The following is a 60,948-nucleotide window of genomic DNA, read 5'->3' on the forward strand; positions in this document are numbered from 1 at the left end:
AGACTAACTTGGTTCTTGATAATTGACTGAGACCACAGTTTACATTGAAATGGTTGCCAAGTAACAGGTGACATTTTTAAGGAGTGGTCACTCCAGCTGTTACCTTATTCTCACTAAATTTCGCGAGTACTTAATTTCGCGAAAAATCAAGAGCCATATTTCGCGAGTACTTAATTTCGCGATTTTGAGAGGAAAGTACAATTGGAGTGTATTAAATTTCGCGATTTTTTATCTATTCTTTAATATGAAGCTTTGACCTCGAAACTGTAACAACATAATTAATATGAAAGTCATCGTAAAAACAGCAAACAAAACAATATACACATAACAAAACATAAGGTATTCAACGGTCTAAATCCCTAATAGGTTCATCTACGGCTGCAAGAGCGATATTTTAAGGAATTTGGCGACAGAGAACAGTTCGAACAGTGCGACTGATAGAGTGGGAGATAACTAATATAATGAACAAAATTAAACAAAAAAATCTAAAAATGAAGCTCAGACATGTTATAATAACTACGATAAAACACACCGAGTTTCATTATTTTTTTATATTATCAGTACGATTTAAATTTCGCGATTTAAAACTTCGCGTGTCCTATATTTCGCGAGTATTAAATTTCGCGATTTTTTCAAAATCGCGAAGATCCCGAAATTTAGTACTCGCGAAATTAAGTGAGAACTAGGTATTTTATTGGATATAATAAAAACTGCAGTGTAAACAACACTTTCTCACTGGAGAACAGTAGCTTAAAAATAGGGGGGTGTCATGCTGGGTGTCTTACATATATCTGTCACAGTAATGTTTAAAACTACAAGAAGTGTTGATAATAATAATAATTATAATGGCTCACTGATGTCACATGTAACATCATGCTACTCACTGGGTTATAAATTATTTGAGGATTTTTTTTTCTTTACTAGGGACCAAATGTGATTATTTTTGGTCTTTTGAGGCTGTACCATTCTTGTGTCCAGGGTCTCTCTTGCTCCTGCCCCTGGAGCAAACTCTAGAAAGAGGGGCACCAGGGAGCAGGAAAAGAAGAAACCCTGGAAACTAGTCTGGCTGCACCTCGTCTAGATTCCTGTGAGTGCACCACCACGTACCTAAATTTTGAGCTCCCCTTGAAAAGTGTGATGTGGGTACTGGGTAGGAGATTGCATTGTAAATACATCAGTTCCCTGCAGCTTCCTCTAACAAATATAGTAATGAGAAGTTACAAACTGATCACTTGTGAACAGTCAGCAACTCTGAGAATCATGTAAAATGTACATATGCATAAAAGTGGATCAGAGGAACAAAAGTTTACAAGAAAATCGGAATAAACAAGAGAGTTTGAAAAGAACACTTTTGTATTTGGCTGGTTGTCTGTGATCTCATGGGTGTCCTGTGAAACCTAGAGGAACAAGTTAAGGAGTTTTGGATTGTTTGTTCTTACATTTCAATGCCTTTGTGAATAAACTACTTTGGACTAAACATGCAAACTGGTTTGAGTATGAAAAGAGAAAACAAAAATGGCGAGGCAAAGTTTTTGTGCATTATGAATTCGAAGAATTCCACATCAAGAAAATTTTACTAACTGTGGGTTAGTGAAATGCTCTTCTGGGACATATCACTTCCAAAGTATTTAGTTGATGTTAAGTTCATGAGTTAACTTTTGGCAAGCATCCCCATCAGTGTCATATACCCCTATCCCACCCCTCCCCCTAGCATAGCCTGATCAGTTCACAGGTCATTATACCAACAAACTAAAGATAAACACTCCCTTGAGAAAACACCATTTAAACATGACATAAAATCAACAGCAACTTTTTTTTCCTTTTTAAGCACTTTTAATTATTAGTACAAAAATAGGCAGTAATTACAGAAAGCTACGATTTAAATTGTTTAGAGCAGTTTTCAACCAAACCAAAACCAAAGTAATTCTCTAGCCAGTCACAAAGGGCTCAGACAATCTGGCCAGTGAACCAATCAAAACTCACAGCATAACATGTAGCTGGCGCGAAATGCGGGAAAACGTGTGTGAGCAAGTCGCAATTGGTTTTGTTTTCTCTTGGTGATGCAAGATTTTTAAACCAATCACTTGGCGCAAAAATGCAAAACCAAACCAAATGCAAGTTACTTTCGACGCTCAAGTGAAAACCGCTCTATACAATAACTACAATACACTTCATACAGAGTTAAGAACTAGTAACAATTGGCTACAATTATTATGATAAAATAAGTGGTAACTGCAAACAATTACAGTTTATTAACTACTAATGTTATAAGGCATTTACTTACTTTAATTTTTTTGGTATTTTGTCAGGGAAGTAGCTAAGAAAAAAACTAAGCTGGCTCGTTAAAAAGCCCAGCTGGCTTTTCTGGTCTTTATATCCTCAAAATTATCCCTGGCCAAGTCTTTTGTTTTCTAGTGAAATTTCAGCCGGTCATAAGCTCTCTTTCAGTCAGTGAAATTAGCCGGCAGCCTGCTCTCAGCTACATCCCTTGTTATTACTTTAACCTGACTGAACTCAGTTTAATGAACAGTTAAATCAAGCTCAATAGCTACCAGTATACTGAACAATGTATAAACAATTATAACTTGCTAGTAAAATATCTGCATTCTCCTTCAAAATTATTGATAGAAATTAAGTGACTACTTTTGATACATTTATAATATCTAATTTTAATCATTGAGCACTATACCCAACTAGGGATGTTCAGAGGCTAGGCTTTTATAGATTGTGCTAGTATAATTTTTGGTATAATTGGAGCTAAAAAGCATAATTTGTGAAACGAGCACTGTCACGGCATAATTAGCAATTTTTAGCACTTTTTGGAGCATAAATTCATAAAATGTAGTAAATATGGTGTACTTTCTACAGAAATAAATGAAATTTAGGTAGTTTGTTCTTGCAATGCGTGTTTTAGCTATACAATTGTGATTGTTAAGTCGTTGGAGGCATTTTACAAACGGTTTAGAGATGCGAGCAGCTAATTTGGACAGCTGACGGCCGTGATAAACTGCCATAAACACAAATAAATTTACAACAACAGTTTATTTAAAAAACATCATAATTTGGTGTCGTTATTGCGCACCTCTATGTATAGAATCTACGTCATTTTGTGAGCATAATTTCGGAAATCAGAAGCATAATTTGGGAATTCTGGCATAATTTTTGCATAATTTGGCAAAATTTTGAGCACTGCTAGTAGCATAATATGCCACTTTTAGGAGCACAATCTATAAAAGCCTATCAGAGGCTAGTAGTCGTGCTTTTACTGCACCATCAAATATAACTGAAACTTTTTTAAAAATATACTGCAATTGAAATGTCAAGTTAGGGTGTTTACCAATTCCTACCAGCCACTCACAGAGTTGAATACACTTATCTAATCTGCTGAGGATTACTGCTTGTTTTTAAAATTTATAATAGACTGGTATCATTGAGCACCATAATAATATTCCACTATGGAGCCTGTTCACAGACTAGAAGCTGTGCTTTTAGGGCACCATCAAATGGAAAAATCTGAAACGTCTTTTTAAAATTTAACATGAAATGTCATTTTAACATAACTGACCATTTTCTAATTGTCATTTATTCAGAGAGTCTACCCATTTAGCTAATCTGTTGACAATAACTGCTAGCAAGTTTAATAAAATAATGCAATTTACAAATAACAGGGAGCTCACATCACAAAAGTGATATTTCTGTGAGGCCCTGTGAGAAAACACAACAATATTAATTGATAAAAATGGCAAAAATAAAAAGTAAAACCATTGATCATATATAAAAACTATCAAGTGCTAAAAGCTAAAAAAAGTTATCATAAAAAGTTAACTAAATGTTACAATTAAGAATTGATTAAAAACATGATTCAAGATACACTGTTCAGGGGGGGGGGGGGGTCCTTCTTAACTATAGATCTGGACAAAGCAGTTGCTAAGGAATTGCTGAACACAGCATTTGGTGGTAAGCGATTTTGGAGCCTCTTGAAAGGCAAAATAGCGAATTTTATTTGGGAGGACACATGCTTTGTAAAAATTATTATTAGGATTTGAATCTCCTATCTAAAACTTGTAGGAAAGATGGAATACTTCCAATTTATCTCTGTGAAAAGGAAAGGCTATTACGTAGAAAATCCACAAATACGGGGGTTTATTATGTCATGACATTTACGACAATACAAATTTCCTAGATCCATGCGATTTTAATTTTAGATCTACAGTATATGCCATTTCAGCTTTGGTTTTTTATATGTTTTCTGGTAAGATGACTTGGCAAATATTGCCACGATTTGAAAGTCTTAAAGGACTCTTGAAATATGCAACAAATCAGTGAAAAAATATGCTTTTCTGTGTAAGGTCTGCTTTACAAAATATGATGGTTAAAAATCTTCCACAGCAGCAAATTGGTAGGTAAGAAGACCCCCCCCCCCCCCCAATATCATCAAGTGCGAAGTAAACAACTCAAAAAAGACTGTAACTTACAGACTAACCATAAAGAGGAATACAGCTGGGAAACAGAGACATCTGACTTTATACCATTAGATCATGATAACTGAAAGGCATGTTCCTGAGCACCTTACAATCAATTTAGCTACGAATAAAGGGTGTGACTGAAGGCAAAACCTCGGTTTCACCTGTTCCTATGACAATGTGACATCACAAAACTGTAAGTCATGCGTCAGTCATAAGAAAGGATTCTTACTATTTTCTTTTAGAATAACAACAGAGTCATTCCCTCCCACCTGCAGGAATTAATTGTTTTTGTTTACCTTAAATTCTGAGACTTGTCCACCAAACTTTCCTTTCCACATTCTGTAAACAACACATCTTTTAATATACAAAATGCTACTGCTATTGTGAAGCAATTAAGTGAAACATGCTGCCGGAAGGCACAAAAAATATGAAAGTTCTCAAAAATTTTCAAGACTGCATTAGCTTCCATGTAAATGATTTTGTATTATGAGGAGAAACTCATTTTAGCTTAGTATTTTAAGATTTATGTATACGCAACATCCATGCCATATTTACATTGCTATTGTTATTTGTTTTAAACTTATTTGGTAAACAAGTGTCCACACTGAAAAGGTTTCATGCTTCTTGTTCCGTTTCATAACATCATTTTACATTATTTTAAAATATCAGTTGTGGACCCCAGCATCATATTTTTTTTAAATAACGAGTACCCTTTTTGCTTCACAAGCTACAGCAATGCGTCCCTCAGTAGTCACTGTTATCCCTTCTACGTCACCAATCCGTTCTTCATGGATTTGAGTGCTCCGCACAAACTCGCCATCTTTGGTGTAAACTTCCACCAGCAGGAGATCTTTCTCTGGTTCTTTACCAGCGAGGACAACATGCTCACTTGCCCGGTGAAATGCAATTCTAGGAGACCAATAACGTCCTTGGAGTTTAAACTTGTTAAGATGTTCGCCGTGTTCACTGAATATGTGAACACAGAAATCATACATGTCCACTACCATAACACGGCCATCATTAGCAGCAGTGATATCAAGCGCACCCTTCAATATGCCTTCACCAAACGAGCGAACAAACTGACCATCAGTTTCATGCACAACCACATTATCATACCTCAGTACCAGTACTTTACCACTGTCGGTGACTGTCAGTCTGCCCCAGTATTCCACTCCCCTCACAGGAAACTTGTGATGCAGGTCAGCGGTGTTGTTAAATTCGTAAACAACGTTCTCATCTCTCTCAGCTCCAGGATTTTTTAATTCGACCAAAACATAGATATTGTCATTCATGTCTGTGGCTACATCAAGAATATATGACTTTGTACCTACGTCATCTTTAGGGAGACTGAAAAGACTCATAAATGTTCCTGTGCTGTCAAACACCTTTACGTTACAATCCCCACTGTCTGCTACAATGAATTGTCTGCTGGAGTTTGTAGCGATACCACTCGGATACTTTAGCTTGTGCTCCTCTTCACCCTCATGACCAAATGACCATGGTGTTTCAGTTACACAACAGAGCTCCATGCCTTGTTTACGCAGGTCTTTAGTTACTCTTTCGTCACACAATGGATCGACTTTCCCTTCTCTGATATCAACAGCAGGCCGGATCAAGAAGGGTACGTTTTTACTGACTGTTCGCGTGACATCGTAGATGACACGATTAACGTGACAGACACTGAAAATGATTTTCCTGCGTTCGTCTTTACCCAACAAGCCCCTCACTGCCTGAATACCTTTCGTGAGCTGAACATCAAAACTATTCTTGACTGCTGATAAAGAGTTTAATTCTTTAATGCACACTCTACACGGTTCGACTGCGTCCGCGGGATTGTCAACTGTCTCTAGTATTGTCGCCATAACACGGTACTGCATTGCGAGAATGCGGTCGGGCGTTTCTAGAGCTTCATTATTAAAGGCCTCTGTTGCTTTTCTTCGAGCATCTTTGAATCTCTTCTTTGCGTTGGAAAGCGCCCTGGTAGCTGATTCGTCCAGGTCTGTAAGCTCCAAGGTTCTCATTCCTTCCGCGAGAGAAATTGCCTCGGTACAAGCTGCTTGTGTTGTTACCGCGCCGTTCTCACTTCTGCCGGACCTTGCCTTTTCAAATACTTTATACAGCAATTCTATTCCCTCCTCAAAGAAGCTGATACTTGCCAGCAAATCTTTCCTTGATAATCCATCCAACTTGGACTTGATATCATCGATTTCACGCACGATCAATCCACGAAATTTTTGATCTGTTACATCGCCATCTTTCAGCTTCTCCGCTGCCTTATCTCTGCCTTTATTCACAAGCAAGCCAATTGTGGCTTTGAACACTGCTGTTACAATCGAAGACATAATCGTCAAATAAAAGAACTTTGAAACTGTTTTCTGCTAAATGACAAAGCTATTGATTGCAGCGGCGTTGTACACGAAATGAACAAATTCCACAAAGTTTTGCCTATAAACTAGATTTCGAAACAAAGAACTAAGTTCTAGTCCAGTGCCTTACAAGAGTGAATAATAACTTTTGCTGACGCAATGTTTTTCAGTCTCTTAACAGCTATGGAAACAATGAGAGCGGAAACTTTGTCTCAAGTAGTGAAAGAATGCCTGTCATACAAAAAGTAAATTTGTATGTGATGTTAATCACGTTTTAGCTTGATCCTTTCACTGAGTCCGGAAAAAAAAGTGGAAAAATACTTTTTGTTTAAATTCTATAAAATACTGAATTAAAACCAGTCTCTTGTCAATAAATTAATTTGGATTTTTTAATTTTTTTTTTTTAAACAGTTTCCAATACGAACAAATCGTTGAATTCCATGAAAGGGTGTGATGCGAGTTTTAGCTGTACTTTGTTTCCACGGTATAATTATTTGTAACTTAGCACTTCCCTCCATCTGTTTTGAACCGAAATCCCGCTGACAACAAAGGAAGCAAATCGTTTATGTTCGATAAGAGCTTCATTTTTAGTATTATTTAAATACTTATATGTCAAAGCCACAGTAAATATGAAACAGTATCAGACCACACGTGACAAGCAGTGGCGCAAAATGCACGGGAAAGTTTCGGGAAATCAAGAGATCAAGTTACTCCGTGATATTTTGCATTTTGCACTATTTTACATTGTAGAGCCGCACGTATTATTTTTAATTTCCCGCGTGATATGCCCTCTGAGGAAGTTTTAGAAAAGGCGAAATGGGACTCTATCTTTTATAAGTACAAGCTCGGTTTAGCGAAATTAGTATACAAGGTCTACAACGATTTAACACCACCAGATATGCGCCATATCATTGTAAAAGCGGAATACAAGCATGGACTAAGGAACGGTTACAAGGTAGTGGTACCGCGCTTTTTCACCAACTTTATGAAAAACTCAATCGCTTACAGGGGATCCGTTATTTGGAACGCCCTGTCACAACGACTACACGGTAAAACTAGTAATTTTAAGTCGTTTTTTAACATAGTAAAAAGGCAAGAACATTCTTAAAAATATTAGCTTCGAGGCGTTATCCACGCAGACTGTCAGACTGAACGATGATATTTTTAAATTTTATTGAATTTTTAAATTGTTATTATAATAGTGAATTTTTTCTATCTTCTCAATATTAGGATGTCTTTTTATATGTCTTTTTAAATTTTTAATTTGTACACGGCCCCACAAGCTTTTAGCTTTAAACTTTTTTTACCGTGTTTAAATAAAGTTGTTGTATTGTATTGTATTTTAAGTTTTATTTTGTTTAAAATAAAGTTTTTTCATGAGAATATAGCGGAATGAATACATGTATAGATAGAGTTCATCGTTATTCATAATTTGCATGAAATGTTGAAGTGCGAGACGTCATTATAACAGCAGGTTCTCCGGCTTGAGTGAAAATTATAGAATCTGTAAAAGAAATATTAATCCACTATGTGGACAAACTAACCGAGAAGAAAGAAAAACAATGATTTTGTTTATACCGGCCAGAACATACAGTGTTAATAATTTACAATTTACAACTAAGGAAGTTATAATATGAAAAACACTCGAAACCACTCAGACTAAAAGACGCCATCATATTGGCCTGGTATGAAAAAAATATATTGTCGACCAGATATGAAAAGTAAAAAACTTATTCTGCATAGCAGCATCTCGGGTGTTTTTTAAGCGACTTGGTATCTATTACAGGAATTTCATGTCTTCAAAATCACAGTACTGCAGTTTATTACCTTCCCCTCCCCCAGCACACATTTAATTTGTTTCTGATTTAACAACTCATTGGAACTAATCTCATAGTCAGATGTGTCTTTGATCAGATCATTAGAGCATTCAATAATCACATTTTACCACTCGTTTGCCGCAGGCGATGAAACAGTTACCAGCACAAACAAACGATCATTGAGAGCTATAGAAAGGTTTCTGTGGAGCGAATATGTTTGTGCAGTTGTATTTATTGCATGGCTTTTCGTAGAGCTGAATTGAACGGGCATAATTTTCGAACAAATCTTGATTTGTCAAGAAGCCAAGAGCGGCATTGCGACTCATTAACAAATCCATTAGTGACCTTGAAGAAACTGTCGAACCATAGTCAATAGACCATTTGCATTATGACGTAAAAGCGCAAAGACTTCTGGTAGTTGTAGTTAGGTTCGCGGGAAAACACCATTTCTGGCTTATTATTGGCTAAGGGCAGCCAAGCGTGAAGGTGGACATCCAGGACTTTTAATTTGATCAGAAGTTTGAGCTGCGAAGTTTACTCTCTTGTCGCTTCGAAATTTGTTTAAACTTTATTTTTTCAGTTACCTGTCAAAAATATAGAAAACAGGATGATAGCTTTGGAATGAAAATTGAATGAGTTCTGTGTTTTAACCAAGACAGACAAATGTTGTTCGTGTTCAAGTAAGTTTAATATGTGGCGGAGTTGACTTGGTTGAAATTCATTCATCGCGGCCGACAACTTCTCTTCGTAAATAATTTTATAAGCTTAATATCACACTGGAAACAGATTGCTTGAAAGGACGAGTCGAGGATATACCGTAACTAAATTTGTGTGGAATCAAGTGAAAGCAAGGCAAGCCATTGATTTTGCTCTTAATCTATTTTCAGACGTTCAACAAACGATCGCTTCCATCGTTCGCAGGTGAATTAATTCTTCACGGAAAAGCTTTGAAAATTTGCCATATATCATGATTGCTCGGCGGGACGGTTAGTTTAATTTATTTTTACAGTGAGACAGAGAAATGAGTCAAATAATTTTCCTCGTTCAATCGAGCTTCATCGATGAATCATGAAGGGTCAATCATAAAGGATTTTCAAGCTGATCAATCAAAACTTCCCTGTGCAGGTGAATACAGATTATTTTGTTTTTATCTTAAAATTGTATTTTTTCGTTAAGTTAGAACTGTAATTGCAATATTCTTTAACAAAGAAGTTTTCTTGTTTTTGTACTGGAAATGTCAATTCGTCGAGTAGCAGTTGTGGTTTCAATCCGAGCGAGGGCCGTGCGAGCAAATATAATTTTATTTCCATAATCTTGTTGTTGAACGATTACTTGTGCGACTCGAAAGGTGAGCCTCAAAGCTTTTCACGAGTGTAGACATCATGTACTGTGCTCCCCTATGTTTAGAAAGGGTAAAATATTGCGTCTTCGTATATTATTTGAAAATACCTGGCAAGCAAAAGGTTTAGGAATTTAATTAAATAACCGCGCGACTGAGACTTGGGAGGAAACACTCGTTGAATCTTCACTACAAAACGCAACCCAGCAAATATACAATTTCTTGCATAACTTTTTTTTCATTTTAACGGACTTGGTTTTATACTGAGAGGTTGCTTTTTGCCCTTTAAATGAAGCCACAGGGACGTCTTCTTCGGTGAGAGTAATTTTCTTTACCTCCATCACGATTTTCTTGGGCAAGCGGGCTTGATGACGATTTAAAATTTCCCGCGAACCTAACTACAACTACCAGAAGTCTTTGCGCTTTTACGTCATAATGCAAATGGTCTATTGTCCTTTAAGGTTTTTAAGTTTGTTGTTAAACAGGAATGGCTCTTTACCCAACAGATTTTAATGGACTGTTTTTATTGTTCGTAGTAGAATTCTCCTAAAAGACAGTGATCTTTCCTTTTCTTTTTTTAATTTCACACGGAATTATCTACTGCCTAGTCCTAGTCGCACTAAAAGTGCGTGGCTTCTTTACCCAGAAACAGTTCTAAGAATCATGAAATCAACCAACTGCTGGGATAAGTTTGCGCTAAGTTCAAGCACAGTCGCCCAGGCTCAGGCTAATTATGACCACTCGGTCGAAATGGCAGCAGCCGACGAGGATTTATATGAATCTTTATTGATAAAGTTCGCATTTCACATTATGTTGCCTGCATTATGTCTCTTGACTTTAATAATTAACTGTAGCATTTATTAAACCACATTTATCGATTTTTTTAATATACGCGACGTGGAATCCCATTAATGTTACTGTAAACCGAGGTTAATGACTTAAACGGCAAAAAAATAAATACAATAAAAAAAAAATAAGCTAACAAACAAGCTATCGAACAAACGAAAGAACGGATGAATGAATGAATGAATGGATGAATGAATGAATGAATGAATGAATGAATGAATGAACGGAATGAAGGAATGAAGGAATGAAGGAATGAGGAAGGAATCATTGAATGAGCGAATGAATGAATGGATGGAGAAATGAATGAATAAATGAATGAATACTTAATTTACAAATACCTGACACTTTGTTACTACATGTACAATGCTATTAAATTAATATTACAATGCTGATTTACTGCCGACCAGTTAGCTCACGGTTGGTAGAGCACCGGACTACCGTGCGGGAGGTCTCGGGTTCGAGTCCCAGACCAGACCAACACTCAGGGTCTTAAAATAACTGAGGAAAATATGCTGCCTTTGCAATTACATCTGCAAATGGTTAGGTATTCTAGACTTCTTGGATAAGGATGATAAACCGTAAGCCCCGACTCCTGCATCTTTAGTGTTGCAGTCGACGTGGGATGTAAAAGAACCCACACACTTATCTTTAAAAGCAGAGCATGGAGTTCGCAGTGTTGTGGTATGGTCTTGAATTGCCCACTGTGTTGTTTACTGTGAAATGCTGGGAGATATTAGACAAAGTAATGATGATTATTATTCCCAGAGAGATTGAGGGCATAGTATTTAATATCTACAATCCTCATTTAATTGATTCTCCAACCAAATCTTATGGTTTAATGTTTGACTATTTTTTATCAGTCAAGGTTTGCAGTGAACAGTGTAACCTCAGCAGATTACGGCCGACCTTACAAAATAGCAGTATTTGTGGCTGAGCTAGACGCTGGCTTTAGACTGTTAAATCTTAAAAATGACTCTCTCAGAAAGAAGTTTGATGGCCTCAAATATGACCTCAAGAAAATTGAAGAAGTGGTTTACGATCTGACCATCAGAGGACTGAAACCAGCTGTGGAAGAGGCCAGTTAAAAGAGACAAATCAAAGCCTGTGGGGGTGAGGGAGAGGAGGGCCTGGATGAATGTGACTCTGTGGACTGAAATGTCCCTGCGAGATGTTGACGTGACCACAAACACAGCAAACTTACAACATAATATCTCTCAATGTGCTGTTGTATTACTGCTCCCGCTGATAAAAATGTCTGCAAGAGACTAACTACTGCAATCTTTCATCCAAATCAATCTGACTAGCTTAGGGAAGAGTTCACAACAAGCGTATTTGACGAGGACCCACCTTGTGTAGGGGTAGGGGGACTATGCAAGATACCACCTTGTCTGATTAGCCATGGACAAAATTTATTGGCCTTAAAATTTGAGTTGAGACTTTCATATTAGGTTTACATGAAGGTTGCATTGCTGGAGAAATGGCACAAGCAGGTTTGAATCTGTTTCTACTCCTGATAGAGTGGGGGCTAAACAAACAAGACACCATCTTTTAAGGTGAGGAGGGGGGGGTACACCTGTCTGTTTGCGCAATTGTGGGTCCTATCTGAGTACAATAGTTTTGACCATTACCCTTTTACGTGGTTGTTGCAGTGCAACCAAAAACACTGGACATGGTTAATAGCCCATAATTTTATATCTTTACATAGTGGCTATCTTCTCTTAATCAGGCAGAATATTGACAACGTACATTGACCAAATGGACGGGAACAAATTTCCCATGTTAGTTGACTAAAATAAGAAACGTGTGTTTCCTTCATTCTTCGTTGTGTCTACAAGCATAAAACCAAAGCCATATCTGTTCATTAGCTGTAAGTAAAAATTTATTTTGTTGCGGATTCCACAAATTAACCAGTTTGTTACAGTGGAGTTTGACATCTTGTTGGAGCTTGCAAGACTTACTTGGTTCTTGACAATTGACTTAAATTTCATTAGTTTGTGTTGGAACGGTTGCCTAGTAACACGTAACATTTTTATGTAGTGATCACTCCAGCTGTTATTTTATTGGATAATAAAAATTGACTTTTTGATTTCTTTCCTTCTATTTGTCTTAAAAAGTACTTTCTCACTGGAAAGCAATAGCTTAAAGTTGCACAGGGAGTGTCACGGCAGCTGGGTATGTCATCAGTCTTGGAAAATTACCGTATGCTTCATACCATGAGAAGCATTGATTATAATAATGGCTGACTGGTGTCATATGTAACAATTGAATGTCATGTATTAAGTAAACACCAATTCACTGTACAGTATCATGTGGACATGATTTGTCCTCCTTATCAAGAGGACAAGTTCAGGTGAGCCACTGTAATGTATGCCCAGTTTTCTGTCCTGTGAACCCTAGAGGAACAATTCAACATGGTTTGGAATGTTCGTTCTTACATTTTAGCGCCTTTGTGAATACACTATTTGGACTTCACATGCACACTGGTTTTGAGTATGAAAAGAGGAAACAAAAGTGGCAGGGGAAAGTTTTTGTGCATTGATTGAAATGCCCTGCTGGGACATGTCTCTTCCAAAGTATTTAGATGACGTTAAATGTGCTCCCCAACCCCACCCCCTTACCAAAGCCTGATCAATTCAAAGGGTCGTCATACCAACAAAGATAAACATTCCCAAGTGAAAAAAAAAAAACACTGAAACATGCAATAAAATCGGCAGCAACTTACTTTTATAGCACTTTATTAGTACAAAAATAAGCAGTAATTACAGAAAGCTACAAGTAAAATTATTTAGAGCAGTTTTCAGTTGAGTATTGTAAAACCAAAACCAAAGTGATCACTCTGGCCAATCACAAAGGGCTCAGACCCCGGGGGGGGGGTACTCTGGCTTGTTGTAAATGGCGGGGATGATCGAATGGAGGCAAAAGTCAGGACCCAAAAGAATCCCTAAGTCTTCTGACATTACCCAAAAAAATACCAGGACCAGAAATAACCCCCCCAAAAAATCCCTTGACAAATTGCCAGGAGGGGCAATGACATATTTCAAAGATAATCATAAAAAATTGAACCCTCGTGTTTGTTTATGCATCATACCATAGATACACCAAGGACGCGCCAAGGAACTTTAGTTCAACTTCGTTTTTAATACCCAAAGAAATTCCCTATTTAAATCAAGTCACCCAAAAAATACTTGCCAAATTTTCCAACCCAAAAAAATCAGGAATCAAAAATTTCAAACCCAAAAAAATCCTTCGATCATCCCCGTCATTTACAAGCCAAAGTACCTCCCCTGGGGCTCAGACCATCTGACCAGTAAGTCAATCAAAACTCACAGCATAACATGTAGCTAGCATGAAGTGCGGGAAAACATGTGTGAGCAAGTGGTGATTGGTTTATGGTTTTTTCTTCTGACTGGTAAAGAAAGTGGTGCAAGATTTTTAAACCAGTCGCTTGGAACAGCAAATGCAAAACCTAAACAACTGCGAGTTACTTTCAATGCTCAAGTGGAAACCGCTCTATAAAAAACAGTTATTACAATACACTTCATACAGATAAGAGGTACCGGTAACTACAATTGGCTACAATTATTATAATAAAATAAGTGGTTATATTGCAAACAATTACGGTAAAAGTAAGAAATTATTATGCTGACATTATTATTAATTCCCGGCTAACGCACTTCCTTACTTATATTTTTTTGGCTATTTTCTTATTCTCTATATAAGACTGTACTGAGTTTAATGAATAGTTAACTCAAGTTCAAAAGCTATACTGTCAAACAACACTGTAAATTGCTGATACATGTATAATATAGGTATTCTCAAAAAAAGTGACTCAATTTTTTTATACATTTATAATAGACTTGAATCATCGAGCACTATACCCCACTAGGGAGCCTGTTCAGAGGCTAGTAGTTGTGCTTTTAACCCTTTAACCCCTAAGAGTGCCAACTGGCACATAGTGCCATAGCTTGGTCAATATTTGTCCAATTAAATTGAATTTTTGACACTACACTTGTCTTCCAAAGATCCGGATCTGCATGCATAAAATTGTAAATATTAGTTATATTTACAATTTTTTTACTGAAACTTTTTTGAAAATAATTATAATGCAATTGAAATGTCAAGTTAGGGTGTTTACCACTTTCTACCAGCCCCTCACAGAGTCAAATTCACTAATCTAATCTGCTCAGTTTGTCTGCTGAGGGTTACTGCTAGTTTTATAAATTTTTAAAAAACTCATTAATAATTCATAAGAAAATACAAAAGAAATTAATGTTTAATGAGTGTCTTTATATCTGATAAAGACACGGCTAAACTTTACGCCCAATTTCTTAGGCCAAAATAATCCCAAATCTAAATATTAGTGCAAGAATGAGTTGATCTACATCAAAAGATTTTTAAGCCGTTCAATAAATTCGCAGTTTGTGTTTTATCAAGTTTAAAACACTCGCTGCGCCTCGTGTTTTAAACTTGATAAAACACTGCTGCTCATCTATTAAACATTACATAATAGACTGGTATCATTAAGCACTATATCCCACTATGGAGCCTGTTCACAGACTAGCAATTGTGCTTTTAGGGCACCATTAAATTGAAAAATTACTCACAAAACTTTTTCAAATTAATACATGTATGAAATGTCATTTTACCATGACTGACCATTTTCTTTTAGTCATTCATTCAGCGAGTCTACCCATTTAGCTAATCTGTTGACAATAACTGCTAGCAAGTTTAACAAATGTAATTTACAAATAACAGGGGGCTCACATCACAAAAGTGATATTTCTGTGAGGCCCCGTGAGAAAACACAAAAATATTAATTGATAAAAATGGCAATAATAAAAGGTTAAAACATTGATCATATATAAGAACTATCAAGCGCTAAAAGCTAAAAAAGTTATGATTAATCATAAAAATTGAACTAAATGTTACAATAACGAATTATTTAAAAACATGATTTTTGATACACTGCTTGGGGGGGGGGGGGTGCTTCTCAACTATAGATCTGGACAGAGCAGTTGCTAAGGAATTTCTGAAGACAGGATTTGGTTGCAAGCGATATATCATGATTTTGGCGTGTTTTGAAAGGAAAAAATAGGGCATTTTATTTGGGGAACTTGGCTTTGTAATAATTATGATTGTGTGTGTGTGAAGAGTACCAGTCCCAAACTACGTGTTAGGATTAAAATCCAAAAACGTGTAGGAAAGAAGGAATACTTCCGATTTTTCTTATTTGAATCAGAGATAACATAGCCTTCTTTATGATCAAACGCATGGAAAATTATTACCTTTTACGCGTAAAAAGGAAAGGCTACTACATAGAAAATCCACAAATATGATTATTATTATAAGATGTTCATAACAATGCAAATTTCATAAATCCATGTGTGACATAAGCATGCAGACGTTCTATATCCGCTGACGTGCACTGATTTTAATTTTAGATCTATATGCCATAACTATTACAGCTTTGTTTTTTTTTTGTTTTCCGGTCAAGTTACTTGTCAAATATTGCCACGATTTGAAAGTCTTAGAGGACTGTTGAATGCAACAGTACTAGTGAAAAATGCTTTTCTGTGTAAGGTCTGGTTTACAAATAATTTATGATGGTTGAAAATCTTCCACAGCAGCAAATTGGTAGATAAGAAGACCCCCCCCCCCCCACCTCCCCTTTCTTAAACGAGAAAATTATTTTGTCTTCAAACGTCTTCACGGATTTTTATAATAGTCTATGCCTTCTTCATGTATTCAATATACTGAGACTCGAATATCATCAAATACACAGTAAACAACTCACACAGACTGTAACCATGAAGAGGAATACAGCTGGGAAACAGAGACATCTAACTTTATACCATTAGATCATGATAAAAAGACATGTTCCTGAGCGCCTTACAATACACTTTAGCTATGAATAAAGGGTGTGATCAAAGGCAAAACCTTGGTTTCACTTGTTACTATGACAATGTGACGTCAAAAAACTGTAAGTGATGAGTCAGTCACAAGTGAGGACTCTATTGTTTTTAAAAATCAATAGTCATCCCCTCCCACTGCAGGAATTAGATTGGCACAGATTACCTTAAATTCTTAGAGACTTGTCCACCAAACTTTCCTTTCCACATTCTGTAAATAACACATCTTTATACAAAATGCTACCGCTATTATGAAGCAATTTAGCGAAGCAGAAGTTCTCAGAAGTTCTCAGAATTTTCAAGTCAGCAAATAAGCCTAAATGTTTTTGTATAAATTTCTAAGGAGAAACGCTTTATATTATTTTAGGATTTATTTATACGCAACATCCATGCCATTTTCACTTTGCTATTATTGTTTTTTGTTTTAAACTTATTATGTAAACAAGTGTCCGCACTTAAAACGTTTTATGCTTCTTGTTTCATAACATTATTTTACATTATTTTTAAACATCAGTTGTGCACCCCGGCATCATAATTTTCAAATAACGAGTACCTTTTTCTCACAAGCTACAGCAATGCGTCCCTCAGTAGTCACTGTTATCGCTTCTATAAAGACACCAATCCGTTCCTCATGGATTTGAGTGCTGCGCACAAACTCGCCATCTTTGGTGTAAACGTCCACCAGCAGGTGATCTTTCCCTCGTTCTTTGCCAGCGACGACGACATGTCCACTTGCCCGGTGAAATGCAATTCTAGGCCGCCAATAACTTCCTTGGAGTTTAAACTTGTTAAGATGGTCGCCATGTTCACTGAATATGTGAACACAGTCATCTCTCCTGTCCAGTACCATAACACGGCCATCATTAGCAGCAGTGATATCCCACGCACCCTTCAATATGCCTTCACCAAACGAGCGAACAAACTGACCATCAGTCTCATGCACATCAACCACATCATCATACCTCAGTACCAGTACTTTACCACTGTCGGTGACTGTCAGTCTGCCCCAGTCCCACTCTCCCCTCACAGGAAACTTGTGATGCAGGTCAGCGGTGTTGTTAAATTCGTAAACAACGTTCTCATATCTCGCTCCAGGCTTTTCCAATCTGACCAAAACATAGATATTGTCATTCATGTCTGTGGCTACATCAAGAACATTTAACTTTGTATCTACGTCCTCATTAGGGAGACTGAAAAGGTTCATAAATGTTCCTGTGCTGTCAAACACCTTTATGTTACCATCCCGCCGATCTCCTACAATGAATTGTCCGCTGGAGTTTGTAGCGATACCGTACGGCTCCTTCAGCTTGTGCTCCTCTTCACCCTCCTGACCAAATGACCATGTTACACAACAGTGCTCCATGCCCTGTTTACGCAGAACTTCAGTTACTCTTCCGTCACGCAATGGGTCAATTTTCTCTTCTCCAATAATAACAGTAGGGCAAATCGAGAGAGGAACCTCTTTGATGACTGTTAGCGTGACATCGTAAATGACGCGATTCACGTGACAAACACTAGAAATTATTTTCCTGCGTTCGTCTTTACCTAAAAAGCCCCTCACTGCCTGAATGCCTTTCTTGAGCTGAACATCAAAACTATTCTGAATTGCGGACAAAGAGTTTAGTTCTTTAATGCATACTCTACACGGTTCGACTGCGTCCGCGGGATTGTCTACTGTCTCTAGTATTGTCGCCATAACTCGATATTGCATTGCGAGAATGCGATCAGATGTTTCTAGAGCTTCATTGTTAAAAGCTCTCGTTGCTTCTCTGCGAGCATCTTTGAACCTCTCTTTTGCGTTGGAAAGCGCCCTGGTAGCTGATTCGTCCAGGTCTGTAAGCTCCAAGTTTCTCATTCCTTCCGCGAGAGAAATTGCCTCGGCACAAGCTGCTTGTGTTGTTACCGCGCCGTTCTCGCTTCTGGACCTTGCCTTATCAAATACTTTATAAAGCAACTCTATTCCTTCCTCAAAGAAGCTGATACTTGCTAGCAAATCTTTCCTTGATAATCCATCCAACTTGGACTTGATATCGTCGATTTCACGCACGATCAAACGACAAAATTTTTGTTGTGTTACATCGCCATCTTTCAGCTTCTCCGCTGCCTTATCTCTGCCTTTATTCACAAGCAAGCCAATGGTGGCTTTGAACACAGCTGTTACAATCGAAGACATAACCGTCAAGTAAAGAAAAACTCAAAAACTGTGGCGTGTTCAATACAAATGCTGCAAATGATCTTGTCGTGGCATGTCGTCGCAATAAATGAGAAAACATTCCAGGAATCAGGAATGAAGAAAAACAAATAGAATATCAGATTTAAAGGTCAGTATTTTTCGCAATCGACCTGGAATGGACTTAACAGTATTTGCAATTCCATTGAACTTTTACGGATACAAATTTGGGACACGCCCGTGCTTTCTGCTCTAAAATCTAAAACCGGAGCAGTTCAGATCTCACTGACTGATCTAAGCTAATTATTCTGGATGGCAGAGGGTTTTTTTTCTTTTTTTTCACGATCACTGCTTCGCCGCTCACAAATAGTGTCTTCCCTGCCAAAAAGAAAAATCCCTCTGGCACGCAGGGTATAAGCTAATCGATCTAGCAGGGAACAAGCTGTTTCTCCGTTTCCCCATTTTTTTTTTTTTTCATAAATTGGGGGTGAGATTACTTTTGACAAAATGAACTAGGTTTGTGTTGCGTGCCGGCTGATTTGTAAATTACTCTTCCCTGCCTATATTACTCCATGAATAGTTAATGTGACAAATTGACACTAAAGTTTAGCCAATCGAATAAGTATATTCAACAAGTTCATGGTATCTAAATGTACTTATTGAAAATCTCCTGAAATACCCAGCTATAGCTAAATGTAAATGATGCTTGCACTATTGTATAACGTTTGTCAGTGGAGTAAACATTTCCGGTAAAAATTTTCCAGAATGTTTTTCTTTATTGTTATTTCCCAGATCTTAAAAACAAAAGCAATTTTGAAAAAATAGAACCCGCACAGTTTGTTTCCACACGGTTGCGATTCGATATACACTAGGTTACCGTGGTTACACAACACTTTCTCGTGGTATACTTAAAACAATTATTCCACGGGCGCGCGTTTGATATGAGATGGTAGTAACAACGATTTCGATATCCAACAAGCGCGAGTGGAATAATTATTTTATTAAAAACGACCAAAGAATTGCAATATTTGAGCTCCCCGGCTGTTCTCGTTGACGCGTATCGGCTACCATATTTGTGGTCAATGGTATGTGAGCTCATATACCATTGCCTAATAACAAATCAAAACTCAGAATTTGCAATATACTATTGCTAGTTTTCAATAACGTCGAATATACAACGGCTTTCCTGTATTCTGATTGGCTGTATTGTCTATGGCATGGTATAAATAGTTATAAACCCATCATTTTTTGAAATTGACTATTTCGTTAATATTTGAGAAATTGAGGAGTATAAAGATCTTTTGAGGTCCTTGTTTTTCAGTTCATGTGTTGTAACGTCCGCTCCTCATTGATAAAGTCCAGTCCATTGCAAACTGTATCGGTCCATCTTCTGCCACAGATCTTTGTTGAGGCGATGATTGACAGGTGGACATTCAATCGGCTTGTGTCAAATGAACAGGAAATCAGACGATATAAATAGAGCAGCAGATTATAAGGCTACGTGCTTTTTCGCATTTCACTGAGTGTTTTGTAAATTATCAAGTTGCTAAATTCGACAACCTGCCAGTGATTTCAATCGCTCTTTTTGCGACTCCCTGTTTGAGGAATTTGGCCCCCACATGATAACACAAATCACCAGGCAAACCAAGCTGATAGATTGTTATTTCGCTTCAATCAAAATAGAGGTTGCAGATGATTTACTTTAATATCTTTCCCCCATACAAATTGAAGAAATGCGCGCACAACACTCCCGGGGGGGGGGGGGGCACTCAAAAAAGTTTTATACGGGGAGGCTCCGCCCCAAGCTCTTACCCCTTACCCTTTTATATACCATTTTGACAGAAATTGTACCCCTTTCGTATACCTTTTACTGAAAAAAGGTACCCCTTTCATATACCTAAAAGACGTGACATAGCCTTAGAACAGGACGTTTTCTTGTCATTTTTATGTAGCGCTTAATAAATTAAACTAATACAGCCATAAAGTGCGTATGTTCGAAATATTTTAATTACAGGCCTTTTAAAAAACCTAAATGGCGGATTTTCATACCCTTTCATATACCTAAACTTGTGAAATCACTACCCTTTTATATACCTGAAGCCTGAAAAAGGTACCCCTTTCGGGCGAAGCCTCCCCGTATAGGCCATTATATGGAGTACGCCCCCCCCCCCCCCCCCGGGACAACACTACAGGAATGCACGAGGTCGGGCTTATTTACCAATCGGTCAAACCACAGAAACAAAGCATATTTGTAAAGACCATCATCTCTTTAACCACTTTATAAACATGGATTGCATACGGCATGTAACTTGAAATGGAAGCGATGTGTTTTAAAAGACAGAGCTGGACAGAACTTTTGACTAGGAAAAACTGACGAAATGTGAGTAATGTAAAGAGCCCAAGCACAACCTCGCACGTAGTTTTTCTTTGGGCTCATCACGCTATTTTTACTGTTGACCCTCACTAATCTATTACCGTCAATTGTCTGTTGTGTCTCAATTTCTCCTACCCTCGATTTTTCAAACTTCCCGATAAATTCACTGACCAAAAATCGTCGCTTTCCTTAAATTTGCTTCACTCGGTCAAGCACTGTAATTTTATTCCCGATTTCTGGAACATTCGACCTCTCGAACCAATATTCGTTTCTCTTGGAGACTCAATGTAATGTTTTCTGCTGTCCTTTCTACGGAACAGTGATTTTTTAAATACCGTATTTATTCGATTAAACGCCTTCCCCGAATAAATGCGGCCCTCGTATAAACGCCACATTTTAGGGACGGACCATTAGAAAAGTGATAGGGGGGGTGGGGAATTTTCGGCTTGCACGATTTTTTTTTTCTGTCCATCTCTTGTGCAGGAATTTTTTTTTCGGGTGAAACCCTCTGCTCGAATTTTTTTTTAGACATATGTCTTTTTCTTCAGACAAATGCCATGTTTTGTTACTTTATACCATGTTTTTTGACAAATGTTGCTTTGTTGATTATTTTTTAAATATTTTAAAAATGCTGTTGTTCATTGATTTCATCCTTTAGGGACTGTCAATAAGTACCGAGGGGGGGGGGGGGAGGGGGGGGGGGGGTCAAAGGGCGGTGCAATTGGAAAAAGTGGAGACCCACCCCTTCCTTCTAGATCAAAACACCCACCCCTGGGCGAGGGTTGGAAATTACATGATCCACCCCGGGGATCCACCCCTTTCTACAAAAAATAGTTAATAAGGAAAAAGTCTGTTTGATTGTCTGTAATGGATTAGAGGTTTTTGAATTGATATCAACTTTTAAAGTGCGATCCCAATCATACGCCACCATAATTGTCCCTAATGGACACTGTAATTCTATATGTAGTTTCTTACACATCTTCTTTCGCCTCTTAACACACCAAAGCAGGATGAATTTCTCGATCACTTCGTATAATAGATTTGTGTTTTTCATATATTTCTGTGTAAAGTCCGTGGGAAAACTTAGACATAAACATATGCAAAAACTAAAACAATACGTAATAGAAATTCATAAATAATTACTGCAGAAATCCTATTTGACCGGAATTGACAACATAAACTAAGACCACTGTATATCGTACCGTTCATGTTTGCAATCTGTTTGAGAAATGAGTTAACTAGTAAGCAATCTACGCAGGCTAGAGAGAGACGAGCTAAAGGAATGTTATGATCACAACCCATCTAGGGGGGTGTGGGGGCATGCTCCCCCAGAAAATGTTGAAATTTCTAGGCTCTTAAATGCTATTTTCAGCGTTCTCCACCATATATTTCGTCGAAAAATAGATCTCATCAAGTGTTAATGATGGCAGGTATTTTCAGGTATTAATAGGACCTTTCCTTCTGCACGAATTTTTTTCTTTGCCTTCCCCTTTGCACAATTTTTTTTCTTGCCATTTAGGCTTGCATGAATTTTTTTTTGGTTTTTCCCCCACCCCCCCCCCCCATCACTTTTCTAATGGTCCGTCCCTTAGAGCAGAATGCCGCCCTCGAATCCCGTGGTGGGGGGTGGGGGGGGGGGGGTACACGACATAATCTAAGGAAGGGTGGTGCGGCCCGGCCTCCTAAACCCTGTACCCGTTTAAGACACGAACCTCTGATTTTCCTACCCTGTTTAAGACAGAATGCCAATTTTTGATACCCCGTCTAAGACATAAACAAGTATCTCACTAGCTTTGTTGTAATCGTAAAGTAAGCTAAGAAACAACCTCACTGGCTTTGTTGTAATCGTGAAGTAAGCTAAGATTCAATGTTCAAATCAAAGTAAGTCAGCAATACGGTAGCCCCCCACGCAGTCGTTCTTATGGGCGATCGTATTTCACTCCTCCCCACAAAATGTAATTTGTGATGATCTTAAATTAGCATAAATTACTATTTTGCCGGCACGGATCAGAGGGCTGGGTGCGGGTTTGAGGTGCGCAGTGTATAGTGGGATTTGAGTTTAAATAGGTGGCCGTTAGAAAGGTGAGACATTCTACGGTCAGCCTTCGTCACGTTTTGGTCAATGTTTGGTTTTCCACCGGACAAAACTAAAGTCAGAGAAATTATTCCTCGGAACAATCGTGATCTTCTTGGGCTAAATTGCAGAATACCCCGCAACTGAAGGTTCTCTGTTGAAGATTTGAATACAGTGCCCTTGAGGGGTCTATGATATGAGATTGTTTATGTTGAAGATTTGAATACAGTGCCCTTGAGGGGTCTATGTTAAATGATTGATAATGTTGAAGATTTATTATCACTCCCCTTATTAAAGGGGTCTGATATGAGACTGTCAATGTCAAGTATTTATATATTTTCATAGTGCCCTTTAGTGGTGTATAGAGTACATGTATGTTTCTTGTCGTTTTGTTTCTTTCTGGAGTAAGCGTTGGCTAAATTGCAGAATACCCCGCAACTGAAGGTTCTCTGCGTAGCCACCGAAAAATGGCTGCGCCGTCGGAGTGAGCACTGGGTACAAAAGTAGCGTTCGTGGCGAAAGGACTGGAGAAAAATGATTTTTTTATGGCTACGCGGCTACGCGTCTACTTGTTGTTGAACAAACACAAATAAAACTTACAATACTTATAAAGGAAGTTTCACTTTAATTCAAATATCAACACAGCTCAATTTAAGGTAGGCTCTTAAATTTTATTTGGATTGTAAATTTTCTTAATATATGCAAGAAAAACGTCAAATAAATCTTCATTCTTGTGCATGTACCGCCACAGAAATTCAGCTAAGTAACCAGAGTGCATGTATTTTCTAACACCAAACTTAGCCTTAGTGTTAGGGTTAGGGTTAGTCTTATTGTTAGCCTCAGGGTTAAATTATGACGGTGTAGACGCGTAGACGCGTAGCCACTTCTCGAGTAAACTTCCAGGACTTGGAATAAATTTCGACGGTGTAGACGCGTAGACGTGTAGCCACTTCAAGAGTAAACTTCTAGGACTTGGAATAAATTTCGACGTTGTAGACGCGTAGCCACTTCTCGAGTAAACTTCCAGGACTTGGAATAAATTTCGACGGTGTAGACGCGTAGACGCGTAGCCACTTCTCGAGGAAACTTCGAGGACTTGTAATAAATTTCGATGGTGTAGACGCGTAGACGCGTAGCCATTTCTCGAGTAAACTTCCAGGACTTGGAATAAATTTCGACGTTGTAGACGCGTAGACGCGTGGCCACTTCTCGAGTAAACTTCCAGGACTTGGAATAAATTTCGACGGTGTAGACGCATAGACGCGTAGCCAGCTGCACCGTGTAGCTAGAGATGCGGGGTATTCTGCAATTGCTCCTAAGCGTTCATAAATATTGAATTTCGTTTCTCTGGAAGTTGCTTGTCTGTATGTATTAGCTTGCTTAGTCTCTCTTTTGTTCAAGTACCATGCGCCTTTTTTCCTAGCCGGGGTTTAGTTGTAATGTCTTATATTTTTTCTCCCCTTTTTGTTTGTTTTCACATATTCCTTTATTATCACTTTGTTTCGTTTTTTCTTTAGACATTTCTGGCACGAGGTTATAGTCTTCACCTACATGTGATACAGGAGAGGTGTCTTTATTATTATTAAAAAAAAAAGAAAGAAAGAAAGAAAATGAAATTTACAGCTCTTGTTTTTGAGTGCTTCAGCGATTTCTCTTAGTTACACAAGAGTTTTCAACAGATGAAGATCTTTTGCCTCAACTGTGTTGGGTACCAGTCCCATCCCTGTAAAGCCCATCAATTGTGCCTCGGTCATGCAGTTAATGCTGTATTCGAGCACATCAGTGTTTTCTATCAGTTGCACATTCCATGGTTTCAAGTCGCTGCACGATCTGGCAAGCTTGAGTGTCCCAATTATCCTTCACTGTTATAGCAGTTAAAGAAAGTACGGTCCACCAGCTAATCACCAAAGGAATGCCCAGAATCAAGGTGTAGTTTGTTCTGTTTTGCGTTTGCTTTCAGTTTTGATCCTAGTTATCCTTTGGTTTTTTCATACTAGTCGCATTTAGCGCTTTTCATCTTATTTTACATTAATTCAATTGTTTTGTATTTTATTTCCTAGATCATGAGTCTGAAGCTTTGCCATTGCCATTTATTGATCCCTCTTTTCGTTTACTTGTTCTGTTGGTGTATTGTGATATTAAATCTGGTGTCAAGTAAAAAGATTGTGTTTAATTATCACTTCAGTATTTTGGAAAGTTTTTCAGTGGTGCACCTTGTTTCATACTAGGCACAATAAGTAGGGGTTCAAGTTGCCACTACTTTTAATTCTGGGGTTTTTGTTACAAGAAACATTGTTAGATTTACCGGTAGTGATGCTGGAAACTGTTTTTGCTAAGATCGCTTTTAGGAGCAATGTTAGTTTTAGTGTTGCTCGGATCTGTCTTTGCTGAGATCGCTATTACGAGTTTTTTAGTTTGCAATGTTTCGTTTTATTTTCAACACCTCCTACGATATTTAATCCTTTATCTATTCCTATTTAAAATTCGAGGAAAAGCGTTTGTATTATTGATCTTGATCTTTGTAGCTTTACGCAATAATTTTAGTATTCTTACAAGCCAAGGTTTCGCGTTGGTTTCCAATGCATTTCGCGTCCCACAATGTTAGTACATTGCTATTTGGCTTTCAAGCCTTCTCCTTAAAGATGACGTGGCCCTTGACATGTGCCGTTTACGGATCTATAATATCAGTTTGTAATTTTCGATGATTTGTTTAACAGTGCCTTTGATGGGTCTATGATATAAGATTCTTAATGTTGAAGATTTGCATACAGTGCCCTTGAGCGGTCTGTCATACAAGTTTGCTTATTTTGAAGATTTGTAAACACTTCCCTTGAAGGGGCTGATGTGATACTGTTGATGTTGAACAATATATATCAGATAGTACCTTTGAGTGGTATATAGAGTATGTTTGTTGTAGTTTTGTTTCTTTCTGGATAAAGCGTTCATAAATATTTTATTGTGTTTCTTTGGAAGTTGCTTGTCTGTTAGCTTGCTTAGTTTCTGTTTTGTTAAGGCAGGTTGGGGTTCTTTTTAATTTCGTATATATTTCCCCTCTTCTTTGTTGTCACATATTGTTTTATTTTCACTTGGTTTTTTCGTTTTTTCTGCAGACATTTTTGACACGAGGTTCTGGACTTCATCTACCTGTAATACGGGAGAGGTGTCTTTAATAATGGAGAAAATGAAATTTACAGCTCTTGTTTCCAGAACTTCCGGGACTTAGTTACGCAAGAGTTTTCAACAGATGGAGATCCTTTTATACAACTGTGTTGGCTACCAATCTCATCCCTGTGAAGCACATCAATTGTACATTGATCTGCAGTATCTGCTGGATTCAAGCAAAATAATCAGTTTCCTTTATCAATTGCGCTTTCCATGGTTTCAAGTGGCTGCACGATCTGTGAACTACCCACTCAGATGATGGTCTCTTTCAAGGAATTTCCGCTAACATGGCCCTTTGGCCTCAACCTCTGTTGTGAACAATTAGTTACATTCTGTTGACACTCTCTAGCAAGTAGATGAGAAGTTCAAAATTATAATCTCTTTGCTCTAGCCCTTTCTTTTTATCTCTATATGTTGGCTTGGCTGGCCAACGCACCCAATTTAATCAATGTCTTGTGTGTCCGGATGTGTAGTGGAGGCAAAATATGTAATTTGTGATGATCTTAAATTAGCATAAATTACTATTTTGCCTGCACGGATCAGAGGGCTGGGTGCGGGTTTGAGGTGCGCAGTGTATAGTGGGATTTGAGTTTAAATAGGTGGCCGTTAGAAAGGTGAGACATTCTACGGTCAGCCTTCGTCACGTTTTGGTTAATGTTTGGTTATATTTGTTTTTCCTATGTCATCAGTGGATGCAGGATTACGCTTCGTCTTGTTTAAATATTTAGGTTTGCTATCAGAATTGTATCACTGTAAGATCCGTATATTTGGAAAAGTATTTGTTTACAGTAGTTAGATAAGAATACCCTAAACCCCCAAGGGTTGCGCCACTGCCCTGGTCGGGGCCACACGTTCCCCGTTTTCTCCACTTGCTGGTTTTTAGGGGTTTTCGTGTCCGGCTTTGGTGCACTTAGTATTTGTCTTTTATTCATACCTTGTATTATATGTTGAGATGGAATAAATTTGGACGATGGCTTGGTTGGCCAAGTGGAGGCAAAATCGCCTGTTTTACCAATGCCAACATTCCTTTCCGCCGCTAAGCCAATCAGATTTTACCTCCCAAAATCCGAAAAGTTGACGCGAGGGAAAACGTGCGCGTGTAAATCACGTTTGGTTTTAGTTTTTTAAATCCCTGGCCGAAAACTTGAGTCTACTTGCGTCTCCGTTTGGGCAGGACTTGCGTACACTTGCGTTGACTTTCGTCGAGATCAAGTTTTTCACCGTTTGGCCACCCAACGCAATTTTTGCAGTTTACTTCAAATACTGAATTGCAGCGCGTGACATTTAAAATGGCTTTTTTTGCAAACTTGCGTATACTTTAGACTAAACTTCCGTGTCCGTTTGGTCACCCAGCTCAAGTCTGTACGCAAGTTCAACTTGCGACGACTCGTTTGGCCAGTATTTTACTTGTGATTGGCTGAGAAAGTGGCGCGAGTATCTTTAAACCAGTCACAAGGCGAAGTAATCTCAAAACCAAAGCAATCGTCAATGACTTTGAAAACTGCTCTTTTATCCAAACTCAAAACCCTTGACGATTTGAGGCGGTGATTTTACTTCAGGCGCTCAATAGTAATCTCGTTACCAGATCTCTCGATAGATGCTTTCATAGCCTCTAACGCAGACGCTCAAAAGTAAAAACAAGAGCATCAGAAAAGACAGTGGTTTGATCAAATCTATATTTTGTTTTTCTAAAAACAGAAAAACAAATCTAAAGAGGATAATCTTTTACTAAATAACTATTCTCATTTTAAAACATACTATAAAATTAATTATACTTTATAAGCAGTGACCTGCATTCGAGACAAACTAGTCCCAGGACCACAGCGTTTTAATCAAGACCCTCTGCTATCTTGGATTTCAACGCTGAGAACATACTGGGAACAAGGATTTTAAACATTTATTATATAGGACTATATTATAACATTCCCTCAATGCTTTCATTATGTTGATAAAATTTAGTGATAAAAATGTAATGTTAAAAAGTAAAAACATTTCTCGCGCCAATAATTTTGACCTAAACCATAGCAACGAAAAAATCTCACGATCTCTGATCTATTTTTAAATTCCAATTTTATAACCTATAGTTAACTATTTTTGGGAGGGTGGTCAATTCTTAATTAAAATAATGACAAAAGTAAAAAAGAAACAAGAAAAAATAAAAATAAAAAAAACTTAGTTATATATTTAGTTTTAAACCTCTCCTCCCATTCTTTCTGCTTTTTCTTCTTTAAAAATTCTTATTTGAGATGCTTGAAGCATGCATGCAATACATAAGCAACAGCATGCTTCAAAAGCGTTCCCTAAATAAAAACTTTATACAATGTGCACAGAAAAAACGTTTGCATAACATTACAAGAATACAGCAGTTATACCAGATTTTTCTTATACCACATTTGTACCAGTATAAGCGAGTTAAGAAATGTTTTGTTATAAAACGCTCAGATCTTAATAGGTGTTGAAATGTTGGCTGCAAACGGAGCACGTGACAGATAAGTACTAGGAAATAAGTATTCTGCAGTTACAATTGCTACATGAGAATCGTCCAGTATAGTTTTTACAAGAAGCTAATTTCGAACAATGAAGCGAATAAAAGTTATCGTGGCTCCACCGACCACACTAAAACTGAACTTAATACTTTGGGCATTTGATCACCCTACGCTATGTACTTACGAAATGTCTTAAACTCTACAGCTGTACGTGTACTTTTAGGAGCATCGAATGGTCTTTGCAAGCATGCGAACACAGCGTTTTTCTTTGCAAGCACGACCCGGGGAGGGTACTCCCTATAATGGCCTATACGGGGAGGCTCCGCCCGAAAGGGGTACCTTTTTCAGGCTTAAGGTATATGAAAGGGTAGGGATTTTACAAGTTTTGGTATACGAAAGGGTATGGAAATCTGTCATTTAGGTATTTTAAAGGGCCTTTAATTAAAATATTTCGAACAGACGCAATTTACGGCTGTATTATTTTAATGTATTAAGCGCTACGTAAAAATGACAAGAAAACGTCCTGTTCTAAGTCTATGCCATGTCTTTTAGGTATATGAAAGGGGTACCTTTTTTCAGTAAAAGGTATACGAAAGGGGTACAATTTCTGTCAAAAATGGTATATAAAAGGGTAAGGGGTCAGAGCTCGGGGCGGAGCCTCCCCGTATAAAATTTTTTTGAGTGCCCCCCCCCCCGGGAAGCACGAGCATTGCAAAAAGTTAGCCTTGCGAGCAACGAGCACTTTTCAAAAAAATAGTCCACTAAAAACCGAGCTTGCGAGCACTGTAAAAATAGGCGAGCACCAGCAAACGAGCACCCACTAAACATTTGAGAGCATTCCGAGCAGAAGCCTAATTTTACGAGCACTGTAAAATTTTAAGGGACCATTCATGAGCCCTACTTTTTGTGTAAAGTAGACAGCAGTAATATTAACATTCAATCTTATTTTAAAAACGACTCGATATACTTTGTTGTAGCAAAATCTGTTTTTACCTTTATATCTCTATCGCCTCTATGATGGTGTACCATTGACAATAAGTGTTATATATTTTATATGAATTATGGAGAATATTTTAGGTATAAAAAATAGACAAATTACTTCTCTTTAGGTCATTGCCCTGTATTGCATTGCGCATCCTTACTGCGCAGAATTTTACGCGTAATAAGCGCGCGCGAGGGCGCTTATTACGCGACAAAAAATTGTCGCTTTCTCATAAACGAGTCTGGTGACCTATCAATTTTTTCTCATATTTTGGGTGTAGCGATCAAATTCTTTCTGTAAAATGAAATTCCTATGTTTGGAAAATAAATTATCGCTAAAAACGTGTACTTTGGCAGTACTCGCAGAGGAAATATAAAGGAATCATATGGAATATACGTTTTATACAAGGTCTTCCTGTTCCTAAACGAATCTGGTGACCCCCCTTTTTTATTTCAAAATTTAAGTTCCCTTAAAGTAATACCGTAATAAACTGGTCAGTAGGCGAAGTTTGGTTAAAAATATGTGTTCAGTTCTATTTCAGGGTAATGACCTTAACCTAGTCTGTTACTACAAAATGTTTGGTATCTATATAAAAATAGATTCTTTTAAACAATCAGTTCTTTCCTCCGATATACTCTTGCTTCATAAAATCCTAAAAAATCTCTTTAATTGTGGTTTCTTTCCCCCTTCGTTTGAAACCTCTATGTTCCCTTCTCTGTACCGCTAGCAGCTACCGCACCACCCTCACTATGAAACTCTTGCTTCGTGGATGAGAAATATATTGCGGGTTATCAAACTGCTCATGCTCAAACAGATGTTTTCCCTTTCTTTTCCTGTAGAACCACCAGCCGACGGCTCCAACAACGAATCCAAACAACAGAAGGACTGCTATGGCAATGCCTGCCTTGGCTCTTCTGGACAAACCACTTGATTTACCTGAAATCACAAGCAAAGCACGGTTTATTTAGCACAGCTTTGGACAAGCTAAAATACTTCTTGCCATGGAGAAGTCAGCATGGCTTTATGATTTGGGACGCCGGTGCCTGTTGCAAATGCGTTGGACCCGAGTTGAAGTTTTCGGTGGTCCAGAGTTTACCTTCTCAGTCACGCTTTGTAAACATGTTTTTGCTTCACACAAAAGAAAACAATACTTACAGTATCATTAAAAACAGTACACGACTTACATTGCAAAACTTACACCACTTAGAAATATTGCAAGTTGTTGAGACTGAAGTTATGCAGGTCGAAAATGTATGCATGTAGCACATCATCTATTGTTCTTTCAAGCTGTTGCTTTCAGTGTTTTGTTTTAGTTGTAAAGATCAGATCTAAACATCTTTACAAGTGTATGATTGAGTAATATTTTGTAAAACCCAAATATTGGTTAAAAATGGAAACTCGCGTTTTTTAGCCTCGATAATTCTCTCATTTCGAGATAAAACGGTTAAGCCATAGATGTTTGTATTTTTCCTCAAAGCAATTCTTGGAGCTTCTTCTTCGCCGTAAACAATGTTCTTGAATGGACCATAACAGTGTTTTTTTCGTTGACGCAAGCACTTTCGCCGAGTCATGTTCTTTTAAAATTGTGTCAAGTTTGACACACCCTCCGGAAAGTCCCATTTTCCGGGAACAAACCAAGCCGTTTAAAATGTATAAAAATAACAAAGTAACATATACAGTTCTATGGATACAAATTTCACGTAAGGAGTTTATGAAGACTTTAAACAAAAGTCCATTACAATCTTTGATAATAGTTTAGTGAGCTCACTAAAAAAATAATAATCGGCACAGATCGATAAGAAAAATATACTAGTCTGCACTCAGAAAGCCTGTCATTCTCGTCAGGGGCACAGTGACAGACCCGTTAGAGAGTTCAAAAGTTTAAACTACGAGCACGCGCGAAAGTTGGGTAAGAGCGCGTGAAAGACAACGTTACATTGATCTTTGTATCCGCTGTGTAACGAACTGTTCAACGAAACACCAACCCAGGGTGAATCTCTCTAACAACACGTTTCAAACTGCGGTACCACAGCTGGCCCTACGTGCCTGAGCCGACAATATTTAACTATCAATCTATGCAGACTAACTATCTTTAAAATATTTGTAAGCAGCAAAAGTTCAGTGTCCGAGGTGAAAAAGTAAAAGTTCGTTATTAGCGCTTAAAGTTTCGAGGATAAGATAAGACAAATTACATGAGCGAAAAGTGCCTCAGACCCGACAAGCGTTCACAACTAAGTTGTACGCACTTTTACAAGGCTTACTTGCCTCAAGACAATTTTTCTGTAGCGTTTCGGAACAACTACGTTATTTGAATAAAAAAAAATAATTAATACAAAGTCGTCATATTCACAGTCTAGTGGTAGTTCAAATAGAATAGTAAAAAAGTGGGTTTATAGAGTTCACCATAAATATGAGTAGATTGAACTTTTTTAACGTTGGTTTCTATCAGTGACATTAAAGGAACATGTGATATTAAACCTCACTCAATTTAAATGCTCCATTTCTAGAACGAAGAATCCCTCCATTGCAAAGAATTTATTTTCTGGGTTTTCTAAAGCCGGTATTTGTTCTAGCATCATTGCCAGATTTAAACACCTGGCTTGCGTTCGATATCGTTGTTGTTTTTGTTGTTGCTTTTTCAGGTCCGTTGTCACACCAGCCCGTGCCATTCAGTCAGCAGGGGAATCCGATTATGTCCACTGTGGCTTTCCTGGCCTCAGTTGTGGATCCTCGTGTGGCATGTGCTGCCGCTAAAGCTGCTTTAGGTTAGAGAACATTTCCTTACACGCTGTAACTCGCTCTGGCGCGAAATCTAACGTTGCCATGTCAGCTTCACCCTGTCTGAGATTTTGATTGGTCAATTCAAACAGACAGCTGTCAAAAATATGTCAAATTTGCGTGGCAACGGTACAAACTATGCAAATGAAAAAAGAGAAGGAAAATTCGCGTTACAAGCCACGATTGGTTTTGGCCATGTACTTGATTGGCTTAAGTTAGAAGACATCTGCACTCTGATTGGCTAGAACGTGCCACACGACTTTCTTTAACCAATCACAAAGCTAAACACTTTCAATGTCATCAAGCAACCCCTGCAACTCGTGTGCCAGGTGAAAAACGTAGAACAAAGCAGTGTTGGTTTGGGTTTGGTTTTTATGATGCTTATATTATGTAACATGTCTTTAAACCCTTCTGTTTTTATTTGTGTTTTAAATACAACAGAGAAATTTTCCGAAATGAAGGACGAAATACCCCAGGCAGTCATCGACAGCCATGTTAAGAACGCTGCTAGCGCCCGGGCAGAAAAAGTGAAGCAGGAGACCTCTGAAGAAAATGCAGGTATAAATTACACATTCAAAGTGAGGGAAAATTCTTTGTTTTTTACAAGGACAAGGGAAATTATCTTCACGTGTCGTAAATTCATTGTTTGTTTGGTCACTAAGAAGACTGGGGCTTTTGTTATTGTTTGCAATTTGTTTCCTGGAGAAATTGTTGGGATTTATTATAATTAACACGTCAACTTCACGCCATACGGTAGTTAAGTACCGCTTTTGGCGTCACGCTGTCGTGATAAATGTTAGCGAACTCACCTGTGTTTGCCTTTTTATTAGTTTATTAATTTAGGAAGAAACTCGAGTGTTTCTAGAACGATTTTCCAAAATACGCTAAAGTAACATGTTCACGCGCCAGGAATGTTGCACTCAGTCTTCAGGATCCACGGGCAGCGCTAGCCGATTATCCTGAAGACTGGGTACGATATCGACCTGTTAGTTAACCCTGATGGCGACAAATATTATCATCATCACCCACACTGCCCCACCTCACTCTCCAAGCTTTAGACGAAAGTGGTCACCTTAGAATACTTAATTACTTTTACATCCTTTATTGTTTAGAAGAAACACCGCAGCCCATGGAAGTGAACGGAAGTCAATTAGCAGGACCTGAGGGAGGGGAGACACGGGCACAAGATGTTAAGGTAGAGTTATTTGGATATAAAACTAATGTTTACACCAAAGCAAAGTCTGCATTGTGATCTTTTGCACTGCTCTTAAAGCTGCTGCTTTAATTCCAGTTTCTGTAGCATAATGTGATGAAAAGTATTGCTACATGAAATGCTAGTCCGTAGAAGGTTTCCCCCAGCATTATGAAAGATTTCCCCAACAATGCGCCAGAATATCTGTTTGTTAACCTGTTGAAGAGAAAGGCACTGTGAGAGTTAATACGGACACGCAAATGGACACCCATTTCGTCTCCCTTCTCTTACTGTGATTTTCTCCCTGGTTTTATATGGAAGACTCGTCGGAGTCGAGTAGTCAAGCACAGAACGGAGAGAAAACACAGGCTATCAACGAAGAAAACATTGCTAAGGCAGCCGCATCAGCTCTGGCAGCAGCTGCAGTAAAAGCCAAGGTAACCTTACTGTAGATTTCGTTATCATCCGGCATATGTCAGACAAGCTAAGTAAAGCGCAATCACAGTATCTTGGAAATAAAGTTCTACTGATTAGGAAAGGGTGTTTTATGAAATAATGTATGCAGCACCGAGGAACCCTTCATTTGACGAATTGATGTTCGCATTTGATCAATTTTCAGTTGATAGATTTAAACCGTTCCCCGGGAAATTCTTTGTAAACTGATCATTTTCCACCGAGGCTTTCGGAAGGAATGAAAAAAAACTAGAATAACAAACATGGTTATTCATTTACGTTTTGAATATTTACTAAATTGTAAGTTGCAAAGTATTGTAAAGCGGATCGAGTAGCTACAAATGCCAAGATTTATAGTCAGCAATGAACAAAATGCTTTCGTTGGCTAAAAGAACTCAGTGACTTCTTTTATCTCTGGGGAAATCTGGTTGCAATCTGGGCGTGAATCGTGGTTGAACCTGATGTCTAGTAGGTCTTCAATACTTTGATTTGTTTCTTTTTTTGTCCGTCCGTCCTTTCGTTCATTCGTTCGTTTACTTTCGTTCTTTTTTTTTTTTTGAAGGGGGCGGGAGGAGGGGGGAATATCATTTTTACGCGTAATAAAACAGCACTAAGAATTTTGAGTAACTTCTCTTTTCCTGATAGCACCTGGCTCAAGTTGAAGAGCGTAAGATCAAGAGCCTTGTAGCGCTTCTTGTTGAGACACAGATGAAGAAACTAGAGATTAAACTGCGTCACTTTGAAGAACTTGAGACTATCATGGACCGCGAACGAGAGGCGGTAAGTATAAGAAACTGTTGATGAATTAAGATATTTTATTGTCATCCACGTAGTACATCACACAGAAGCTTGAATGTTTGGTGATAAGAAAAGAAAACAAAAAGAAACTCTCTTGAGTAGAAAGTGCACGATCTGATCACTGGCACGCTTTGAAAAAGAGGGGCTTTTTGGCTCTAGAAAAGTTCCCAGAAAACCGCATGACAGTGTGGTCACTAGGTAATGTGTTACTTGTCCCCTTCACGACGGGCGTTACTTTTGGTCGTCACGCAACGCTTCTGTACAGAGGAGCGTTGCGTGGCAATCCAAATTGCAAGACGAAGGAGATTATAGCGTAACGTTTGTATATTTAAAAGGAAGATCACTCATTTGCTCTTCATTAATTCATTTTCTTTTTCTTTTCTTTTATAAAAGTTGGAGTACCAGCGTCAACAGCTTCTTGCTGAGCGCCAACAGTTTCATCAAGAACAACTCAAAGCGGCACAGCTACGCGCACGTGCTGCGGCCGGTCACCTGTCCCCCTCAGCACCCTCCCCTGGGCAGATTCAACCGCAGCCACAGGTATCCCAGCCTCAACCCCAATTTCCACAGCAACAGCAGCCACAGGTACCGCAACAACGGAGGCATTCACAACAAGCCCCGTCCCAGGTCCCACAGCCGGGAGTACCAAGTCATGTGCCACAGGTCGCCAGTCCTGCGCAACAAGGTAAGATTTCAGTATTTGAATTGGGTCAAGAGAATAACTGTTGTAGACTTGAAGGGACTATGTCACGGATTTAAACACATTTTTCAACAGTCCAAATTTATATTTGTGTCGTAGGAAACCTAAAAATAATGGTCCATTTTTATTAACAATTGCTATTTTAGAGCAATAAAACTGTATAAAAGCGCGTTTGGCTGCAGATGGCTCGGATGGAAATGGATTGCAATTTTAAAACGAAAGCAAACGTTTTCAAGTTGTTTCCGCGCGCCTTCAAAAAAATCGATTTTTAAAGCCGAAGTTTGAATTCCATCCCTATGTATATCTTCCGTTAAATGTTCAAAGACAAGTGTTTTTCATGGGTAAAGTTGCCTATCATTTACTTCAGACCCAAAAACTGCGAAATCCCCCTGGCATAGTCTCTTAAAGTTGGGAATGAGAGGCAATGTGTCTTGAAAAGATCACAATAGGTGCAGTTTTTGAAGCGATGTGTGGTACATACAGGGTTTTTTTTTCTCGAATAAGCGCCGGCCCTCGAGTAAGCACGCAATACAAACAGAATAATTGTATGAAGTAAGATAGGGCAAATTACTTCAGGTTTCTTGCCAAAAATAAAATCGTGTAAAGAGAAAGCTAACCTATTAAATCATGGAGTTAAACATGAAAAAAAAAAAATGGAATCCGAAATAAACACTCGGGCATCCTGTACCCCATTTCAAACTGCAGCACAATTAGGTGTAAATTTTTTCGAAGACACCACATTTCTGCCTTAGGGACGGACCATTATTTTCTTGGGAGGGGGGGATGAAAAATCTTCCTCTGCAAACTTTTTTTTTAGTTTACGCACCTCTGCAAACATTTTTTTTCGAAATTCTTACTATTTTTTGTTATACATATCGTGTTTGCAAACAATTTATTTTGTCTTTCCAGGCCCTGCAAACAATTTTTTTCAATATTTTTCATCCCCCCCCCCCTCCAAAAAAATAATGGTCCGTCCCTTAGTTCGTTGGCAGTCTGTGCTTCTGCCTTTTCGCCTTTGTGTCCTGCTACTTGCTTATTCTTCTACCTCACGACGACTTATTTCTAACATTGTTGTATTTGAAGTTGCAGGTAGCGGCCAGCCCGTCGGGTCCAATCCCCCCTCTGCGTCTGCCTCCCCGGCTCCAGCCATGAACCCAGGCTCTGTGCCTCCAATCGGATCCCACCCTTCCTCTGGCTGCAGCACCCCAGTGTCATTCATGGGATCGAACGCTGCATCTCCTGCGTCAGGCCCCGGTACCCCCAGCAATGTTTCTTTGCAGGCTCATGCTGCCGCTGGCCAGATGCCTCACGTGCCTGGCGACAATGCAGTGTCGAGTCCAGTTCCCCAGGCCACAAGCATGATGGAATGATGGGAACAGTGCTAGCGTTCGGGGAAAAACAATCGTGTCACTTTTTGTTGTTATTGTTTCTTTTCTAAAGTAATAAATAAATTGTCATTTGTGTCAAGAATTGTGGTGTTATTATCAGCGATAAATATTTAATCTTTTCAGGAGCAAGCTACGCGCCTCGTTGGCTATCTACCATCTCATATCCAAAGCGCGCTCGTGGAATATTAATTTTTTGAGTTTAATAGATCGGTCAGTGGGTTATGCTAAAACAATTAGACGGCTCGCTCTCGGTTTCTACCGGCTTTTGATTGTTAGCGAGGGGCGAAGTCCCAAGCTAACTATCAGCCGATAGAAACCTTGAGCATGCCGTCTAATTGTTAAATAAAAAGCACCTGTGTAGCCAATCAGATCGCGCGTTTTGTCAATAGACGGTAGCACACCTCGCTATTACGGACACCCTACTTTGCGGGACCAAATCCAGATCCTCGGCAAAAGCAATAAAGGTTTTACTAAAAATGACTCCCGCTATTACGGACTCTCTCTATTTCGGAAAAATCAGACACTCGATAAAGCAGACACTATGAACTTCTCGTCACCATGAACTTCTCACTTTGGCTATAAAACGTAAGATTGCAGTCTGTTACTCGTCATATGTCAAAACAAGAACTTTCTTCAGTAAATGTACACTTCAGCTGGGTCTTTTCCCTTCAGACTTTTTATCAAGCCCGCGTCCTCCATTCCCAACGACTACTTAGCAGTTCTTCGACGAGGATGATAGAAGAATTTTTTTTTTGGGGGGGGGGGGGGGGGGGGGTTGAATTTTCGATTCCAGGATTTTTTTGGGGTAGAAAAATATGGCAATTATTTTTTTGGGATATTAAAAACAATCTGAAGACTCCTGGTAGTGCCTTGGCTCTGTAGTTCTGCAAATAAAGTACAAGCAAACGTGTTTCTCATGTTTTTCTCTCTGTTATGTCAATATTTCCCTTGGCATGGTATCAAAGAGTTTGGGGTTAATTTTTGATCCAGGGATTTTTTGGGTCTTGTTGGAAGCCCTAGGGATTTTTTGGGGGGGCTTACCGGTTTTTTGCCCACATTCGATCATCTCGTCACTTGAAACCCGGTCATTATCTCACTATCTATGTTTGACGGTAAAATTTAGAGAAATAAGAAATATTGGAGATTTATTGTGTTTTTAAATTGAGAAGTTGAAATTTGGTAAACGGGCACCTTAAATTGCTATATGCACACGTTTATTTTTGTAAAATGTATGGGAGATAAAACAGAGGTTATTGCATACTTATGTCATCTTAAATTATTTAACTTTGAGCCATTCAATGGGTATTTCCGAAGAAATCGAAGACGTCGACGCGAAGATCACCGTGAAAAAAAAGGAAGATCTGCGAGATTGAAGCAAAGATCTGATATCGGCCAAAATTCACGTGATCGAAATGAACACTCGAATCAGAAAATTGTCAAAACTCGAATTACACTGAATAAACGTTCAAATCGTTATCCGTATTAATCAAAGATCTCTTCGAGATATCGACTTTTTTTGCATGAAGTTAGTATGAGTAGAAGGTTTATCCTGGGCATTGTTGTTCGAACATATCATGGAAGAATTCAAACGTCTTTCAGTTCAAGCATTTTTTTATTTTCGCGGAGTAAATGCTGTACTTGTCAGTCGCGACGGCTGGGTGCTTTGCGACTCGTATACTTTGGCTTGGTTAAAAAAGGTAAACTTTGACGTTTGCCTTTAACATGTTTAATCGAAATAGTTGTTTCCTTTCGAGTTAGAAAGATTCTACTCGGCTTAATGCAGAAAAATAACGCCTGATCGCAGGTTAGGTTACGCACGACAGAGTTACCTTTTGTCTCGTCACGCAATTTTAACCCCACATTGAGAGTTAAATTTTCGTTTGGATATTACCAAAAGCCGCTTCTCCTCGTTATTCTTTACCTTACGGCTACACATCCCATTTCTAACGACTACATTTCCAGCAAAACAGTTGCTGTTTATTTTTCTAATGGCGATGCATTAACTTCTGAACGGAAGAAACGTTTAACGTTTACTGCTTCCACCGGAAGTAATTTCACAACAGGCTACAAAACCGACACTTAAAAGAAGACCACCAGCTGCAAGTCTACAATGTACAAGACCAGTTTTCTGTTTTAAAGAAATGCCGCACGAAGTTGGACTGTTTAATTTACGAAATGCTCTTTATTAGAAACATAAAGCCGAAACTTAACACGCAATCAGATTCTGTGCGTGCTAAACTGTTTATTTAAAATCTTAATATGCTAATATATTATCACACCCTAGATCACTATATAAGCCTGAACTCCGTATTATAATCTTAACTTGATAATGATGACATGGCGTCATCGAAACGTCGTTCTATTTTCCTATCGCTTATTTTTCTTCTCAAAAGTTTCACAAAACATTTTGTTATTCGAAAGCTACAAAAACACTTATAAATATCACTTAACACATTTAATGATGTTGCAATTAGCGAAGCGCACTAATGACGTCACAGAATTTGACCCCCGGTGTGAGTCAAAATTCGGACAAACAAACCGCTCTGTAAGAGCAATGTATGGTTGGCGGGCACTTTGGAGGCATATTTCAGATATTTAGCGATTGTTTCACAAAACCATGGCCAGATTGGCTCGGACTTCGGAAAGCCTTACCTGTACAACGTAGAAAGCTCAAACCGTGGTTTGAAACAAAAGGTTTGTCAAACAGAGCGATTATTCAATAAATGTGTAAAATGTTTTACTCTCAGTTATTGAATGGATTATAAAGGCCTGATTTGCTGCCGGGATTTGCTGAAAGAAAACATTTATTTTTATGAGAAATGCAAAGCGTTTACACTGTTCTTAGTGGCACATTTTGCAACACAACAGAGCTAACCTCAGATTTATGCCACCACAAAATTACACAAAGAAACGCTCGTCCGATCGGTCCCCTTGCCTGACCCGAATATTTAAAGAGGTCAATTTCGTTACACAATTGTCGCGGCAAATACTATTTAATATACACTGTTCGAGCTCGGCAGCTGTAGCTGTAGTCTGTAATAGTAATGGGGATAAATAATAGCTTTATTTAAATCAAACCCGCCGTCAATTCCATTAGAAAGGCGTTTGAATAGCATAATATTTTCGCCCTCTATCTATCATGTGTCGAAACAGATCGGATGGCCGGCGATCAGTGCCGTCAAATTCGGGAAGAATTCTGAACTTCTTGCAACCGACGATCTTTCCGGTGCCTAAATGAAGCAAACATACAAGTGCTATCCTTCGCAATTATATAATTCGATAGTAATTCGCTATCCGCCGCTTAAATTTCTGGGCAGCCTGAATAATTTTGCAGTGGAAATCAAGGTGTCATTACCGGATCTTCGACTAATAAATTCAATTTTGGGCCATTTTTTGGATACCTTCAATCTGTTTTTCACTTACTAAAGCAAAAATGTTTGAAATCTATCATTTTTCGAGCCTTTCGAGAATCTCGGCCTCAAATTGTGCCTTTCTCTCCCTTTTTTTCTTGTCAAGAATGCGTCCCCTCCATACAAAGCCTTTGCCAAAACTAAAATTGTTGTCCGACTCACGACTCACTGTGGTGAAATCTATTTTTAGTGATAGTGCGCTTTGCTAGATGATGTTGCAATTCTAAATTGTGCAACTCAGCAGAAATAATCAATTGTCACGAAATGAGTTCCTTTTGGTTAACTATTAGCAACGTTTTAGTGTGTTCGTGCGGGTAATGTTTGACCTCCTGACCTCTTTCAGTGCTTTGGCTAAATTAAAGGCACGGCGCCGCACAGTAAAATCTTTAGAAAAGCAGTCACTTGAGAAACACACAAGTCGTGTTTGCGTTAGTCACGGAGTGAACGTGACATGAATTTCCTTTACCACGTCATCTTTTGCTTTTTAAAACCACATGCCTAGCCGGAAAAATGCCTGCTTAGCATGCAAATATTTATTTTGTTCCGAATGTTCAATAAAATAACCCAAACCAGTTCATTTAAAAGAAAGCCAAATCACGCCAAAATAAAGAGTAGACTATAAAAGCTATCCCATTGTGTTTCTCCGTTTAGCGTCTTCCGACAAGCTTTTGGTAATTCCCCTGGCGCGATGACGTGTATCCCGTGCTTTGACACATTCTTGCTGAGCTTGCAACTTACGTTTCGATAACGTTTCGATTCTCAAAATACCGTAAACTCAAAACAAAAATTGGGATATCCAGAAAATAAGTCGTTGTTTTGCAATATTTAACACGTTCCGGGTAAATTGTACGACTTGTACTCGCTCCGAGCCAAAGGCTTGAGTAACACAACAATAAATATTTCACACAAACAGAGCGCAGAGTATTCAAACTGAAAATAGGTGAATGATTATTTATAGCTACAAGCGAGAGATCGCGTGACATGGGTCTGACGTAGTGGTAGTTTTAAATAGCTTGGACATGTCCAAGCGGTCTTTGTTTTCGCTATGTGATTTTAGGGTAAATTAATATTAGCGCCTAAAGACTTGTACTAGTAAAAATTGCGTTCTTAATCGTTTTAAACTTCGCAGCCTTCGAGCGCTGAACCCCTTACATTCTTAATTGGTTATGTGACGTAAGATTTGGGCTACTCACGTTTTTGATTCTTATATAATGTTTGTAAATTTGACAAGTCACGTTTTTTCTACAAGAACGGAAGTGCTGAAGCACAGCTATAGAGTGACACTTTACAAGTCACGCGCTTTGATCACCCACAGCGGAAAGTATTCCCTTGAGAAATTAAAACAGTCCCTTGAGAGTTAACAAGAATGCAATCCCTTCCGGTTCAGATTTTAGCCCAGGTAAACGCTATTCTACTTCTTTTTGCTTGTAAACAAGCAAAAAAAGTCGAAAAAACGAAGATATCTTATCAGACTTATCAGTACCCACAGAGAAGAAAATTGTCCCGACGAAGAGCCTGGCGACAAGAATGCGCGCAGACCACCGCGCAGCATTTTAGATAGCACACCGCTGCGCAGTATACGTACACTCAACAACATGGCGGCCTTGGCGGCCGAAGTGAAAGATAATAGTGACGTTACGGAAACAGAGGAAAAACCGCTTATCTCTTTGTTTGCTTCCTTTCAGGATTATTTATCAAATGACCAGGAAATAAGAGAGGTGCGTTTTACGAGTTCTCGCCGCTTGTTCGTTCCTGTAATTATAAATTCGTAAATCCACGTGGACTGTGTTGCATGCGCCTTGCAGTTGCTGCAGGTCTCTGCAGACTGTCCCGCTGCAGGCTCAGGCAAAATATATTAATCTTTTAACCAAAACTTGACCTTCTAGGCAAGTAACAAAATCAGCACTTCGGGGTATCAAATTTGTACTAAGAGGTGGGAATCCTTTATTGGGGTCTTGTTCCCCCCCCCCCCCCAACCTCCCACCTCCCTGGACATGGGGGCTGGGGAAGGGGGCGAATTTTTTTTTCTTGTGAATTGTAATATCCATAGTGAACCGTGAACCATGAGTTTCCAAGACATTCTGTAAATTGTTATTATTATTTAATTTTTTGTGAAGCATGATTTACCAAATGAATGTGGATCATGTGTACTTACGGCACCCCCGATCGAGTGTCGATCGACACTAGCGATCGACCATCAATCGACACTATCAATTGACACTCGATCGACCCACGATCGGCACTCGATCGACACTCAATCAACATATCGGTCGACCCGCGATCGACACACGATTGACAGCCTTTCAATTTCCTTTGACACTCTATCGAGTAGCGATCGATACTAGCGATGACTACACGTTCGATGTCGGTCGACGTGTCGATCGGTACCTTACGGTCGGCTGTCGGTAGCGTGTAGGTCGTCTGTCGGTAGCGTGTCGGTCGTCTGTCAGTGATATATCGTTGGTATGTCGGTGATCTCAGTATTCCTCCTCAAAAGGCGGTATGTCGATCGATTGTCGATCGTGGGTCGATCAACAGTCGATGGAGGTGTGACCATCGAACATTCTCGAGGGTTAAAACCTTCACCGATGTGAAGGTTTTAAAAAAATCCCCTTTTAACACCCAGAGGATGACATGAGGTAAAGTGATTGTATTGGAATTTCTCTGTCGGCTTATAGTGTGTCTTGATGTCAAGGATATATTCTGTGTTAAATCTATCTCCTTACAAACTACTGTGTCCAGGAAAGTTAAAAATAAGTTAATTCGTTCTGAAGAAAAATAACAGTTCAAAAGTCTTTAGTACGCTTATCAGGCGTACTAAGGGGAAAAAGTGGAAAATGACTCCCTTTTCGCGCACCATATGTGGGGTGGAGTTTGTTGGCTTCAGCTAATAAATTGACAAATGTCTTGTCGTTCATGACCCCAAAGGGAGAACACATCATCAATGTATCGATTCCATTTTCTTGTATTGACATTGCTTTGGCGAATAAGTCTTGTTATAATGTCTGCTATAGATGCTGGCAAATGCCATTTTTGTACCAATGGTAGTTCCATGAGTTTGTAGATAGTTCTTGCCATTAAATTGGAGAGAATTTTCCTTTAAGATAAAACCAAGCATTTTCGTTATGAAGTGAGTTTGGATAGGAGGATTGTTATTGTGGAACGTTTCGTATGCTTGGTATACTATTTCCATCCCTCTTCATGTGGTATATTATATCAGCTGGTTACATCCATAGATACTAGAATTCTAATCTACTGTATATTTTTTTTACCTGCAAAGTTGATAAAGTTGGTATTATCCTCGATGTACGTAGTTGAGCAATTACTTACTTACTTACTGCCCTATACGCCATCGGCGCTAAGGGCAGTAAGTAACGCGTAACGCGCCCTTTATAGGGGTTAAACCCAGGCGCGCGAAGAGAGAGTCCAGGATAACTTGCATGAGCATGCTCAGAACGAACCAATCAGAAGCGAGGAGTGTGGCGTTACTTGCTTGGGACGCGCGCTAGGTTAAAACTGGCTCGCTCAAATGACGAATTCAACTATGCGACCGAGCGCGCGAATAAATGCAAGAAAAAAACTGTGCTCAATTGCATCCAAAACCAATTCAATAAACAGCTACAAAATACTAGGAATAGTTGACGGATAGCGATTTTTGTTTTGGCCGTTAGCTTTTCGCAGACACTGACTGCAAAGCTAGGCTTTTTAAAGTTATTCCGGTGATCCTGCTTTAGTACACAGTCGCGTAGTTGAACTCGTCATCTGTGTGTGCGCGTTTTCAAAAGGGCTGCCAAATATGGTTTTTCCCCCAATTTTGGGGAAAAACTGGCGCATGCGCATGCAAGTTATCCTGGACTCTCTCTTCGCGCACCTGGGTTCAGCCCCTATTAAAGGCGCGCGGAAGAGAGAGTTCAGCGACTGGACTACGGTAGGTCTCGCCTTATCTTTTTTCTTGCGGTTTCAAGCCGTCGTTTGTGGAAGCGTGTGAGGGCATTCATGAACACCTGTTTGGCTTTAAATTTAATGTCCGCAATTTCCTACTGCATTTTGAAAGAATTATTAAACATTGAGACACCGAGACGTTTTCATCGATAGATTGCGTCAGTTGTCGAGACGAATCCTCTGCTTCATACTTCCGGTTACTTAAGGGTTCTCAGGAAAATTCAGCTGCCAAAAAGTTAACATAATTTGCTGAATCAAATTCAAATAATGCTCAGTCAAAAGCGGGGGCAAAAGTTAGGGACTGGTCAAAAAGTACAGGGATGGGGGGAGCAGAAGTGGGGTGGAGTTTTTAAGTTCTCGAAAAGGGGTGGGTTATGCAATTTTTAACTATGCGAATGTGTAAGGTTTTCGTCAGGACCAACGAAACTGTCCGTCATACCGGGATGTCCGTATTAAGCGGGTGTCCGTAAAGCGGGGTTCCACTGTACTTTATTCTGTTAACGAGTACAGTTTTCGCGTGCGAGTTGAAACTGATCAAAAAAATCTAAAAGTGAAAATGATGTTGTAAAAACTTAAAAGAAGTTAAATTTTCGAAAAGTCTCTGTTGCTTTCGTCAGATTTTTTTTTAAATCAGCCTGAGTTTCAAATTGTTTTAATAAAATGATTAGTGTGATCGCCAGAATAACATCAACTAGACTTCGATTGAGTTTGATTAGTTTTTCGTTATGTTTGGTTCGATTGATTACGCGGGGGGTACTCTATGTCTTGTACGTTGAAAGTATTTTTTTTTTAACAGCAGCAATTTTCATTTCAACGTTGTTCATCAGTTATTCTATTTAACAATTAGACTACGAGCCCAAAAAATTCACCCTTAAAAGAGCAACGCGAGCGCGATTGTTTCTAAGATTTTGCGATTGTTTTCTAGGTTTTTGTATGTGCGCGCGGAAGAAAATTTAGTGGAGAACAATAAAGACAATAGGTCTGATAGTTGCCCCTTGGAAATTTGATGTTCTTAAAACTAAAATATTATCCCTCGAAGCTTCGCTTCTCGGGCTAGAGTGTCTGCAGATAACCTGAAATCGTGCCCTACCTCCCTACTACTGATTCGTAAAAGAAAAAAGAATGCCTGATCGCAGGTTAGGTCAGGTTAGTCTACAGACAAAAAAAAAACTATTTAATGCATTTAGTGGGTTTCTTGTCTGGTCATGTTTATAAGCCCTCCCTCCCGGATATAAGCCCCTCCACTTATAAAGCCCACCCAAAACTCCTTGTATAAGCGCAGGGCTTACAACCGGAATTTTACGGTATGAGCTTTTCGACTGTGTGGCGACCGCTATGACGATGTATGGATATCGATCAACACTCGACCGTGTGTCAGCAGAGCGTTGATAGAGTATCGACCGAGTGTCGACCGACTAGGAGGATACTATCGCCCGACACATGAGTCGGTCGACACTGGACCGACTATCGCCCGTTGTTGGTCGAGTGTCGATCTAGTATCCATGTAGATCGAGTGTCGATTGACATTTCGATCGCGGATCGATCGCGTGTCTATCGAGGTGTCGATCGACACTCGATCAGGGGTGCCGTAAGTACACATGATCCATGAATGTTATTCTTTTCGAGATTTGTGAAAGGGCCGTTTTATTTTCCATGAAAAATCCATCGTCCATTACCCCATCCCCCTTAGTACTACATCCATTGCACGTAAAACTTTTTCTATTTAAGTTATTCCTAAGTTCCCCAATCTGTCCCACAATCTGTCAAAAATAAAGAAAGAAACCTGCTTGACTTACAGATTTATTTGGCTACAAGCCGTGCGATTTTTTTACCAAATGATACTGAGAACTGATCAAAACTTAGGGGTTCGGCTTGTAGCCAAGTATTTCCGCCAAAAACATCCGATAGCAGTACAAAAGAATTGAATTTGAAGGCTATAAGGCTAGCCGTGTGATCATCAACAAAGGAAAATTAATTGAAAAATTGTGAGTGTGACAAATCGGTAAAAAATTGCAGATGGAATGAAGCAAATACAAGGGAAAGAGGTATCAGTCACAATGTTTTTCATCTTTTTGAATCAAGAAGAAACACTAATTGCTTGGGTGCATTTGCGCTACGAAGCCTGAGAGCAGCAACCATAAATGATGCAACTCCCATGGAAAAATAATTACTTTCAAAGGCAAATGAAGTGAGATCACTGTTTCCTCGACCGAAGCGGTTAATAAGTTCACCAACGTCTCAAAAGGACTCTAGGTTTATTGCTGTCTCATTTAGGGTTGTATCCGGTTTACAGCTGTGAGTCTTTCGAAACCTGTATCAATATTACAACGATAATTATATATAATAATTTGCCAAAGTCGAAGGATTACATATTTACTGTACATACCCGATGGCTCTTATTTAGGTCTTGATCTTCGGGAGGAAACCGAAGGTGATCTCAATTGCCGTTCGCACTAATTGCAATTGATTATCGATTGTAACGTAATTCTCTCGTTAATTAGTGATTGTAAAGTAATCGTCACAAATGAACATTTCGTTTCCAACGAAACAATCACTACTTAGACACTTAATATTTTGAAACATGCGAAGGTTGGCACTTCATGGAATTACCATGAAGTTGCTCGAAGAGCTTTCGATTTTTTTAATGCACCTTTTTTTTCCACCTGTGATCAGGTAAATTTTGCCTGTTGAAAATCTTACCTACATCCCTGGAAAAGGAAGTTAGATTTGATACTAATGAAAGGAAAAAGATAAAACATGAAAAATCATTTGAAGAAAATGTGTGCAAATTATTAAGTTTGTCTTGATAGAGACTAACAGGGCTTTACATGTAAATACTGATGCATGTGTGTTAAATTTTTCAGGGAATCAAGACAGTCATTCGTGACTTGGAACAATCTGCAAGAGAAGTCCTGGCTGTTTTACAAGCAGTACATCAATCTTCAAGTCCTGAAGGTACATGAAAGTCTCTTCTCAGTGTTTGGATATCCCGATTAAACACTGTTGTTTGTGTTTGATTCATTACATTAAATTCTCCTTCCTGATAACCAAACATAATTCCTTGCAATGTTAAATATTTGTGAGAACTTAACAGTACATCAACTGAAGACGATCTCCGAGTCAGGGCATCTAATAGGGTGCGGAAAAAATTAAAAAATTATATGGAAATTTTCAGGAAGATTATGTGGAGGAATGTGTTGATTATGCAGAGAAAATCCTGGATTATGCGAAAATTTTAAAAATTCATTAAAAATGATATTAATAATACGCAATGTTGTGATTACCCATAACTGACCTCAACTCGCATCTTTTCGCATAATTCATCAAAAATCGCATCAATTAAATTTGTACAAATTCGCTCGGTTAGAGAAAAGAAAAAAGAAATACACGCTTTAAGTGTTATTGTCAGAGAAAACCGGGCAGGAGCAAAACATCGGGGTCGGCCGTTTACCTTCATCTTTTTACGTTATAAAAGCTATCTGATAAGATTAGCAACGGTGGCATTTGCAGCAGTAGAGGTTCTTTTTTCTTCGAGATAACACTATTCTGTAATTTTGGGCCCTCCAACGGCCTAAAATATCTGGAATTTTGGGCAACTTTGGGTGAGCCTACAACACACTTTGTATGAGTCCTCAGACTTCTAATAAGCAATTATTGGATGAGGTTGAGCATGATATCGTGAATTATCAAAATCGAGGTCTGTGTTATCTGCCGAAGCCGAAGGCTGAGGCAGATAACACAGACACGAGGTTTTGTTAATTCACGATATCATGCGAAAACCAAATTCAATAATTATTTTATTATACGTTTTTGGAACTTTTTGAGTACGGGCTGCCATCACTTTTTCTGGCGCCGGCGTAAAACTTCGTCAGAACATTAGCCAAAGCGGTTTTATCTTGTGGTTCCTCCAGGTTCTTCTCCCTCAAATAATAATTCAGAATTTTTACACTTTTTTGTTGTTCTCTTGGTGTTTTTAGAATCTTTGTTCTCAATCAAAACTTTCAATTCCTCTTCAGGAACGGAGACGAATCGCTCAGCCATATTTTCAAACGTTTGTCAGCACTACACGGACGAGGGGCTTGGAAACTAGGCGGACTTTGAACTCGACATGATAACCCAATATCTGCTGCAGATATTGGGTTATCATGTCAAGTTCACATGCTACTGTATATTGACTGAATGCTCTCGACCAATCACATGTTTCAAAGTAATTCTAATGTATAATAATATTTTTTATATGACATTTATTCCCTTATAAGTTGACTGGGATATGTAAATCCTTCTAAGCTTTAAAACTAATTTTTTTACGAGGGGTTAAAAATTGTCATTGAATCGTTAATGAGCTTGACCCAAATTTGAGTCATTTTCAGTCGACTGTTTCACAAAAGTGCGGCAGTCTATTTGGAAAATAAAACCATCCCTCGATAGTCTTTTGTGCTGTTATCAAAATGCAGATCAGTTAAAATTGGTATCTAGAAGTAAATCGGAGTTAGCGGCGTCTGAAACTTACATTTCAATTTTTAATTAACATATTTCCCGCCAAATTTTTCTTGAAGGTTATCACTACGTTGTTCCTACTACAACGATTGCAGCCCATAATTCAACAAAAGGGGCGTTCAAAAGTAAATTGCTTTGTTCCCTGGGCTATGGGGTGGAATTTTAAACCGTCTTGTTGCTATTTAGCTTGGTTAAACAGTGAAAACTGTCAACGTGATATTTTATACTGAGCTCTATTTTCCCGCGAAAGTTGTTAAAATGTCACGCAATGTTGCAAAGCAGGAATGTTTTCACAAATGATCTTTTTGTGCCTGAAGCAGAAATGTAAAATATTCCATATACTATTTTTTTTACCGCCAAACCGCTGTTCAAAACAAGTTAAGTATCTTATTGTTACTTATTTTCGCGGGGCTTGCGAAAACAAAGTCCCGCGTAAACGTATTTTTAAGGCTTTTAATGTATTTTTTGGCCAAATGGCGAAACTTTTGTCCAGCGATTATGCCCGTTCCATTTTCGCGAAATTAAGTTCCCGTGAAAATAACAATGGATTAAAACTAAAAACGTGTAATAGCATAGATTGAATGACCGTAAGAAACACCTGGTGTTTCGACATTGCAAAACATTATGCTGAAGCAGTAGCTCCTGGTTCAAAAGTATACTTCCCGTGCAACCACTGCGCAGACGAGCGGAAAGCAGTATGTATAGGACATTAATAAAGAAAATACGTTATTTGAAATAGCCTCCTCAATGGGTTCGGAATGGAAAACAAGTATTATATAACAAACGTACTTAGGTTATTAGTTAACGTTCACAGAAACACGAAAGTTTGTTTTCACGTTAGCGCTTCAAAAGGATTCTCCCAAACTCTGCTGAATGCCGGTACATCAGGCTATGTAAGCACACAGTGGTTATTTTATATTTCTTTCATAAAATATACCCAAAGAAGTAAAGCGACGTCATAAATGTGGTTATATAGCCTCAAGGGCTTTAGCCTGCTTAGCAGGCGCCGTAGTTGCGAGGAGGCCACGCGAGGAAAAATTGAGGAGGAAAAAATCTATTTATCCTTGCGTGGCCTTCTCGCGATCGCACACTCGCTTAAACCCGCTAAAAAACTATACAGACGCCTGCTACGCAGACTGCATGGGCTTTCAGTGGAAATCCAGCATAAGTGTCATTTGAAACTTCTTTCTTTGACGTGCAATAAAGATACCGTCAAATGCGTTACTAGACCAAAAAGCTGCGCGTGAACTACGGCTTGTTCAGGTTTGGAAACATGTGCATGATTTCACATACGTTTCCAGTGGCTCAATGAATGATTTTTTCCTTGCTAGTGACCCATCAACTGCTACTTGTAGGCTTTGGCATATTTCCCTTAGCTCAGCCACTTTCAGCGTGTTAAGTTTCTTTGCTCTTGTAAGCTCGCAAATGTTTCTCTCCCCTACTTGAATGGGGTGATTTGGTACATCCATGTCATGAAGTACTGCTTGCCGCAAATCCTCGAGGACAATTTCAGATTCCAGCGCCTCTAAGTCTTCCTCTGGAATTTCTTCGTTGGTGTCTTCTAACCCGCTCTTTCCCGTTTGACTTTGTCGTTGTAATGCTGATAGCCTTGAGAAGAAACTGTTTATCTGAGGAGCTGTTCTCCACTCTTCTGGAGTAAACAAAAGATGTCCATGATCGTCCTTGAGGAACTTCATTTCATGGGATACCTGTACTGGATCCGCCTTTAATCCGCTTCTTGCTCCTGTGTTAAACTTTTTTTGCAAATAGTTCTTTACGTGATCCGTCATTCGTTGTGGCTTTTTGGTGGTTTTTAGGGCCCATCCTTCTGTTCGCCTTCTTTAACGGTTGAAGAGGAGGTTCTGTCGTAATGTGCGGAACTTGCTTCTTGTTCAGAGATAGGTACGCTCACACCAGTTACCTTCTCAGCCCACTTTTTTCTGATAGAATCATACAAGGACTCCGATTCTAACTTTCTGACATGCTTTCCTGAATCCATGTGCGCATCAGCTTCTGCCTCTGTCTTAAAAGTGAGGACGCATCCAGTCTCACCGCACGAGAAGATTTCACTATCAGGCCTGGTGTTTTCTAAGACAGTACCCCGCTCTTTCGTTCTGGGACCGAACTGCTGGATTACTTTCAGCCCAGTGTCTCCTTGTTTCTCGATAATCAGTTCACTATACGAAAGAAAGCGCCCAGGTCCAACATTGTAGGTCTTCCAAGTGCGGATTCCACTTTTCTCAAAGGAGAAGTTGTTAATAAGGCTTATACCGGGTATTTTGTTATCCATGCCAGCCGCCTTGGTGGTATCAACTTCCACAACAGCTGCCCTGCAACCCTTCAGGCCGCCGTGGGATTCCAGTGCCTGTTTCATGTCATCTGCCGTTGTCACGTCGTGCTTCTCATTCACCCACCTCCGAATGTGCGCTTTCATGGGCAAAGTTTTCCGATCGCATATGTCCTTCCCAGCCTGAGGATCTGAAAAGTCGTAGCGCAGTGGTGTTACACCTGTTCTTTCTCCAATGTATGGAAGACTGAGGATCAAGGGCCCGTTATGGTAACAACCCGCGTTGTCTGATCGCAGGAAAGCCTTGTTGATTAAAGGGTACTCAAGCTTGATGGTGTGAAGCAGATGCTCAATGACTGACATCACGGCAAAGCTGTCTTGATTGCACGTGTTGATGAGATGCACAAAGCACTCAACTTCGTATCTCCCATCAGCATGCAAGTGGGTTATGACTGCACTTACATGCCAGCTCCTGCCGCGCTTGCCAAAAAACGCAGACATCCTTTCCCGGTAATGCTGGGCGAGATATTTCATTGCCCAGTCTATGATTATCAAGCACGTTTCTTCGTTAAGTTGGCCAAGGGCGTTCTGCTTAGCTTCCTCTTGATTAACGGAGCGAATCAAATGTGCCTTCCATGCATGCTGCTCGAATGTACGCCTTGTTCTCAAACTTCATCCTGGCCTTCTGATCCTCGGTGATGTCCACCTCCTCTAGTTTCTTTGCGATTTCTTCTAACACCATATCGAGAGATTCGCACCTATCACAACCCGGTGTCGTGAGGGTGCTGACATTCTACACGAAAGTCAAGATTGGTAGGATCACTAAGAGCATAAACAGTGCAGTGGTCGCTGCTGTTTGCGCCTTGAAATCCGTCTTGAAATACCTTTTAGCCTCTTTCATCGCCTGCCCCATCTTTTGGGCCCAGTGCTCGTCTGCGCCGTTCTCCATTAACGTTTCAATAGTTGATAGTACATTGTCGAATGCTTCAGTTCCTTCGGCGGTGATGTTATCGAGTCCATGAAGGGACTTCTGCATTGATGCTGAGCAAATTTCAAGCATTCGAAACAAAGAACGCTCGCTAGCTGGCTCAAATTCTTGCTCTTTGCAATAGCTTGTGTACTGATGGATAATTCGGGAGGGAATCAATGTTCGTATAACAGCCGGGATGACAATACGTTCCCCAGAGTCTAGCTTTAGCGTTTTTGTCCCAAATGCAACATCTTGAAGTAGGTCTGGTCGTGAAATGTAATTTATAAAATGATCAACTTTCACGGGATCGATTCTTGTTCGGAAGATAGGCTTTTCGGGAACAATTTGTCCTTTTCCTACTTCATTAGCATGCAGACGGGCCTGGTCAATTCTCCATTTAGTTAACCCGGGAATTAGTGTCTGCAATTCTGCGCGGCTAAAATCATTTGCGAAAAGAGATAGAATCTGGCGTTTGGTTTGCCAGGACCCTACTTGATCATGCGCTTTAATCAAGACATCAATAAGCCCAGTACTTGTGTCGAAGCGCTTACGTTTGGATGAATCACCATCCTCTCTTTCAATTATCGATTCACTTCGAATAGAATTCCAAAGTTCTTTTTCCTGTCCTGGGCTAATGACCGACAGTGAGGCTGTTACGGCTTCCCGCGCCTTGCGCATATAGTACTTTTGCTGGGTCGAGGAAATGTCATCCCATGAAGCGTTTAATGAAGAACGTATAGGGCTAAATCGTCCATTGGTCAGGTTTCCTAGAGCATCATTGAGTGCTTGTCGTCTCTCGTTTTGGAGTTCCTTTTCGTCGCACCATATACTAACCTCTTTCTCGGGTTCAGAGTTCTCAGAGTCTAGTGACGATAGTGTCACAGTCTCGTCTGATTCTTCTATCTGTATTTGGTCATCTTCAGTCACATCGTCAAAGTCAGTAGATTCCAGTTCCTCGCACTGCATTAATGTAGAGTGCTCACCAGGATCCTAAAAAGAAATCATGAACAACGAATGTGAACTTTTGCTCACTGTACCCTAGCCTGTACTTTCTTCCTCACTCTGTACGTTCAGAGCTGTAAAAAGTATTTATCCGCAGGCTACATACCCACTTGACATTAACAGTCACTCCAATCACAAGACAAGAAAACACGTATTGCAAATTGGGAATACCGCTGACCTTTTCTGCGCCCTCGACGTTGTCAGGCTCACTTTTTTTACGGTCTTTGTAGTGTTGCAGTCGGCAAGTTGTACAAATAGCTATCATGAAAAACAATAACAACACAAATTATTAGAACTAGCTATCGCCCAAGCAAAATTCATTTGCCGGAGTGCCACCCTCACTGTACTCTATAAACACCCCTCCCTACCCTTCCTGGCCAAAAACTTGGACAGAAATGAAACCACTCTTGCTTTTAAAATTTACACATCTTTACTTTTACATTGATGACTCTGTTTCCATTTTTACGTCTACCTCAGTGGATTTTATTATCATTTTGTTTGCTAAGCAAAATTCATTTGCCGGAGTGCCACCCTCACTGTACTCTATACACCCCTCCCTACCTTTCCTGGCCAAAAAGTTGGAGAGAAATGAAACCACTCTTGCTTTTAAAATTTACACATCTTTACTTTTACATTGATGACTCTGTTTCCATTTTTACGTCTACCTCAGTGGATTTTATTATCATTTTGTTTGCTAAGGTTATTTTTGATGAATCGAACAGTGGCTCTATTATTTTGATTAGGGACAAACCATTATTTTCTTGGAGGGGGGGGGGGGGGTGAGGAAATTTTCCTCTGCAAACTTTGTTTTTAGGTTATGCACCTCTGCAAACACTTTTTTTGAAATTCTTACTATTTTTTGTTATACATATCGTGTTTGCAAACAATTTATTTTGTCTTTCCAGGCCCTGCAAACAATTTTTTTCAATATTTTCCATCCCCCCCCCCCCCCCCTTCAAAAAAATAATGGTCCGTCCCTTACTGTAAAAAATCCATTTCGATAAGTTTAATCAACTTTGATTTTTAATATATTTTTATTTATCGCTATTACTTTAGTATAAACTATCAGCCAGCTATGTTATTGTTTTGTATCAGATTTTCAGATTTTATATTTTTGACTGAACCAAAATCTCAAATTAATGCGGCTTATGAAGTCAATTGCGTGCAAGCTGATAATTCAATTAAGTTTGAGGTTTATATACGTTTAATTTCGTTTTCTGCGAATCCTCGAATATTCATCAAAAACAGTTGTATAAATTGATAAAAAGAAATGATCAATAATTATTTAGGATACATTTTTGTTGCATTCTTTGGAAGAGCTTGCTACAACAGGTGTTTTTTTACATCTTAAATTGTGCAAAAAGTATGTTTGTACTTTTAATTAGTTTTGATTTGTGTTGTTGAAGACGGCACGTAAAATATGCGTTCGAGTAACTATAAAAAAAAAAATTGCGGGGCAAAGCGTATGCTTGTTTTTGTTGGTTTCGATTCAAAAAAGGTACATATATCTTTATTGCCATTACACGCGGTTTGGCCCTAGAAAAAAACGCCTTTTTGATTACAAATATTAGCTGGGAAGCTGAAAAGCAGAAAAACTACACTAGCCTGCAAAGTACTTGCGTACGGACGCCAATTTTCAACCTTTCGATGTAAATCGTGGGTATGTAAAATTAAAGAGGAACTGCTAAAGAAATAAAAGCGGTATACTAACCTGCGCCGATAGGAACCACAACATTGAATAAAGCAGAGATTTCGGCTGACATAACAGCGTTTACGCGTCTAGGGAGTTTTATTCGCTTCCTCGTGCCCTCGTGTGTTGGATAGCAGCAAAGTTCGCCTTTCCGGCCCGACCAATCGGTAGTGAGGTCTCGCCTATGCTTGGGACAGATTGTCATGGCCTCCATTTCCTCATTGTTTAAAGCACCCGGCAGACCAGCGCGGTTTAATATTAACTGTGATTCACTGACCTCAGTTTTTCCTCGACCACGTTTACCGCTGATTCCAAGACTTACAAGATGAAAAGTCATATCTCGCTTGCAAGCCAGTAATGGAAGAATAACTGAACCGAGCCCACCTAAACTACACGGCGAATCTTCTGACCCGAAAGAACAGTTCATGATTCAACGTCGAGAATGAAACAAAGCTTTACACCTGTCGTCTGACCTTACAATTCGTGACACGTCACGCATTTCAGAAGTCAGGGGAGACAAGTGTGTAAACAATATGTCTGCAAAGTCTACTTAATTAATTTAAGGTAATTCTCGATTGAATTTGCATTATTTGATTCAATTTGCTTTTTGGCGATGATCAAAAGACCAGCGTACTGAGGATACAGTCCGGTTTTTAATACCATAAAGCGTGACGGGGAATAAAAAACAAAACTTTCGCGGGAAATTTTGGTACATGTGTAAGAAGTTATCGGGTATTTCTTTAGAGATTTGAAATGTTAAGACATGTTGTTAATGATATAACTGTTTCCTTGTTCTCTCCCGAAGACAACGAAACTGCTTTTAGGTCCATTAAGTTAATAATGGACTGCAATCAGAGAAAGTCGAAACATAGTATGTTAGAAAATTTGGCGGGAAACATTGCTAAACTGAAAATTGTTATGGCAGTTTTAGACGCCGCTAACTCCGATTTACTTCTAGATACCAATTTTAACTGATCTGCATTTTGATAACAGCACAAAAGACTATCGAGGGATGGTTTTATTTTCCAAATAAACTGCCGCACTTTTGTGAAACAGTCGACTGAAAATGACTCAAATTTGGGTCAAGCTCATTAACGATTCAATGACAATTTTTAACACCTCGTAAAAAAATTAGTTTTAAAGCTTAGAAGGATTTACATATCCCAGTCAACTTATAAGGGAATAAATGTCATATAAAAAATATTAGAAGTCTGAGGACTCATACAAAGTGTGTTGTAGGCTCACCCAAAGTTGCCCAAAATTTCGGATATTTTAGGCCGTTGGAGGGCCCAAAATTACAGAATAGTGTTATCTCGAAGAAAAAAGAACCTCTACTGCTGCAAATGCTACCGTTGCTAATCTTATCAGATAGCTTTTATAATGTAAAAAGATGAAGGTAAACGGCCGACCCCGATGTTTTGCTCCTGCCCGGTTTTCTCTGGCAATAACACTTAAATAAGTTTTAAAACAAATTAAACATTGTTTTTTTAAGGTGCTTTACCTGTCAAAAACCTTGGAAACCCTCTGATATGTAGTTTCCAAGCAAACAACACTACCCAGTACTTCGAGCAGGCATCTTCTTTTTTCAGTTTCCACTAAGCCATAAAAACATTCACACAATTTATAAATTTGCTTTCTGTCTTTGTTTTCTTGTTTTGTAGTGACATTTACAAGGCTGAGTTAAGAATCTTTAAATCCTTCTATGAAGTCAAAAACATTGTTCCCTTGTTCGACACTGCATGCATAGTTAATATAGGGAAATGGTTAGGAAGCCCGGCAAACATCAAAGGAGCAAACAAAGAGGCCAAGATTTATGTTGGAAGGTCCACGACCCTGCACATCTTTTGTTTTGCGCTCATACACTATGCATGAATTACGTAATCGCAATGTTTTTATTGGCTAGTTACATGAACACACGTAACCACCTATTGTATTTTGTCAGGTTTTGTGCAGGGTCAACCCCCAAAATAGCGAACAAAAACATACAACAAAGAACTTTGTCGGGATTCCTAACCATTTCCCTCTATTAACTATGCTGCATGTTAACACTTGCGCCTTAAATAGCACAATCGGTGTTACCTTGCCCCGTTCATATATATATGGATTATGATGTCACCAAAAGTGAACTTCAAAGCTCAAGTACAATGTCATTTTTGAGAACTTGACAGACAATCTCTTCAGCACTGATGTTTGACTATGTATTTTGTATGTAAGGAGAAGGAAGTTTTTGATCATGATCACTCTGGCTTTCAGATGTGAAGAAGATTTGTGCTAAAAGCAGACAAATGCTCGCTGTTGTCAAGTCACAGTATGCAAATCTTGTGGAGAAAATACCAGCTGGTCAATATTACAGGTCAGTAAGTACATTACCGGGTATATTTTTTCCTTGAGCATCACAGGGCTCCAGAATATCGAATGTGTTTCAATTTGACCAAAACTCGATGTGCGTTTCTTGCCCTTGCCCCTTCAATTGTTAACAAATAATTTGGTGGAGAAAGGCACTCTGAGAGTAAAAGTATTCTGCCCAAGAACACAACAGAATAACACCAGCCAGGGTTTGGACTTGATCTTGAATCCAAGGTGGTGTTTGGACAACCTGTCAAAATACTGGCTCGGGGGGAGGGGGGAGACTGCAATGGACTAACATCCCAACAAGAGGTGTAGAGATCCTTTTAGTTACATGTAGTTGCCTCATGCTACAGAAATGAGACTTACAGTGTAAGGACTCAGAAATCCTCTGACACTGATAAGCCAGGGGGGGGGGGGGGGGGGGTGGGACGACGGATTTCCGAGTATGCGCATGCAAGTTATTTCTGGACTGGCACTCCTGCGCCTGGGTTAATCCCCTATATAGGGCACCGAAGGAAAAAATCAGGGAGTGGACTACATTTAAGACAATCAAAACAACACTGACATAATGCGCTTGAGACCAGATTTTCCACGCACTGGGAATTTCACTGCTGAGACTGGGATTTAGACAAAAAATAGGCTGGGAAATGGGATTTGGGCAAAATTTAGGCTAGGAAATGGGATTTGGTACCCCCCCTTCAGGACCCTCTTGGGAAAACATGCCTGTCAAAATGAGACTAACAGTGTAAGGACTCAGAAGTCCTCTGACATTGATAAGCCAGCTGTGTGTTTTAAATTCTTATGATTTTTTTTATTTTAGATTTTGTGACCACTGGCGTTTTGTGAGTCAACGGTTTGCCTTTCTTGGAGCATTTATTGTGTACCTGGAAAGTGATCGACTCATTACTAGACCAGAGCTGGCAGAAATGCTTGGAGGTAAGCTAACAGTGCGATGAAAACCTTACAAATTTTACCCTGGGTGGGGTTCTCAGATTTATATTGAGGTGGAGGCAGTCCATCCAGAGTACATTCAATCCTCTATTAAGCACTCAACCTTAGGAAATAGCAAACTGAGCATTGCAAATATTGAGATTGAACTAGAATGCCAGAAGAATTGCATATTTACATCAATTTATATTTTTAAGAAAAACAATAATACAAAATAATAAGGAAAAAATCAAGTCATTGCATGTTCAAGGAAGTGCATGTAGGTAAACAAAGGGAAGGAAATGAAGGCTGACCAGTTTGCTTTTCTTCCCTTTGTTCACCCACTTGTTCACATTTCTCCACAAACAGAGAACCTACAGAACAAGCTACAGTAAGCTGACTCTTGATGTTTTATCAACATTTCTCCATTGCAGTCCAAGTAGAGCGGTCATCTGATGGTTTCCATATTGACTTGGGTGATTTTTTAACTGGACTTCTTCTTCTTGCAAATGAACTGGTAAGTTGCTTGAATCAACCACAATGGAAATGACTACAGAAAAGGTCATCAAACAGAATTGATTGCTAAATTAATGAACTGAACAATGGCTCTACCAGTTCTGATTAGTTTAGAGAACCCCATTGGCCAAAAACCATGACAGCTACTTTTTCCGGCCTGGACGTTATCAGAAATAACTTGCAAATTATGATATCTTCTATCGTATTTTTAATATATTTTGGATGATGGATTGACAGATGAACTGACGAACAGACAAATGGAGGGAGGGACAGACTGATGGGCGGACAAATGGATGAAGACCTTTACTTATAAATAATAAAAATCTGACACTTTGCTACTACAATACTGATAAATTACAATTTATATTACTACAGTGTAAATGCTGATTAGTATTCTCAGAGATATTGAGAGCATAGTAAAACTACTACAATCCACATTTATTAAATGTCCAACCAATGTTTGACTGTTCTTTTTTTTTTTCAGTCACGGTTTGCAGTGAACAGTGTAACCTCAGCAGATTACGGCCGACCTTACAAAATAGCTGTATTTGTAGCTGAGCTAGACGCTGGCTTCAGACTGTTAAATCTTAAAAATGACTCTCTCAGAAAGAAGTTTGATGGCCTCAAATATGACCTCAAGAAAATTGAAGAAGTGGTTTACGATCTGACCATCAGAGGACTGAAACCAGCTGTGGAAGAGGCCAGTTAAAAGAGACAAATCAAAGCCTGTGGGGGTGAGGGAGAGGAGGGCCTGGATGAATGTGGCTCTGTGGACTAAAATGTCCCTGTGAGATGTTGATGTGACCACAAACACAGCAAACTTACAACATAATATCTCTCAATGTGCTGTTGTATTACTGCTCTCGCTGATAAAAATGTCTGCAAGAGACTAGCTACCGCAATCTTTCATCCAAATCAATCTGACTAGCTTATACAGGGTTATTGCAGTGCAACCAAAAACACTGGACATGGTTAATAGCCCATATATATCTTTACATAGTGGCTGTCTTCTCTTAATCAGGCAGAATATTGACAACGTACAGTGACCAAATGGACGGGAACAAATTTCCCATGTTAGTTGACAAAGATAAGGAACATGTGTTTCCTTCATTCTTCGTTGTGTCTGCAAGCATAAAACCAAAGCCATATCTGTTCATTAGCTGTAAGTGAGAATTTATTTTGTCATGGATTCCACAAATTAACCTGTTTGTTACATTGGAGTTCATCTTGTTGGGGCTTGGTTCTTGACAATAATATTGACTGAGACTTCAGTTTGTGTTGGAACGGTTGCCTTAAATTGTAACATGTGTCATTTCTAAGGAGTGATCACTTATTATTTTATTGGATAATAAAAATCAGCTTTTGAGTTCTTATCGGCAAATTTTCCTTTAACAGCACTTTCTCACTGAAGAACAATAGATTTAAGTTAGACGAGGAGTGTCACGCCAGCTGGGTGTCTTATCAGCCTTGCAGTGGTAATGCTTCATACTATGAGAAGTGTTGATGATAATAATGGCTCACAAATGTCATACCGGTATGTAACAACTGAATACATAGATTTTCTCAAAATCGTTTGCTTCTCATTTCTGGTTTGGTGGTTGAAGACCCCAGGTGTGCTCAAATTGTAGGCAAGTCTACTGAATACATGTCATGTGAGTGAACATTTCCCTGTACAGTATCATGTGGACATGATTTGTCCTCCTAATCCACAGTTCAGATAAGCCACTGTAGTATGCCCTGTTTTCAGGAATTGCTTCTTGGTTCTCAATCACTATGTAACTGTACTCACAGGGTTCTAAATTATTTGAGAATTTTGCACTTAACCATTAATTTTTGGTCTTTTAAAGCTGTACCCCAATCTGGTTCCCAGGGTCTATCTTCTTCCTGTCCCTTGGAGCAAGAAAAAGAAGGGCTTCAGAGAGTGGGAGAAAAGAGAGACCTTGGGAACAAGGTTGGCTGTTCCACATTTAGATGCCAGCGAGTGCTCAATCGCGTATCTAAGTCCCACATCCAACCTTGACAAGTGTAAGGTGGGTTCTGAGTATTAGATCAGCCTTT

The 60,948-nt window shown here is 39.1% G+C and overlaps 4 protein-coding genes and 1 pseudogene across 6 annotated transcripts in view; 2 read left to right on the plus strand and 3 right to left on the minus strand.

Annotated features, from left to right (window-relative positions):
* The window catches only part of LOC144661252 (uncharacterized), an 82,343-nt gene extending 75,489 nt beyond the window's left edge, over nt 1-6,854 (minus strand). For 2 of the 3 annotated variants that reach the window (XM_078521953.1, XM_078521954.1), the window contains exon 1: nt 5,191-6,854. In XM_078521953.1, the coding sequence (XP_078378079.1) occupies nt 5,191-6,808 (1,618 nt within the window). In that variant the 5' untranslated portion in view covers nt 6,809-6,854. The remainder of the gene's footprint in view (nt 1-5,190) is intronic. The other variant, XM_078521952.1, reaches the window with a different exon arrangement.
* A 10,317-nt stretch (nt 6,855-17,171) lies between these two features.
* On the minus strand, nt 17,172-18,983 carry LOC144661258 (uncharacterized). Its single transcript, XM_078521958.1, has one exon. It carries the CDS (start codon nt 18,914-18,916, stop codon nt 17,282-17,284), a length of 1,635 nt encoding a protein of 544 aa, XP_078378084.1. The 5' UTR covers nt 18,917-18,983; the 3' UTR covers nt 17,172-17,281.
* Nucleotides 18,984-34,275: 15,292 nt separating this feature from the next.
* On the plus strand, nt 34,276-37,282 carry LOC144660913 (uncharacterized). The gene is made up of 4 exons (XM_078521636.1): nt 34,276-34,398; nt 35,060-35,194; nt 35,606-35,897; nt 37,002-37,282. Exons 1-4 carry the CDS (start codon nt 34,276-34,278, stop codon nt 37,280-37,282), a joined length of 831 nt encoding a protein of 276 aa, XP_078377762.1.
* A 5,023-nt stretch (nt 37,283-42,305) lies between these two features.
* On the plus strand, nt 42,306-60,121 carry LOC144660914 (translin-like). Its single transcript, XM_078521638.1, has 6 exons — nt 42,306-42,428; nt 47,517-47,607; nt 57,352-57,451; nt 58,268-58,383; nt 58,809-58,891; nt 59,375-60,121. Exons 1-6 carry the CDS (start codon nt 42,306-42,308, stop codon nt 59,597-59,599), a joined length of 738 nt encoding a protein of 245 aa, XP_078377764.1. The 3' UTR covers nt 59,600-60,121.
* LOC144660916 (uncharacterized) lies at nt 50,409-55,615 on the minus strand (annotated as a pseudogene).
* Nucleotides 60,122-60,948: the final 827 nt, after the last annotated feature.

This window comes from Oculina patagonica, chromosome 7 (genome assembly GCF_052425735.1).
Source record: "Oculina patagonica isolate OP01 chromosome 7, crgOcupat, whole genome shotgun sequence".
NCBI classification, from domain to species: Eukaryota; Metazoa; Cnidaria; class Anthozoa; order Scleractinia; family Oculinidae; genus Oculina; species Oculina patagonica.

Coding starts and splice junctions, on each gene's coding strand:
- LOC144661258 (XM_078521958.1), bottom strand. CDS start 18,916: ATGTCTTCGATTGTAACAGCTGTGTTCAAAGCCACCATTGGCTTGCTT.
- LOC144660913 (XM_078521636.1), top strand. CDS start 34,276: ATGGAAGACTCGTCGGAGTCGAGTAGTCAAGCACAGAACGGAGAGAAA. Junction 35,195..35,605: donor TGGACCGCGAACGAGAGGCG/GTAAGTATAAGA, acceptor CTTTTATAAAAG/TTGGAGTACCAGCGTCAACA. Junction 35,898..37,001: donor CGCCAGTCCTGCGCAACAAG/GTAAGATTTCAG, acceptor TTGAAGTTGCAG/GTAGCGGCCAGCCCGTCGGG.
- LOC144660914 (XM_078521638.1), top strand. CDS start 42,306: ATGGCGGCCTTGGCGGCCGAAGTGAAAGATAATAGTGACGTTACGGAA. Junction 58,384..58,808: donor GCTGGCAGAAATGCTTGGAG/GTAAGCTAACAG, acceptor TCTCCATTGCAG/TCCAAGTAGAGCGGTCATCT. Junction 58,892..59,374: donor TTCTTCTTGCAAATGAACTG/GTAAGTTGCTTG, acceptor TTTTTTTTTCAG/TCACGGTTTGCAGTGAACAG.